The 72,089-nt window shown below is 44.1% G+C and overlaps 3 protein-coding genes across 3 annotated transcripts in view; 1 reads left to right on the top strand and 2 right to left on the bottom strand.

The window, feature by feature from the left end:
* Positions 1–14,974: 14,974 nt before the first annotated feature.
* Positions 14,975–26,351, bottom strand: LOC119393367 (protein krasavietz). Its single transcript, XM_037660342.2, has 4 exons — positions 26,265–26,351; positions 21,747–21,817; positions 20,650–20,826; positions 14,975–15,474 (listed from the first exon to the last, which is right to left on the bottom strand). Exons 2-4 carry the CDS (start codon positions 21,805–21,807, stop codon positions 14,990–14,992), a joined length of 723 nt encoding a protein of 240 aa, XP_037516270.1. The 5' UTR covers positions 21,808–21,817; positions 26,265–26,351; the 3' UTR covers positions 14,975–14,989.
* Positions 26,352–26,509: 158 nt separating this feature from the next.
* LOC119393366 (probable 39S ribosomal protein L45, mitochondrial) lies at positions 26,510–44,387 on the top strand. Its single transcript, XM_037660341.2, is given in 7 exon segments — positions 26,510–26,588; positions 26,988–27,209; positions 27,211–27,232; positions 33,526–33,742; positions 34,418–34,466; positions 35,379–35,528; positions 44,005–44,387. Coding segments are annotated over 7 exon segments (1,038 nt in total). The 5' UTR covers positions 26,510–26,528; the 3' UTR covers positions 44,323–44,387.
* A 3,191-nt stretch (positions 44,388–47,578) lies between these two features.
* Positions 47,579–72,089, bottom strand: part of LOC119393749 (signal transducer and activator of transcription 5B) — a 113,871-nt gene continuing 89,360 nt past the window's right edge. Inside the window, exons 17-18 of the mRNA XM_049415876.1 lie at positions 67,781–67,951; positions 47,579–56,807 (exon numbers count right to left, since the gene is read on the bottom strand). Coding sequence (XP_049271833.1) covers positions 67,810–67,951 — 142 coding nt within the window. The 3' untranslated portion in view covers positions 47,579–56,807; positions 67,781–67,809. The remainder of the gene's footprint in view (positions 56,808–67,780; positions 67,952–72,089) is intronic.

Here is a 72,089-nt window from a genome sequence, read left to right as displayed (position 1 = left end):
CAGTCTCTTGGGTGAATGATCTAGAGAGAGCATTTCCCACTTTTACGCGAAAGGTTCATTTAGACAGATAACTTTCAATTGCGTTTAACATGTTCCCATGGATGCCCATGGCGGCAAGATCGCGTAGAATCCCGAATCGCCATGTGGTATCGTACGCTTTCTCTAAGTCTAGGAATACCGAAAGTACAAACTGCCTATGAATAAATGCATCTCCGATGTATGTCTCTATGCGAACAAGGTGGTCTATTGTCGACCTCCCCTCTCTGAAACCACACTGAAGGGGGTCTAGTATACTGTTACTTTCTAGAAAGTGAATTAAGCGCCGGTTTAACATTTTCTCATATAGTTTGCATAGACAGCTTGTTAACGCTATTGGCCTGTAGCTGGCGGCTAAGGACAGGTCTTTGCCTTGTTTAAGTACCGGGATGACTATCGCTTCTTTCCATAACAATGGAATATACCCAGCTGCCCAGATGGTATTGTAGAGAGTTAGGAGTGTTTTTAGTGCTTCGGGGTGAAGATACTTGATCATTTCGTACATTATGCGATCGCCACCTGGCGCCGAGTTGTTGCAGCACACAAGAGATGCCTTAAGTTCAGCTAATGTAAATGGGCAGTTGTAAGCCTCACTGGATGGACGTTTACATCTAAGGGGCTGCCGCTCTTCGCGTTCTTTGAATCTTAAGAACGTTTCTGTATAGTGCGATGCACTTGAGACATATTCAAAGTGTTCGCCTAGGCGGTCCGCCTGCTCCTCCAGGCTCTCACCTCGGCTACTTACCAAGGGTAGGGGGTGTGACTCCCGACCCATTAACTTGTTTACTCTATTCCAAACCTTCGTTTCGTCGGTGTAAGAATTTATACCGGATATGCACCTATTCCAACTTTCTTTCTTTGCAAGACACATTCTTCTGGCTTGTGACTTAACCTGTTTGAAATTGACGAGGTTTTCAGCCGTTGGGTAATTTCGGAGTAATCTCCAAGCTTTATTTTGACTATTGCGCGCTTTCCGACAATCGTCGTTCCACCATGGGATGCAACGCTTATTAGTCATTCCGTTAGTTTGCTTAATACATTTCACTGCAGCGTCAATAATAAAACCTGTTAGGTATGCCACAGCATCGTCTATATTAAAATCAGCAATGTCATCTCCGTCTAAAAATGTGTTTTCTCGGAACAGTTCCCAGTTGGCTGACTTGGTGTTCCAACGAGGAAAGTCAGGCGAGCATGTATCTTCTTTTGTTAAAATCGGGAAATGGTCACTCCCAAAGGGGTTCTTGAGAACGGACCACTCCAGATATGGAATTAGTGTACTCGAGACAATACTTAGGTCTATAGAAGAGTATGTGTTGTGTGTAGTGCTATAATACGTTGGTTCTTTTTTGTTAAGTAAACATGCGCCTGACGAAAACAGAAAGTGTTCTATTAGGCGTCCTCGCGCATCCAAACGGGAGTCGCCCCATAGGGGATTATGTGCGTTTAGATCACCAACGACTATATATGGCGGAGGAAGTTCATCAATGAAGCTTTGAAATTGTGTCTTCGAAAGTTGATAGCACGGAGGAATGTAAATAGAAGTAATTGTTAATAGTTTACCGAACAGCACTGCTCGGACAGCAACTGCCTCAAGAGAAGTTCGGAGATTTAATTGCTTACAGGCAACACCTTTATCAACTATTATAGCGACACCACCCGACGAGGCGGCAGCGTCGTCACGGTCTTTGCGGAAGATGGCATATTGCTTTAGAAAGTCTGTTTGTGTGGACTTGAGATGTGTTTCCTGAACACACAGCACCTTTGGAGTAGAAGTTCTCTAATATCATCAAGATTATGGAGAAGTCCTCTCACATTCCACTGTAAGATCTGTGTGTCCATTTTAGATGTGTTTTGTGCTGTGTGCTCAAGGATGGAAAATTAGCTCACGGTCCCTTTCCAGGGGCCGTGACACGAGATTTTTCTTTTTTGGATCGGTCGACGGAGTCGCGCCGATCCTTAGGCGCTGGCTGCGCCCTTACGCTCGGTGTTGTGTCCATTGCGTCTTGCGAGGCGCTGGACACGCGCTCTTGCGAGCGCTGCGTTTGTTTTGAGGGCCTCGCCTCAAAAGACGAGACCTTCGCGCCCACCAGCCCGGAGGTTGGTGGGTCCTTCTTGGATGGCGGAGCAGCGCTGGCTGCAACCGCCGAGGGGGCGGGTGGCGTCACCACCGGCTCACTACGCGTGTGCCGGACAGCCGCTGGAGGCCGTCGTGGCAATGCCCCCTGACGCGCCACTTCGGCAAAGCTGGTTTCTGGTAGGTAGGACACCTGCCTTCGTGCCTCCTTAAGGGGAGACGTGGGTCTTGAAAAGTGTGTTTTTAATAGTTGGGGGAACAGAATGAAATTTAATACACTTATTCAGTTTTTTCTGCAGATTCCAAATCTGTGAGCAGATTTTTAATAGCTGCATTAGAACAAAAGATATGCTATTTGTACAATGTTTTCTAGCACATTTCTTACGGGGATTTTTGGCAACTTCTTTTCGTCAAACACAAAAGCAAAGTATGTGGCAAGATTGCCAGAAAGCTGATCTAGCCGATGATGCTATTTATTTTCTTATAATGTTGTTTACCAAATGATAATTTTGGATAATCATAAAGTGTTTGAAGCAAAAAATTTTCACTCATATTTGCATGCATTTATTTTGCATTCAAAGTTTGATGAAAACAATAAAATTAGCATCATCGGCTAGACGAGCTCTCTGGCAATCTTGCCACATACTTTGTTTTGGTGTTTGACATAGCAAAGTTGCCAAAAAGTACCGTAAGAAATATGCTCTCAGAAATTGCATATCTTTTGTTCTAATGCAGATAATAAAAATCTACTTGAAGATTTGGAATCTGCAGAAAAAACTGAATAAGAGTACTAAATTTAATTCAGTTAACCTAACTTATAAAAAAACTTTTTTCAAGACCCACGTCTCCCCTTAAATGAAATGTTTTGTTTTACTTTAATTGTGACAATTTCCTTTTCTTTTTTCCAGCATGGGCATGACCGTGAGTATGCGGCATGCTCCCCATTACAGTTCGCACAGAGAAGAGAGTTTTCACAGGCATCAGATGTGTGTTCTTCAGCACTGCATTTCGCGCAAGTTAGGCGGCCTCGGCAGTTCTGTGAACTGTGGCCGAACCGCTGGCATTTGAAACATCGGAGAGGGTTTGGTATATACGGCCTCACTCGAAGCTTGATGTACCCAGCCTCGATGGAGTCGGGCAGTACACTTGAATTGAAAGTAAGTATCAGGTGCTTAGTCTGGACTTCTTTGCCATCACGCCTTATCCTAATTCGTTTCACGTTGATGACATTCTGTTCGCTGAAACCCTCCAGGAGTTCAGCCTCCGTCAGCCCTAACAAGTCATCATCTGAAACAACGCCACGGGTGGTATTCATGGTTCGGTGTGGGGTTACTATTAAGTTGGTATCTCCAAATTTCGCTAGATTAGGCAGTCTCTCATATTGCTTCTGGTCACGGAGCTCCAAGAGGAGGTCACCACTTGCCATTCTCGATACTTTATATCCTGGGCCAAAGATTTCGGTCAAAGACTTCGAAACTAGAAAAGGTGAAAGTGTTCGCACTGGTTTGCCGGGTGTGTCAGCGTGGATAACGTGGAATCGGGGGAAAGATACTCTCTGGTGACCAAAAAACTGGAAGACTTCGTCGGTGCGCCCTCTTTTGTGAGGGCGATCAGGGAGTGGGGGGAAGGAACTAGCCATATGTAAATGTTTATATTTCGGCAGCAGCGCCAGCCACCCACCATGGAGTCCTACAAGGGGACGCTGCAGTGTCTGTAAGCACAGGCCCTGCAGGCGCCAGCTGTACGCCACCACTATAACCGAATATGGTGTATCCAAGGTAGGATAACCACACAGGGTTAACCCTTGCCGCAAGGAAACACGGAAGTCAATGGAAGAGAGTAGAGGACAGGAAAGATTTAAAGTAAGAGAAAAGACGAAGATGTGAGGGGAGAGGCAGGAAAAGGCGACTGCCGATTTCCCCTGGGTGGGTCAGCCCAGGGGTGCCGTCTACGTGAAGCCGGGGCCAAAGGGGTGTGTTGCGTCTGCCGGGGGGCCTTAAAGGTCCAATCACCCGGCGTCGGCTCAACCCCCAGGATCCCCTTTTCCCCGGACATGGCAAAGCCACGCACAGCTAGGCGTGGGAGGGGGTCGAAACCCCCCCGTTAGCTCGGGTCCGTGGTGTCGCTACACACCAAACGCCTGCTTGCGCAGACGGCCCTGCGGGGAGTGACTGAGTGACACTTTTCATTTCAGTTAAGTCAAACGGGCAGCATTCATGGAGAGTTTTGAGGCCCACTCTACAGAACATTGGTACTCCAAGGCAAACTGTTCACATATGTAGGGTAATCGGCAGTTCTAATAACGACTTCAATATTCAACCTGTAATGTGCAACTATAAAACGCCTTATCTACGGCCTGATTGGAGTAAGTGTAGGGCGTACAAACGCGGCTGTCAAAGCGCTTCTCCGTGAACAGCTGGACCGGTGTAGTGGCACCAGAGCGGGCGCAAGGAGAACTAGGCCCCGGACGCCGTTTCGGCGACACGCAGCAGGCCGTAAGTTTTACAGCGAAAGCTGTTATGAGATCATTTCACCGGCCGTTTTTGGCGCCGTAGTTGTCCGCCGCCGCCGCCGGTGTCCGTAACCAGTATCGCTTGAAATAAGAAAAAAATTCCAGGATGGAACGAGGTTCAAACCTGGGCCCTCTGCGTGAGAGCCCAGTATTCAACCTCTGAGCCATGCCGGTGCTTGAGACTGCTTTGCAAAAAGGTCCTATACAGGCTTCATGTCGGGAGGGAACCACATTAGCATATGCAATATAATATAGCGTGGTAGAAGAGTAAAATAAGCACCAAGCGTCGCACAACGCGAATTCTGTAACCAGGCGTCACACAATGCGAATTGCGCAACGTGTAGGTTGTTGAATGCTTCCAACCCATTACAAAGGGCTCTGCCATAATTCTTCATTGTCATCAGGCACAGCATCAACAAAGTGCGCAAAATGCCTCACATGGGTTTAGCAGGTACCAACGCTCTCCGTAGAATGACGAAAAATGGCACAGTGCCTGCTGCCCTACTTCTCAAAAATTATGATTTATAGCGTAGTGGGTTCCTCGCAAGTGCACTTGTATTGGTTGCCAAGGAAGCCCATAAGCGCATGATCCACTTCCTCGGGGTGTCAGTAAAGTTCTTGGCCCCCCCCTCCCGTCTCTCTCCCACGTCAACGTATGTTATACAGCATGACGGGAGAGGGAAATAGCGATCGGGCATCACCCAATGCAAAAAACATAACTGGTAGGCCGTTTAAAGATTCCAACCCATTACAAAGTGCTGAGCCATAATTCTTCATCGTCATCAGTCATCGCGTCAACAAAGTGCACATAATGCCTTACAGACGTGTAGCTGGTGCATCGCTTCTCCGCAGAATGACGAATAATGCCTTAGTAGGTGCTTCCCAACTTCACAAAAATTGTGATTAATGACGTAGTGGGTACGTTTCTAATGTACTTATATTGTAGCCCCAGGAGAGCTTAACGGGCTCTAGAAACGCCGCTCTTCCAGCTTTCGCTGTGACTGTGCTGCGGTTTCAGCGCAGGCCTGGCGTTTTTTTTTTTTTTTTATGTAGCGGCCGTGCCAGTACATAGATGCACACTCGTTCCACACACTTTTGTTCAGACCCCAAGGCTACAACAGCCGGGGGAACAAACAATGCGGCCCAAAGAATGGAGGTTGTCACTTCTCCAGTCTGCCACGGTTCGGTACAACACCTACGGAAACACACATGCCGCCGCCGCTGCACAACACGTCGCGACATGTAACCATAGCAACGCCGCCATTTTGCCCAGTGAATATGGCCGATAATTTCCCCCACACTTTTCTCCTGGAACGCGTTCGTTTTCGGGTTGCTCCGCCCGGCGCAATTCCAGTCGGCGTTCGTTTTTCTCTGGCTGGGCAATTCTGCCTACCAGCGGGTCGTCAGAAGCTGCCAGAAAAAAATTGTTCTGGAAGATATCTGGGAGGTTTCTGGTTATCAGACGCCAAAACGAGAAGATGCGTGCTCGCCGCCATCTTTGCGAGGACTCGACAGATCGCAGTGCGGACACTCGGGGACTTCACCTTCGGTTGCCATTTTGCCAGGCATTATATTGTAAAGCCCGTTCCGCCGTGCGAGATGGTGTGATTACGAGTGGCGGCGAACATACCAGCGCATGTCTCAATTAAGACAGAACGCAAACTGATCAGCGCGAGTGTGCGACATAGTATGCGATATCCGCGAACAGCTCTCGCTTTCGGGGACACTTATCGCTTTCGGGGACGCTTATCACTTTCGCGAGATTTCGCATATCGTGTTGTACTGCGATTGTTACGTGCACTGCGAAGAGTTGAGCTTGTTAAGCCTTTAGCAGGGCGGCAGTTTTCTTCACAGACAGGGCGAGTAACGCGTGATCTTGCGAACATACATGATCGTATGTCAAGTGCGTATTCTCGAGACTATCACTTCCGCTCTTCGGCAAACCTAGCCCCATATTTGCAAGCGGCAATGCAGAAAGAACCGACGCTCATGCGGTGCAAAGTTTCATCTGCTGACACGGCGGTGGTGTTTCTTTACGTTTACGCTGGTTGTCCCAGAGTTCGATTTTGCAATATTCGGGTTGTCCCGAGATTTCAACACACGTGACCACGACGTTATTTCCGGACAGGACCGGAACTAGCTGGCTGACCTCTGGCTGCCAGCGAGATGCCAGGAGTTCGAAAATCGAAGAGTCCCTCCATATTTTTTTTTTTTTAGAAATAAATGCTTTTTTTGCCCTTGCACCTCAATATAGGCTTCTCAGCCTCAATTTTTACTCAATTCGGATCGTACATTTATATTCCTGTGTTTTTTTCGGAAACGTATCAACGAGGTTCTACTGTATTTAGGTGAGCCTGAGTCCGAGCGAGTCCGGTTGAGGAAAATTTTGACGAGTCTGAGTTCGAGTGAGGCCTATGGGCAAAATATATTACATGAGTGATTCCAAGTGAGCTCTACATTTTTTGCCGACCTGTGGTATCAACTAATTTTCTTTGCAACTTTGTGCTACAGTCTCGTGGTTGGCAGCAGCCATAGAGTGGCTGCACGCATGTGCTTTCTTTTTCACCTGTTTGCTCCCCTGGGACACTGCTCGAATCATTTTAAACATCACAACAATTTGATACATTGCAAGAGTTGGTCTAAGAAAATCTGCTGCGAGCCATCAAGACGAAACAGTGCACCTCGACAAGCTATGAGCTGCAGACTGTGCTGACAAATGCACGCCCCGACAGACAGCCCAGGCAACACAAGTGAGACACAGCATCACCACCAAATGCAGCATCCTATCCTTTGAACACCCAGAAGTTCTTGTGCAAGTGTAACCCACGACTTTTGACTCCAATCACTTCCCTCTCACACTGCACTGCAAGCGCTCATGTCATATTCTGACAGGTTTTCTCTGGGGAGGTATTATTCAATTGTATTCATAATGAGAATTGTCCCGTTAAATGGGAGGCCATAGTAATTAAACCTAATTCAAGGGCTAGCACGATCACCGAATCATAGCTGATGCACGACCTCAAAGATTCGCACACCCAAAGCAGATCTCAGGAGGCTGCGTTCGTCGCGTTGAAACATATTTTGTCCCTCCGATTTGAGTCGAGAGTTGTAGAACCACGTAGTTCCGAAAAGTAACATCGTGTATTGTAGATTACTATAACAACCCGTAAGAAATTGCGTACAGTGGAACCCAGATTAAAGACTGAGGGGACCATGCACAACCGTCGTATAATCGAAGAACAAAGAATATAGGCAGCAACATTCATCCTTGCCCATAAAACTATTACAGACTGCTTGAATAAGCCCACAGCACGATTCTGCATTCCTGCAAGGAAGGTAGATTGAATTATTTTTGAAAATGGAATTTAAGCATTTAACTGAAGGAGGTGTGAGCGAATCTTTATTCTTAACTTCAAAAAAAAAAAATTGGATCCAACGCGCATCTTTTTTTGGATAAATTGAGTCCGAAAATTCCCTGCGCATAAAAACAACCGAAACCACGTTGGCAGCAGCCTCCCTTCTGACGAGTCAGATACAGTGTCATCGCCATCATACAGTCGCCGACCGATCGGACACCGATAATTCGGACATGCTCGGTAATTCGGACAGTCGCATGGCACCGCCGTTGATCCCATAGAAGTAATGTGTAAAGACGACCGATATTTCGGACAGCTGCGAGATCTACATTCGATAATCCGGACCCTGTCCGAGACTGTCGCGCACACCAAATCACCAGCCATTATCTCCTCCGGCACCCGTACCATACAAAGTATGGCCTCAGAGATTAAAACGAAAAATAATTGGTGATCTATGAGGCTCTATTTCGATCGCTACTTTATACCTCAGATTTGTGATTTGAAATGCTGATCTTGGAGGCACTGGTCAACTGTGGGAAATCCTATCGACATCGCGAACATCCTACATTCTGGTTCCTGTATCCCCGCGCTGCGCTGCTATCGCCGCCATTCTGTCGAATGCGTCTGCGGTAAAGCGTTCTGCGCGTGCGTTCATTTTTTATCTTGAGACTTGCTTTATTTTACGCTCTGCTGTCTCAAAAGATCTGAGTTAAGGGGGGACGCGGCTTTCGTATCGCGCAAAATGGCAAAAAAATCGATTTTTTGAAAATCACATTTTCAGTTTCTGTAGCCCTTTTTCTATCTAATTCCAAAATATCTTCACTGAAAACCACCTAGAAGTGCTTTAAAAAATTAGTTGCGTGGGCTAAGGTGTCGAAAATTATTGTGGAGATCGCAAAAAAACAGTGCTTTTCAAAAAATTCTTGCTCAGCAACGGTACAACCGGGCGCCGCCATTTTGAGCCCGTCGTAAAGGGCATTTCTTCCTTTTCAAATTCCCCGCCTCAGCTGGCTCCTCCCTTTAAAAACAAGCGCACAAAAAGCCAATCTCTGAAGGTCGTTTCGAGGCCTCCGATTGGCCGCGTCCGCCATGTTGCTCCAGCACGTCTCGCCATTGGTCCGATGCTCGCTTCGAGAGGACAGTCGTCTGCTGCTTACGCGTCGCGATGTTATCTGATGTTACGACTGTCGAAAATCGCGCTACTTAGTAACGCGTTCGCTCTCGTTCTGTGTACACGGGTCGACGATAATTTAGAATATGATTACCCTGTAGTTTGACAGCTGCAAGCGGAAGCGCCGTCATCAGTGTACGATAGACGGTAGCGTGCCGCGCTCGTCGCGAACATCGCAGATGCGCGTCTCGGGTAGTTCAGCTTGTCAGTACTTCGTCCTTGCTTCGTCCTCCGTGACGAAGAACTTCGCGGGGCTACTCTTTGTACTCGCGATCGAACATGACGTGCTTTGTAACACCGGGCACCGCGGCCACGCACACCGCGACCGACCTTACTGCTCGGAGTCGTGGCTAGGCCTAACTGCGCTTACGGCGCTGGTTTACGAGACGAATCCGAACTTTGCGGGCACGGACATCGCGCTAGCGGACAAGCCGCACTGTGCTTCGTCGCAAGCAACAAATCGCATCGTCCGCTCGCTACTCGAAAGTGCGGATGGGCACTTTACGCATCGGCAGCGGACTCCCGGTCAAGCTCGTCGCGCATTGACCGCTCCGAGCAGCGGCTAGCAATTTCGCGCGTCGGCGCCGCAAAATGAGACCAAGTACGTTACGCGCGCCGATTTTTCGTCGCCGCGGCTGAACACTGCGTATTGTCGCCGAATGCCGCCAGCCAGCATATAGTGCGCGACTTCCCGGACCCCGCGGCCGAGTACATCGGCATGAAAGAAGGCGCTGGTGATGCAATTTAGGCACGCTTGGATTCGTGCTTGGTATCGCCGCTAGCTCTGATGAATCTTCTAAAATAACGAAAGCCTCGCAAATTACTGTTTCCGCGACCGAGTGGATGATGAAACGCATCACAGGCGAGGTTTGCAAATGAGCGTGGCGTGTGTGAAGCAGGGAGTTGAATTTATATCTGACCAACTCGCGTTATTGAATAAACTGCTCATATATTTCGTCCCAGAAATGTTTGCAATAAGTGTGCCAATTTTCATGAAAACCTACGAAGGAATAAGAAAGTTGGTACTGAATGCCACGACCCCCACCTTAATTTTATTCAGAAGCTCACTGGAAAGAATGACCTCCGACACACATCCAATGTTTGTGATAGAGACAGCGATACTTCCCTGACTCTTTCTGAAGAACGAACATACGGATTTATTCCATTGGCTATATAAGACTGTATAAATCATGTCAAAAAGAGGATGGGTACAGCTCTGCCAACACCTGTATCAAGAAGCAAAAAAGATCAACCACTTGGAGGTGAACCACTTGGAGATCAGCCAGCCTGACTCAAGACCTGATTAATTTAAAAGACTGACTGGTTATGGTATGGCTATCCGTGACAACGTTGACATTGATGACATGCAAAAGGCCATAATGGCAACGTTCTATCATGTCACCTCGAGAGATGAAGAGCCACGCCATGAATTCTGCCCACTTGGGTCCCTGAGCTGGTGCAAGTACCGTGCTGCAGAAGCTGAAGGCAGGGCTCCACCACCACACACGTATAAATTGGCAGCACTGCATTGCTGCCAGTCTACTAAAACCTGACCACCCTCAGTTGCTCGGCTGTTCCCAAAACAAAAAAAAAAAAAAAAGTCAAAATGCGGCCGAGAGCCTTCATTCGGTAGTTTGGTCAATTCTACCAGAAGAGCTAAACGCTTCACTGATTGCCGCCGAAACAGCTGTCAATGAGGCAGTCTGCAAGTATAATACTGGCACTCTCCATGCTTGTAGAGAGTTTTGTGCATCACTTGGCCCGAAGCCTGGAAAGCACTCCACTCAAAGAGCTGCAGAGAAGGATGCCATACGGGAAAAAAGGGCATCAAAAGTGCACCAAAGCAAGCACCAAATGCTCAAGAGACCTCACATCACTAAGGACACCAAAAACTATGATCCTGGTGCATTCCAGATCACTGGACGCAAGGTTAAACTTCGAGAGCCGTTTTCTCAAAAGTGCCTTTTTGCCTGCCTGCCAAGTTTGCGCAGCCATTTTCTTCGTAACCGTTTGGCCTATTTTGGCTCCGTTTCTTTTGTCATGTTTCTTAGACTACAATGCATGTCGTGACATTCTCTCTTTCTCACTTTGACGCTTTGTAATTTTACGAAGTGACTACTCGTTCACCCGAAGAGTGTGCCCGATTTGAAGGTATCAAAAAGAATCGCAATGCAAGAATATTGTGTTGCAAAAAAAATAAAGCAAGAATGTCATGACACTCAGCGTGCATTTAGCTATGCAACAAATATTCACCTAGCCTTCTAGTCCTTTTTTTAAACTCTCCAGGCACTGCGCAAAGTGCAAATGAATGCAAGAAGTAAAAATTTAATTGAATAAAAAGTTCTGAAGATATCACTCTGAAACTTTTTTGGAAGCAGCAGGGAGACATGCTGAATATTTGTACCAATTTTCATCAACATCTGTTAAGTTATAAGAAAGTTGGTTTTCCAAAGCCACGTCCCCCCTTAAATGGCGCCAACGGTGCCCTCACAGCCAGCGCCGAAGGCCGCGCGGACGACAACGAAACGCAGCAGATACAGTCAACTGCCGATTTTCCGGACATGCTCGAAAATTCGGACACTTTCGCGGCACCGTCACCAGCCCCACAGACGTCAATGGTCAAGAACGTCGGAAATTTCGGATGCTAAAACTCTTCGGCGTCCGATTTTTCGGACTTTCTGCCCAAATTGCAGGTCCGAAAGGCAATAATTGAAGCCCCCACCTCTGCCGCGTCTATCATCTCGTTGGTTCGAACCAGCGCTTTCGCGAGTCGACCTGTTTGCGACAGTAGCAGAGTCCGAAAGTCAGCTTTGTCGCGATGCCAACGTGTTATGGGGTGAAGCGGACCGGAAATTCTAAGGGGCTGCTATCACGGCGCCGTGCGGCGATGTCTTACGGATAAGCAGTGGAAATGCACGGAGGCGTGATGGCAGCAGGTGGCAAACGCACCAGTACGGCTCAATCGCTGACAAGCCTTACGATAAGAATCTTCAGTCAACTGCTCGATAGTGCATGTGGCCTGGTGCAGTTGCATGCGTAGTGCACGCATTTAATGGGCAAGAACCCAAACGTGCCGCGCCGCCATTCATGCTGCCTCTTTGTGCGACCGCTAAGTGCGCCGCACAGATGCGTTGCCTTCACGAACGAAATCAGCTTGCCATCGTACAGCGATCACATCACACTGGCGGAGATACAGGCGGACTTGGTTGCACGTAAGCGGAAGTGCGGGAAGCAACGCATCGACAACTTTTTTCGGCCAACGGGACCCTGAAGTGTCAATAAAAGTATTTTTTTTCTGACGCATTCGTTTTTTCGGACATTCAATAATTCGGACTTATTTACGTTCCCCGTGGAATCCGAATTATCGGTCGTCGACTGTATAATGGCCACGAAGCACATTTTGTTGCAAGTTTGAGTAGGATGATTTCATGTGCGACTGAGCTATGCGCGTCTTATTTGTTCCCTTGTGAAGTGCAATTGGTGATCTGCCGCTGTTATTATGAACGCTCACGTCAAGGGAAAGTTATTTTGCGCACTGAAGATAGCTGCGTAAAGTTCTTTTTGTGTGCTCGAGGACAGCGAGTACAGCTGACAAAGTGAGATGAATAGCTGCATGTCAAAAGTTTCTACGGGCCAAAAACGTGAAAATATCCGGATCTCACAGATGAGCTTGTTGACTATCTGAAGCTACTCCGTGTAGATTGAACTCGTCTAGGTAACGCCTTGGGATACACACGCGATCGAGGCGTATTCAGAAGAGTTAGATCTAAAGCCAGGAAAACTGGGACAAAAGCCTATGAACTGCCAGGAGAGTAAATTTTCTATTCTAAGAATGTGTACTGTACCTGACTCACTATTTTTTAGATGCGAAAGCATCTTATGCTCGGGGCAGTGTCCGTTCTGCAGCGTCCGCACCCATACTGCGCATGTGCCAACTCTCCCCCCTCTCCTCGCATGAGCACGAGAAGGTGGCGTGAGCCTCTCTCTCCGCCACACCTGTCCGCTCGTATATAATACGGTGTACGCTCACTCCCGCTGCACTCTCCTTTGCAACGATGCTATGGACGCTCGCGAAGCTGAACGTAAACGGCAACGCCGGCAAGCGAATCTCAAAGCTGAGAGGCTGCGAAAGCACGCGTTCGCTGTGCTTCCGTCATTCTCTCTCTGTGCAACGGGTTGCGAAACGCCATGAACAACGTCAACGTTGGCACTAGTTGCAGCGGCAGCGCCACCGCCACACGGAGCAGAGGAAGGCTCGGGAAGCCGAATGTAAACGTCAGCGTCGGCAAACGGTAATTCAAACGCCTCGACAACCACCGTCTCATAAGTCACGTAAGAGAAACTGAAACTCGATGCGCACCCCCCACGATGCTTTCGCATCCCAACATGGTTGCCCGTAGGGGGAGATGATGTGTAATTTTTTTTTTCGAACTGTCAACCTAGGAGCACGTAAGCTTTTATTTTGCACCCTCGAATATTTGGTTGGCGTTAGATACGAGTAAGCAAGGCAATTTTTTTTCTCGGACAGTGTTGGAGAGTTGTCGTACATGTGGGGTTGGCGTAAAATTGCGTCGTATAACCGAGGTTTTTCATACATTATTTCTATGGGGGTTTTGCCGGGACCAAACCCATTCATCATAAAATGCGGGTCGTTGCTAAACCGAGGAACGTATAATTGAGGTTTCACTGTAATTAGAATAGAGACACTTGTAGTTACTTCCTTTCTAATAGAGATATATGAGATCTGTTGGCAGATTTGAAATCTGCATTCAATTATGTACATGCATGCCAATTTTCATTGAAGGGACCCTGTAACACTTTTTTCAGCATGGTCAAAAAAACGCTGCCTATCAGTAGTCGAGGCAGCACGTGGCCTGGAATTTAAAATTAATTTTCAAAGTCAGCTAGAAATTGCTCCCTCTTCTCTCGAGAAAGGGTGCCACAAACCCAAATGACTGCGCCATAAATCCAAAGTGCACAGTAATTGGCAGATTTTAGCCTCGTGAGCTGCATAGTTACCGTGGCTGCCGTGGGATGCCACCACGTGCCCACGCACGCACTCACAATTCCATTGAAGGTAAGCTGCGCGTTCTAAGAAAAAAAGAAAAAAGGAAGTGCTCAGGGTCCCGACGCGTGCTGACGAAGGGATGCATCTTCCTGCCCCCTTGTCACCCTCTCTGCGTAGCTTTCAGCGCGTTCGTTAATATGAAAGGAGAGAGAAAGCGCTTGAAGTGTGTGACAAGTCCCTGTAACTCCACTTGTCAAAAATTTTTGCGACAGTTGATTCGAGAGGCAATAAGCTTTTCAGAGTGTAGCTTTTAGGCGGCCGTTCCTGCGTTGAGCAGTGTCGCCATCGGTAGCGTAACTGATAGACATGAAAAAATAAAACGAGAAAAAATATACCCAGGATCGAATGGGACTTGAACCCTGCGGTCATGTTGGGCAAGGAATCGCGTTAATCTACGTAATATAGCAAGGCGGAAGAGTAAAATAACCAGTCATCACACGATGCCAAGTGTGCAACGAGTGTTTGGTTTAATGCTTCGCACCCACTGCAAAGTGCTTAGCCATAATTCTTCATCATCAGCCACATGCAGTATAAACAAAGTGCACATAATGCCTTACAGATGTGTAGCGGGTACCTCGCTTATACGTAGAAAGACGAATAATGGCGTAGTGGGTGCTGTCCTACTTCACAAAAATTATGATTTATGGCGTAGTCAATACCTTGCGGAAAGCCAAAGCTTCAAAGACAGCTGGCCTTGCCCCAACACGAAGCTGCACTCAGAACTCGCACTAGGCAGTGTCGTTATCATCGGTGAATTTTTTAATGGAGCCATTCAACAATTACTTGGAAAAGTGTTGCAAGGCCCCTTTAAATGGCCATGATGGCCAACACGCACCATGAGACGCGAGTCGAATCCCGCCTTGCGCAGCACTGCCCACAGGGTGGACGGGTCCCGCTCGTCCAGCCAGGTCTGGAGCACGTCCAGCAGGCACTGCAGGGCCAGGCCGTCCTTCACAAGGTGGTCCTGCAGGGCACTCTGCAGCACCGAGGCGGGAACTTGGCCCCCCGCTATCAGCACCGCCAACACCCGCGCCAGCTTCTGGCGGTTCTCGGCGCTGAACCCTTTCAGGAACATCAGCACCTTCTTGAACTCCTCCTCCAGCGTCTTCTCCAGGTATTTGTAACGCCGGATCAGCTTGGTGATCAGCTGGGCATAGTTCTTCAGCACCTCCATGTTGTTGGGGGCCGAAAAGACGCACGTGTCCGTCTGCGAGGGCTTGGCCGAGTCCACATCCACGATCAGGGTACCCCCGGGTGCTGCACATAACATTCATTATACAGTGACTCTTAGTAAACCAAAATCTCTTAAACGAAACTGATGCTTAAACAGAACTGCCTGTGATATGATCGGTTTCGTACCTGAACACTGCAACCCAGTTCATCTCTCAATAAATTGAACTCCTGTTAAGGGGAGATGCTACTCGAAGACACTTTTTCTTTAATATTCACCCTAGAGCAATGAAACTTGAGCTGCTTATAGAACTTTTTATGCTGGTTTCAAATATATAATTAGTTTTCTTGCAAGTTGCATACTTTTAGTTCTGCGACATGACAAAGTGAAAAACTGAAGCATCTTGCCCCCCCTCTTTTCAGACCTAAACTTCAATAATTTTTTACAATTGATAGTTTATAATGTTTCAAATAAAGTGCGGAATGCAAATAACTAATTAGGAAGTCCATACAAAATATGTACTAGACGTGAAAAATTTTAACGTTGGAAGTTCATATTTCTGCTACCCTAGTGAAAGTTTACATAACTTTTTTTTATTTTATAATAAGAATATCGAAACTTAAACAAGATAATTGCATTTCTCGTACTTTGGAAAAACTTTGAGAAAAATTTCATGCAGATCTGAGCACCAGAAGTACCCGAAAAAGGAGGGGCACATTGACAAAAATGGCAAAATTTGTGTTTTGAGAAAAACGAGTTTTAAAGTCAAAATTGCATGTTTATTTATCAAAGATGTCATTGAATGCAACGAAATTTGTACACAAGAAAGAACAATCCTCCTTGTAGTGGCCACTGCCATTAAAATGCGCCAGCACCATAGGTTTGGCCCTCACGGCTCTTTCGAGCTGACTCCTCGACAAGAGATTTTTTCTTCAGCGCACGCCGACAGGCTCTTGCTTCTCCTGTTAGTTTTTGAGACATTTTTTTTCTGCCGTGTGCTGTCCCGTGATGTGCCAAGAGCAACCAGATCACGAGACGGGAGCACGCCAAGCTCTTCCAGAACACGTTCAAAACTGGAGTGCCCTCGATTAAACCAACATGTTCAATGCTGTCATATCAGCAATCAACGAAGACTCGTCGTCCTGCGATTTTTCTTCGTCTTCGAAGAGTCCGATCTTTTTCTGGGAGGCACTCACATATTCGAATGCCGCGGCAAACTCGTCGGACGCATCGGCGTCACTGCCACTACGCCTTGCGGCAGCAGACGATCTTTTAGTGGTTTGAGTGTTCGGCTTTGATTTGCGCCGGCGTCCTCGAAATTTGTGCGTCGCGTGAAACTTCACAGGCCGGTGACCGCGCTTCCTACGGCTTCCTTCATCCATAACGGATAAGCACTAGAGAAAAGCGTTGTTCAGCTGCGCTGCTCGACGAGACACGGATCCTGCAAGTAGGCTTCACAGCACACACAGGCGCGCAGCGGCCAATGGCGGCTCCCGATCCGTACCACGTGATTTAAAGCCAGTCGCGGCGCTCGAAGAAGGCGGCAAAAGCGTGCTTCTCTTTATTATTTCTTGCGCTGCAGCAGCGCGGGAAACTGTTGTTGTTTGAAGAGTGAGGCTCGGCTCTTCGCCTTATGCGGTCGACAATGGTGAGCGGCGGCGCATTATCAGCGGCAAGGTGCTCGAAGATGACACACTTTCGTCCTTTTGACAGCCACTTTGTGCTCTTTAGACGCAATTTTAAAGCATTTCCAGTTGAGTCTCGACATTGATTTTTTTTTTCAGAACAGTAGAGGTACTAATCTTAACAAAACAGGCGAAAACAAAAAATCGATAATTTTTTAGAAAACTCGTGTTTTTCGACCCGCATCTCCCCTTAAGGGGAGACCCTGCTTCTGAAACATGTTTCTTGTTTTTGAGCATATCACTATGAAACTTTCACAGCTTATGTATTTTTCTGTGCTGATTTCAAACATGCAATTATTGTTTTAATACAATATGTAGTTTTGACACTATTAAATAGTTTTTGTATTGTTAGGAGCAGGCTTTATTTCTAAACTGCAAGAGTTAACAAGCAAATCAGCATATCACAATAACCTGGAATGAATACTGTATGCAATAAAACAAGAATGGATGTTCTAGGCCCATTTGAACAAAAATTATGGTACGTTGAACATTCCCAGCTTGACCCCAGTTTGACCGAGCTCGACATCGCTCACTTGCCAAGTTTCCAACGCACCGTAACTTTTGTTCAAATCGGCCTAGAACATCCATTCTTGTTTTATTTCATACAGTATTCATTCCAGCTTATTGTGATATGCTGATTTGCTTGTTAACTCTCACAATTTATAAATAAATCTTGCAGGGGCGTAGCCAGAAATTTTTTTCGGGGGGGGGTTCAACCATACTTTATGTATGTTCGTGCGTGCGTTTGTATGTGTGCCTGCCTATATACGCAAGCAAAACTGAAAAATTTCGGGGGGGGTTTGAACCCCCCCAACCCCCCCCTTGGCTACGCCCTTGAAATCTTGCTTCCAACAATATACATGAAATATATTATATTTTGAAAACAGCATAGTGTACTAGTAAAATAATTGCATATTTGAAATCAGGACATAAAAATATACAAGCTGCGAAAGTTTCATAAAGATTTACTCAAAAACAAAGAAATATGTTTCCGAAGCAGGGTCCCCCCTTAAGGGGAGACGCTCCTCGAAACAACTTTTTTTTTATTTTTTGCAATAGAGACTTGAAAATTCTGTTATGTGTATAGTTTTTCATGCAGATTTCAAATATGTCATTACTTTCCATGTAGCTGCTACAGTTGTTGAGTTATGTCATACACAATGGCAAAATGTTACACTTTTTGCGGGAACTGTTTTATGTACTAAACTTTCAGTAAAATCATTGTGTTGAATCTTATTAGACTCTTTGTAGACTGTAGAGTGCCAATATCTATCCAGATATTCCACAGAGATAATGGAACTAATAAAAAAAAAATTGTACTCTGTAACTGATTATTTTCAGTCTCCTTTGAAACAGTAACCGAATATTTTCACAAGTAATGCTGATAGATATTGCAATTTCAAGTAGATATTTAAATGTAAACATTTCGACAGAAGTCTGTCTGGCTGGGTGGAAGAATTAAGAAGTTGAAATAAGAATTTGTGGCTGGAGGTATTTCAACTTCTTAATTCAAGTAGATATTTTTGCATTCTACATGTCTTGAAGAATACGTGTGCGAAGTTTCGTTACTATACAATAAATATAAGTTTATAAAAGGCTGCCCGCAATACGTGAAATTGTCGAAAAAAATGAAAATGAGAAAAACAAGTTTGAAAGTTTGAAACGTTGGCATTTATCAGAAAAAACACTATTTACATCAAATTGGGCCACAATCAGCCTCCACGTGTGCGTGAGCGAAAGTGTAGACTCGGTGCAATCGGAATTTTCACAACACAGTTCAAGGAATGCCGAAAGTCTGCGCTTTCCAGCCGCCTCTCGGCTTGTAGGTGCTGACTGTAGGAGCACCTACAAGTCTAGGCGCACTCTCAAAGAATCCAATCTTCCTTTGGGATGCACTGATAAATTCCACCGCAGCGTCAATTTCACAACCACTGTCGCGGGGTTCGGTGTCGGCGTTAGGCCTATCCGATATCGGAGCGTCGGGGGCATCGTCCATCGCTGTCGCTTTGGGAATCATCCGACGCCGTTTCCCTCGATACTTGTGGCGAGTCCTGAACTTTCGAACATCAGAACTGCGCTTTTTAGGGCTTGCCATGGCACGAAAATACAGAAGAAACGCAGAACAACTCGGTCGCGGCGTTTGAGGCTTCGTTCTTTTGCCGGGGAGATGGGAGGGAGGAGAGGGTGGAGCGCGCCGCCGTCCAATGGCGGCCTCGCGCTGCGTGCCGCGAAATTCAAAACGCTCGACGTACGCGTTGTTTTTCTCGTTTTTTCTTTATTCTGCGTGAAGATACGAGACTAACCCCTGGTGTATTGTGGAGAAGACAGCTTTACACTGCATGCGGGCAGGATTGCAAATGGCGGGCACTGCGTCATTTTCGCAACAGAAGGATGCAAACTACACCATTTTTTCGCGACTTTTGCGCATTTCTCGCGTCACCGCTTCTCACTTGGAAGGCTTTTTAGATAATTTCTCGTGCGAATTTGAGCTTGATATTTTCAGAAATAAAAGATTATAGTCCAAGGATGACAATACAGCCGAAAAAAAAAAAACCCAGATTTTTTTTCGGAAAACCGCGACTTTTCGATCCGCGTCTCCCCTTAAATGGGACATTCTCCTGGTCCCTTCAGGTTCCATTCAACGAGTCTACTGTACTTTAAGCTGTTGCTTTAGGCTCATTACATCCATATTTGTTATGTTCATTCGAGAAAAATATTGAGGAATGATGCAACTCGTAACTATTCTACGGTGTCTAGTCCCATGAGATCATAAAGAATCGCGGCAGTCCATTAAAAAATGAAAGCATGTAGAAATAATAAAGATAACCTCTGTGAACATTGCATTCACAGTGTACATGTGGTTTTATGACACTGGCAACGGATGTGAGATCACTATCTGTGTATCGAATCCACACTTTGTTATATGGGTGCTATTAACCATAAAGTCTTGCTTGTTGAATATTATATGGAATAATTCACTATCGGTGTTTCATTCTGTTTGGGTTGGACTATACCAATCTTTTACACGTACATTTCATACAATCCCTCAGCAGCACACATACTCTCCAATGCAAGTCAAGGCCATGCCATCAGCAAAAGAATGCATTGACATCTGGGCAGCAGTGAATAACCCTTTGGGCGCAAAAGTACCGCGGCCTGTATGGTACATCGTGCCCACTTTGAAACGCCCCAATCCACAATGTAACTACCACACACTTATTGTGGACTTGCACGGGTCTGCAATTAAGTCGTCGTCGTCACCTCCGTGCAACAGGCCTCAGGCCTGGCCGACCACCCAACCTTGACCGCTGGATTCATGGACCTCACCACCACTCATTACTTGACTTCATACACAAAGCAAATTTGTATGTGTATTTTTGAATCAATAATTATTATGCCTAAGGGCAGACTTTTGAAAAAAGAAACTGCTTAGACATATATTGCGCTGTTCAAACACGCACACGTGGGTTGTGCCACTTTGACCATACTATTATTTGACGCAACAAAGGAGCTGTCAGACAAAAAGGCTAGGAACACCACATGAACACAGGCCCACACAAATCTTTACCCACTCACCCAAGATGCCGCCAGCCAGGAGAATGTCAAAGATGACCTCTCCATAGCGGCGGTAGTCCAACTTAGAGCCGGCTGCATCCAAGAACTTGTGCACTGCATCTAGGTCAGACCCAGCCTCTGCAAAACCCTGCAGTATGGCATCACGAAACCCTGAAGGGTCATACTTCTCCTTTTCATCTGCAAAAGAGAGACAGTGACAAGAGTGAAGCATTTCAGTGGTCAGGAAAGTGGTAGCCATCAACAAGCACATACCAAGTTTGCCAGCTTTCAACCTACTACAGAAAACAAACCAACACTTGCAAACTGAATTCCCTATGGGAAAGGGCATGGGGGGAAGGCGAAACCGCACGGTTCTCTGAAATATGGATTATACCCTATTTCCTAACCACCCCTTTCTACTTCAGTAAACATGTACGCTGTGAGCCATTTTCGTGGCTACAGTTGCCAATATACACTGGCTGTTTGCAGTGTTTCTGTGTCCCCGACATCTGCCTAACCTACTCACGTTATTTATGGGCATTTCAAGGCATTACTGTCAGCAGCAAGATTTTGTCTGGGGGGGGTGGGGTGGTAAACTCATTTTGCATCATGTCTGGGGGAGAGGGAGAGCGCTGGTGTAGCTTGGGCGGGGGCAAATGCTGATGTGGCCTGAAGGGGGCAGGTGCCCCTCGTGCACCCCCCTGCCAATGCACATGTTTCAAGGTGACAACTTCCATGCACAGCATTGTATCCTTTTAGACTACAATGAGCTTTGCCAAACCAATTGAGTGACTAATGGGGGGTTCAACATACCAAAACAGCACTGGGAATATGAATGTAGCAAAAAAGAAGGGTGAAGTAATACTTTGACCACATCGGGTTACTTATTAACTTTAACATGCACCTATATACAAGTACACAAGTGTGCTAATCCCCCCCTTTACCTCAGTTAAATGTTACCATGGCTGAGATTTTAATCCACAATGTCCAACTCTGCAGCAGATATTGTTGCGACCAAAACAGACCTCACTGCTTTCATATAACAGCTCGCATACGAGTCCCAGCTTGAAAGGACTCAATGTATCACCGTACAAAAATACGTGAAATGTCTCCCAAACCTCTTTTCCTGGTCTTGATACGTTGACCTGATAGTGTCGGTTTTTCGGGTTTCTGACTCATACAAAAGCAGCTGAAAAGAATGGCAAAGGCAAAACAATCAGCAAAAGTGTTATACTTCAAAATTAGGTAAAACATCCACTTGAAACTGTGCAAACTGACCGTAATCCACACAAATGAATTACATTACAACTCACTATCATTATGATCGAGTCATTCACTAATACCATGAGTTAAAGATTACGGACGTCTCAAGACTGTTACCGCAGCCCAGTACCTGAGCATCACCCTAAAGACAAGTGCACAAATGGGGGTGAATAGCATAAAAAAAATTCTAAATGCCATGGCTGCAGATCTTCATGGCATGGAAGCCAACATAGCTCAAATAAAACAAGGCTGAAGGGACTGTCTACCGTCCTTCATCACTTTTCTGTTTTGTGACCAACCTTGCAATGGTTTCTCTAGAAAGCGAGTAGAAATTTCTAATACAGAACTTTTAAATCTGCTTTAAGTGTTTTTTCCATTGGTGTAAGAACACACACAACACTAGTTGGTGGACGCGATGACAATTGTAGTGTTGGTGAAAGTCAAAAACTGGAACCACATACAGTTTTTGCAGGCTTCATTAGGTTTTGTTTTATAATAAAAAATACCGTAGAGGTCGTTTAAAGCAAGCAAACTATCAAATACAGTATTATTACCACAGTCTCTCCAGCTTTGTTTAGTCAGCCTGAAAAACCACCGCAGTCGAGAGGAAAGGTTGGTCTGTTCCAGCAACACTGGTACACCGGCCTGGTGAAATGAATCTTAGTGGTTCCACTCATTGCCAAACGTGCAACTAAAATGAACGAGACGTGCTTCACAGAAGAACAGAAGGTACCTGCAGTTCTTCAGTTATGTTTATGTGTTCTGTGTTGCATATCCTGTGCAACATGACAGCCAACACTGACGCCATGGTGAAGCGGAACCTGAAGGCACAATCTTCAATGTAGAAGCTCGGTGAATACTGGTATGCACTTTACACATGAGGACTCACGGGCATGGTTGGAAAATTCCCTTAAGTCAGTCGCACTGCTCTACACCCAAGACGCCTTTTTTTTTTTGCTGTTTTTATTAGCGGCGCCGGACACTGTGCTCGCGTTTCTCCGCCGCAGGCAGGCAGGCAAATGCGTTGCTGGCAGCGCCACCAAGCACCTCTTTGAATGCGTGAGAAAAAGAGCAAAAATTACTCTCTGATGCGAAGGAAAGCTGCCAAAAGTGCATAAAACACAACTTTAAGTTATACATAGAGCTTTCTGCTCATACCGCTAGAGTGAACCACATCGCTGTTTGGTGACACTAGCGGTCATACATTCACAACTTTGAGAGCCAAATTAAAAATATTCATTTTTTTATTGGACAAAAGTGTGCTCGTTACTGCCGATGTGACAATCTTCTCATTTTCACCACAATCAAAAAAATTTTTCTGAGCGGTAGACAGTCCCTTTAAGAAAACATATCCAATGAGTCCAGACAGGAGAAAAAACTGTTCATTACAGAAGGGCACAGGTTGTTTATTTGCCAAGCAAGCTACACCAATGTTTAATTCTTCAAGAGTTTCATACATCACGATGCAGTTTAACTTGACAGCTAACCTTCTGAAGAAACGCTTATGGATCATTACAAGAGTAACAACAGCACAAGTCGCAACGCTCTGCTGCCAAGAGACCCTCTTTGATACTAACATTTCCATATGAAATGAACACTGCGAGAACACTATACTCGCAAGCAGTATGTGGTAATGTTGATGATGTCTTATTAATAGTTGGCTCATAGGCCTGCTAAGTAGAATGGTGAGTAAGTGAGGTAAAGATCAGTGCATCCTTGTCCTATGCACTGGGAAAAATAGAAAGTGAGCAGAAACTAGCCGATCACACAACTAACAGGGTTGCCAGATTTGGCTACATTGCACCAATGTGACTACTCTTTAGGCCGGTGGCAGCAGAAAAAAACACCTTGGCAACTTTCTTGTTTCTTCAATTTTAACCAAATTATCAATATCTGGTGGTGTTGTAGCTGCTGCCGTTCCAGTATGCAGTGTCAAAACAAGGCGGCCACGGCGTGCTTCCAGCTCACAAAATCATTTGATGCTTGCATTATACAAAAGCAAGGACTTCTGGATGCGTGGCGAGGGCTCTCAGGGAAAACTGTTGCATGGAGCCACAATTAGACCATCTATATTGCTGAACGCGTCTTTATAAACAGTAACTGGATGAGACTAGGACAACTGAAAGCGTTCCGCATCCAAGCCTCTCTGCACTCAGACATTAGATATCTAACTACTTGCGTCGTTTCTTCATATTAGGTTCGGATTGCGACTCAGGGACATAAGCTTCGGTATCGCGCAAAAAATGATTGCGAAAATGACTACAATTTATGCTTCGAACCCCACAACTCCAATGTTGAGCACATTCATGCAATACTCATTTTTACTGTCGCCGCATGGATGTTACTTCAAGTCCATTTAAGAAAAGGCATGCAAGACTTGTTGAGACTGATTTTTGCAAAAGCGCAAAAAACTTCGTCATCCTGCACGAAATTATTGCCAAAGTCATCAGTTTATGCTTGATTCTCAGCGATTATGACTGCGGAAGGTTGAGGCTGTACTTATTTACAAGTTCGCTAAAAGGCTCTGTATTTAGTCATTTACATAAAAATGTTGCAGCCGTTTTAACGCACTTGTGGCTACTTTAGGCTAATTTTGCTACCCCTGGCTAAATTTCACTACTTTTTGTCTTTTACACCTGGCAATTCTAAACACAAACTCGATCTATGCCTCAAAACATACTGCATATTCTTGACATAACGACCAGATAATCCCACTTCTGACATTCCTCATGCACGAATGCCATACTAATCTCTGCCAAAAGGTGGCAGATAAAATATTCACTCAGCTTGTGAATGGGTCCTGCGGAACTTTTGGGTAATTTTGCTACCATTTCATTGCTTTTGTACACTGCACATAAACAGCCATTACAAAGGTATTTTGACCCCAATCATACACACAGGTTAAGCCCGAATTGAATCCCCCGCCCCCCGCCTGCGCATATGTATATGATTATAACCAAACAGATGCAAGCTACGAATTAGGAAGCACGCTGCCCCTTTTATCAGTCATCAAACCGAGAGCTCGGGTAATAGAGGCAGCAAATTGCGCTTCCTCGTCAAACGGGTTCAGTCATGCTGGGGGCCGGTGTCACCGAGAGGTTGTAATTACTATATAGGCAAAGAAAATAAAGCGAAAATGAACCGTAGCGCGATAGCACCACTGCAACCGTTGCAACTCGTAACAGGCGTTACACTGCAAATGTCCCGTGGCAACAGGTCTGCGGGAGAGAAGGCGCTAGGGTAAAAACGAACACGAAGATGACTCCTGCGTGAATCGGCACCAATGGCCAAGGTCGCCTGGCGAGTGACGCGCCCGCGGCGAGAACAAAAGTTAAAATAAAAGAAAACGTGAAAGCTGGCGTAGAACGAAGAAAAATTATATAAAGGAGATGCGAAAGAAACGCCGGCTATCTCAAGACTGGTTGTTAGGGTCGCCGTCGAACGGAGACCGCTTTTGCTCTGATATATTGCAAACGAGTCAACCATAAACGCATCCTCCAAGCGCAAAGCCTCGCCAAAAATAAAAAGAAACGAAGGAGCAGTGCATTCCTCCTTACTACACACTGCTTATCACTGAAGCCGCGTACGCGCCGTTGTAAGAAAAAAAAAATGAGTGCGCAGGAGGGCAGTCGGCGGAGTAGAACTCGGACCCTGAAGTTACGCAGCACCATTGCTCTCAGTGCACAGTTCTTGCGACACGAATACACGAAAACACATACACGAATAACATGAACGTATTAGCCGGGCGCAGAACAGACTCAAAATGTCAGCCGGCGTCTGTGATGTCTACCGGCATCATCAAAGCGGAGCTTTGAATGAACGCATTTGCGCAGTTCAAATTTCCTCAACCACCGATGTGATAGGCCGCGGTTAAAATCTTAACGCGAGCCTGTTGCAGAAAACCGTGTAGACAGGCACCCAGACCACAGCGAAGTGAGACGCTCGTCCTTCACACGCGCACATCGGGGAAGCACTCGTCGTTGGTTGAATCACACACGCGTTTCCGACAGCGAGGCCTACCACACTGCGCAATAAAAATGTTCGCAAACCCCGGTTGTCGAGTTTAGCACGCTCGACCGTTTATTTTCGCCCCACGACGATACGGTCGCGGGTGATACCACTTCACTCCATGCCCTACGAAGACGGCAATGCAGGTTCACGCTTTGAAACCACGGCACTCCGAAGAAAAATTGCCTGACAACGGCGCAGAGCGACGAGGCTTAATAGCGATTAGGGAGCACACCGCCGAGCTCGTCGCCCGGCGTTATTTGCTACTAGCCGTTCCGCCAAAATGACACGCGAACCATGATGCCCACACGTTGTCTGGCAATAAGAGCAATAACGAGTAGTCGTAATACGCTGAAAATACTTACTGAAAGTTTCTCAAGTTCCGCAGCCCTAACCCCAATACGTCGTGTGGACGAGCGCTGCTGCACACCTGAGGGTAAAAATCAAAACCAAAAAGATCGTTGCCGAAAAAAAAAACCTTGGTTTCTGAAGTTATTTTCGACTTTATTTAACGAGTTTAACTCGATAAATAAATATACAAATGAAGTAAAAATATACTCCGCTTTTTTGCGAACCTCTTTTTCTGGGTCGTTTAATTGCATTGGAAACGGAAACCCGAAACAGTCAACATGGCTGCACACTGCAGTAACCTCATGCTTCGGCTCGCGATCAGCGGTGCCGGACGCTCAGTAAGCAGGTTTCGTGCTGTTTTATGCCGGGTATCTTAGCTTCGCAACGATATATGCTGTGTATTCGCGACAGCCTACCCTTTTCGAGATCTGTGTGATGGTTGTCTCTAAGAGCCTTCCGTTGATCGCTCGAAGGCACGTAACTCCTCTAAGTCGATATTTAGTCGTGCTGATCGGTAATGTGTATTTGAAAGGATCTGATCATAAGAACCATAGATTGCGTGTATATGCAACTTGTTTTGCTTAGTGCTTACTGTGCTTTCGTTTCGCTCGTTGACTTGGCGCGTGAGCGCACAACTCCACAGGATGTAAGTGGAGCTGTCGCTCTTTTAGAGAAAAACTTTACTGGAAGCTTGTCTGCGTGTTCCGAACTAGTGCGTCAACTTTCATCTTTCTCAGTTGACGCAGGGGCTGTTCCGACCGTCGGTGCAGCAGGTGCGTTGGGCGAAAAGCAACAAGCACTGGCTTCCAAAATGGAAGGCCTTGCGACGGCGCAAGGTTATCAAGATCAAGCTGCCCGAATTCGAGGAGATGCGCCACAGGGACCAGATGACACCAGAGGAAATGCGTGCCAAACTAAAGGAGCAAGGTGTGGCCCCCGACCGGCCCTGGAATGAGCGGACCCATGGTCATCAGCTGCTCGGGTGAGAACTGTACGAGTCTGTGGCAAATGCGATTACAATTATTTGCATCACGAGACGAGCCATGGATTGCCGACTGCATAAGCCTGCGAGAAATGGCGATGGTTATAAAAAATTATGCGCATCTTCAACTGACTTAACGACGCGAAGGCTGATTAGACGGTGGAGCTGGTGGCATCTGTTTTAGCTTGGCCATTTTCAAGCATTCCATAACGAATGCGAGGCGAACATACCGGAAAGAATGCGAGACCCTCGGCTTTTCCAGTATGGTGATCAGCCGGTCCTCCTTTCTACACCACCTGCTTCGTTCTCGCCATAGCTTCGCTTTTTGCTCTCCTCCTCTCTACCATTCTCAACGTCGCTACCCTTCCTCTACCAGGCTCAACTCTCTGCACTAGGTTCCCTTTCACCCACTTGCTCCCCCACTCGTCAGGCTTCGCTGTCGCAGCTATAGAAGGTGCGGACAACGGATCCCCAGGGTTTTAAACAGAACCGCTGTTAAATGCATGCACAATAAAACCCAGAGCCACATAAGTCACCAATGCCAGTCATGAACATCTAGCCTTACCCGCCGTGGTGGCTTAGCAGCTTGGTGTTGCACTGGTAAACACAAGTAAGCGGGTTCAATTCCCGGCTCAGCAAAGATACATTGAAATTGTATCGCAATAGGATACAAAATACTCGGGCAAGAAGCATTTCAGATACAGATACAAGATACTTACAAAATGATTGTATCCAATTGATAGCTTGCACGTGACGTCACGAACGCAAAACATGGCGCCAACATGGCGGCTTAGATGACGTCGAGGCAGTATAATCACGCAGCGACTAACCTGCTTCAGAGTGATAACGACATCGCTGGAACGTTATTGGGCCTCTGTGCATGAATAGTGAAAGAACCAGCATGCGATGTACTGATAACGCTAACGTGACATCACAAAGTTCGCATCCCGCCATGTTGGTGCTCCAACGTGGCTGTTTCAGTGACGTCAGTGCAAGCCATCTGTACGATACTTCCCAGTTGTACCTTAAGATACTTCGATACATTTGCTATTATAGATCTATAGTATGAAGTAGCAAAGGCCTATGTAAAAAATTTCTGAACTATTAAAGGGACCGACAACTGATTTTTCTCTACCCATTTTTTTACGGCGCGACAGAAAGTTCACCATTCGCAGTTTTTGTAGCTGCAGTAGTTAATCCCAAAAGCACGTAGTTATTTTACAAGCAGTATTTTTCGATCTGAAAGGCTCTAAACATGGACGCACCTTTCCTCCAGCAACGCTGGGAATTGATAGCGATGGCGCCAGCCCTTCTCATGATTTGTGAAAACTATCGTTGTTCTGCTTTTGCAGGAGTTCCTGTAACTATGCTTAACCACCTTTATTTATAGCTTTTCAACTATTTTTGAAAATAACAAGCTGTTACAATGAGATGATGTGCCATTATACACCTTCCCTGTATCTGTACTGCGTTGTGTGTGCATGCGTCCAAGGTTGCCTGCGCCTGTGTCATGGGTGGCTTGTCCTCGTGTCATTACTCTCTCGACACACGAGCCAAGCCAAGTCATCGAAAACATCACTACACGTATTTGAGGCCGCGCCGAGTAGCAGCACGCATCATTTCTGAGACCAAGTGTAGGTAGCAAAACTATGTCGCTCCAAAATCTTAGCGACCTGGAAACTGTGTGCACTGTTGTATGAACGTGCTGAAAAGTTGCTCAAGACGCGCTGATGAGCATGGGATCATTACGTCAGGCGAAGGCAGCACCACTTTAATGCATGCTACTAACGCAGGCCTATATGTACATTTTTATGGAGTAATACTTTTTAATATAAAGAAACGAACAATATTTCAATACTAACAAAAAAATCGTCGACCGCGTACAGCAATCAATGGTCACATGGACGGGTTCATCGGTTCGTTCATGTTTTTGCTGCCAGAGGCGCCACAGTTTATTTTTTGCGACTTTCAATTAAGAAATAAAAATATAAATCCATCTCTCACAAAAACAGGGTTAGTTTGAGTCAATGCGACGGACAATCTTTCCATCAGTGGAGTCATCTCATTTCATGTTCTGGGCAGTTGTCAGTCCCTTTAAGAATTAGAAAATTTCTTAACTGCTGCCAACTGCATTTAATTTTAATGAAATATCTGTTTGTATCCCAAAAGTTCTCTTTCTTGCTAAAAGCGTATTAGTTTCATTCTGAAACAGCTTATCGGGATTTGCTTGGCTGCTTAACATGACAGCTTTTTATACGCTGCGCTGTAAGTGGTTTTTCCTTGACGCTTTTCTAATTGATGGATGTCACTGCTCTATGTGCCGACCATCTAGCTGGTTGCCATCTGCTTACAAGAACGTCAATAAGAAGCCTCCGCGCAATGGTGCAAATACTACTGTACAGTTTTACCTTGTCCGTAAGCGTTTTCGTAATGCTGTAGTATCACCCGACAGGTAGAGAGCAGCAACAACGCTGGTAGCAATATCTTTTGTGACTAATCGTGTGAAGATGATGAGTCATAGTCAGCGCTCATAATTCACTGAGGACACAAAACTGCAATTATCTTTCACGTTCTACTTATCTGCTGGCGTAAAAAGCGTTCCTTAGCAACAAATTCACTAGTGTGTAATCTTTTACCATTTCTTCTCTTAGAGAGCTTGTGCTGGCCAGAAATGTCTCAGATGTGTTGGGGTGGCACAAAGCATCGCAGGATATCGCTGCTATTCACACTACTCTCACTTCTAGCTCTGCTTACCCGCTGACTTGTAACAGTAAAATAACTTTACGGTGATTTAAAAAAGAAAATGAATATAGATAAGTGAAATAGCAAGGCGCTACTGTGTTAAAAAATCACAGCGAGTGTATGAGGTGTTTCACGTAAGCAGAACCACATATTTTAAAAACAAGCGGTTAACCACGACTGGATGAAACCAACGGCCTATGGTTTACCATCATGTGGTGCTCGTTATCTTCTATTTTCTTGTGCTTAATTGGTTAATTAACTAAGGTCAATTATACAACATTTTTAATATTCACTGTAGGGCCAAGTGCGCTTTGTCACGTCATAGAGCGCATTTATAAACTACAGATCCAATCGTTTTTTGGCAACATACATGTTGCGTGAATATTTTTCGGCTTTTAAAGAAACCCCACGAAATATGAAATAAAACCACGTGACTGCGCTTATGCGCTACCGTAGTGTAGCGCTCTCAAACATGCTTCGACTGAATCAACTGGCGCACGTACCGTCAGCCTATCACTTCTCAGGGATGATGGCGTTTGCTTGCCGTGCGCGGCAGTCGGAAATGTTGACGCCCTTTGGAGCTGATGCCTAGAGCACCGGCCGTTTGTTTCATGGTCCATACACTGGTTGTTTCACACGAAACACGTTTGAGAGCACTGCAATACGGTAGTGAACAAGGGCAGTAACGTGGCCATATTTCTCGGGTTTTTCTAAACGCAGGAAAAAATCACTACACAGTATGTACATTTCCACAAGAAATTGGATAGATCTTTTTGGAATGCCCTCTACAACGTAATGAAACGCACTTGGCTCTAAAGTGAATATCAGAAATATTGCATAATTCACCTTAGTTAATTACCAACTGAAGTGCAATGTTAAAATACTCAACAAGAGCCGTATGGCGGCAAACCATCTTGTTGGTTTTATCCAGTTGAGATTAACCACTTCTTGGTAAATATTTGGTTCCTGTTACGTGAAACACTCTGTATGAACATAATACAGGCAACACCCTTAAAAGCTATGACGATACAACATAATGTATAGTCAACTTAGGTGTTAAGGCCAGACAATAGAAAACTCGGTGCCTATGGAAAATAGCATAAAACGGCTCGTGGGGACGCTCATGAGAAAAACAGAGTACTTGGTATTATGTTTCTCAAATCACCTTCCTAACATCTGTAAGATCTTTTCGTATAATTTCCATTATTATAATGCAAACTCAGTATCACTACTTTACTAAACAGTAAGCAGAAATTTTGTTACTGTGTACTCTAGGCACATTCAGGTTATTTTGCGTTTGACCTCAACATTGCCTTGACATAACAGTAAACTCGCATGGAATGTAGATATGTAAATAGTAGCAATGACGTAGACAGTTAAAAAAATAAGAATAAAGCAGAGAATATATTTTAGCAGCAGGTTACAAATGACATATTACAGTAAACAGACGGGCAAAAACCATACAGAGGCTTAGATATTGTATGGGATGCAAACGGAGGACAGTAAAGAAAGCACTTGTGCTAACAATCAAATTATCATTAAAAGAACTTCTTGAATAATTTAGCAGGAAAAACGAAGATACAGTACGCCAAAATATCTTCCGCTACGTAAATGCTTGTTCTGTCGCATCTAGCATCGGCACCGGTGGTGTGACTGTTATTAGAATCTCATATGCATATAAGTCAATTTCATCGTATGTAAGTGAAGCTTAGTTCCACGAGATCTTTCAAATCGCTGATGTGTGAAAGCTGCAAGACGCCAAGCAACCCCATTCTTGCATTCTTGAGACTTTGCAACGAAGCACCATGCAAGACAAACTTCGATAACAACACTATAGCGGCATCAGAATTCGCGCGAAAGACACCACACGCATTGAGTACGCAGCACAGTACAGTGGCTGCGAACAAGTGTCATAGCCCCAACACAACTAAAGAGAAAGAAAGCGTCAAGAAAACATAAGGTCTGCTGCACGTAGACGTTCATGCGCTTGTTTTTGTCAAGATGGCTCAAGCGTCATCACGTGACTCAGCACCACCAATAGGGATGCATAGACCTCATCAGCTGTGCTTGCTGGAGCACTTTGGCGGAAAGATAAAATAAAGTCACTGTCGTTAGTTTTATTCAGGTGGCTTAGTGACAGCAGTATCAGCTTGAGAAGCGGAGTTCAGCTGACGCTTATTGCTAATGAAGGTGCGCACTAAAAAACACCAGGTGATCAAAACTCATATGAAGTATCCCACTACGGCATGACTCATTATCATATCCTAGTTTTGGCACTTAAGACTGCATTATTTAACTTCTAAAGGTTCACTACGTCAAGCAAAAGTGCTAGTACACATGCATTATCTTGCGGCATCACTGGAGTGACAGCTCTCTCGTTTAGATTTGTTACAATTTACACAATATGCATGCATGCATCAGCAGCAGAAATAAGTAGTGCTGCTTATGTTATGTGCAGATTGTATCAAAATATGTTCATTTCCTCTGCTATACTAAAGATCTTAAGAATGTTTTTCTATGTTAATGTATGTACACAAACCACCCATGTCTGCATTCTTTGCCAGTGATGGCAGCAAGAACGTGTGAGGTGGTGCTCTGTAACTCCCTTGAAGTCAATCAAAGTGACACTTTGAACATGGCGGTGTTATAACTAGGAGCTCGGTGTTTTCGGATAAATAACAAAAAAAAAATTGGATAAACACTGGCCGGTAAACTTTTTGACAATTCGGATTTTTCCGATAAACCCCAATTTTAATGGTCAATATATGACCCTGTTCCATTCTTTATCGAAAGGGCATATTCTTAGCAGTCGTTGATACATCGGCCGGTTTGGCCGATATCAACTTTACCTCACATCAACAGTATCTTGTAGACTGCACCCATCGCACATTTAACAAAGGGCGCACACGCACACGAAGTGAAAGACGTCAACACGTCAACGTATGTAGGGTACTGGGAGCACGAGACATCTTGATATACAGTCCTCTGGCAGCACTGGTGTGCGCCATTAGACGTCTAATATATGGACCTCATAAAGTATGCTTGCGTTTATTACAACAAGCTTTATGATTATAATATGAACAAGTGTAGCTGTTTTGTATATTCAAGTATTTGTGTTTGTACATTGCGTTTGTGTATATGTGTTGTGTGTTGGCTGGTCTGATGTTTTCGTGTTCAGATATTGTTTCATTTAAGATATTGGAGTATTGAGAATAATGCAAAATTGAACTCCGAATTTCAGACAATTCGGGATTTACGAAAAATAAACTATGATAAACACCATATTTCTGCTAACAAAATAAACTGAAAAGCACCCTCTGAATTTCCAGAAAAATAAACTCTGAAAACATTGAGCCCTAGTTATAGCCTATCAATTCTTGATTCAACAAGTGCCTTTGTTGTCCACTTAAAGTAATTAGTGCATGTTTGTGGATTCTGCACTGTAGTCCATTTATAAATTGTCAGATACACATCTTTAACAGTGAGTGTTTCCTAGTGTGGCATTCCAAGGAATAAAATGCCATTAATATGTTGGTTCCTGCATCTTGTAGGTGGCGTCTTTGAACCATACCTTCCTCCTGAGGGTGATGGGAAAGTGAGCCTCCTGACCAAGGCGGGAGCCGTGCAGCGCATGCGGCGTCTTGAGATGCGTGGGAAGTCCTACATGAACCTGCGGAAGATCCGCGCCTATGAGGATGAATTTGACCTCGTCGAGTTTGCTGATGTGGCCCAGGATATCTACATAGAAGCCCACAAGGCACTTGCTAAGTATGCTTGTACAGGTGCTCGTTTCATTTACTGTCGTTATTGGCGTATTTCTCAAACGAGTCTTTACGCTGAGCATAGCACAGCCACAACACAATGATGTAAGAGTAACTAAGCATGCTGTCTGAAGCTGAATATTATCGGTGATGTAATACACATTTGTGACTTGCACGACGCAAGGATCCCTAAGCGATGATTAGAACAGAAAATGTGGTGAATTCCGAGCACGACGTCGCAGATTCAGTCCTAGCCACGGTGACCGCATTCCTAGTTGTGGGAGAGAATACTTTTTCTTCAGCTTTCTTCACTGTCCCAGCCCTATAGGGGCTCAATTTCGTGACTGTGGCCCTCTAGCTGAGGTGGGTTTGAGACCCCTGACATAGATGTATTAGGAAGGTACTAGAGCGCAAACAAGATTATGGGAAGATCACGGCAAACCTCACTCTCAAGTGTCCAACTGCTACCACAGCAAGATGCGACGAAATGCAAGATACGTGCAGCATTGCACCCATTTAAACTGTATAGACCGCGTAAAGGAATCTTTGATAGTGTTCTTCATGCTCATGTGCCTTCTTCGAACAACTTGTGCCGTCCCTGCTGAATTGTTAACGCCAAAATTTCCTGTCTTTGTGTATGCCAACTTCTTCGCTTCTTGTTCTGCCATTGTTTTTATTACAGCCGAGATGAGGAAAAGCTTCAGGACCTTGTGACCGAGCACTGTTACCCGGTGAGTTTTCTCAAACTGTTCGAAACGTCTTTTGTTGCTTGCTGCCCATTAAATGCCACAGCAATAGCACATTGTAATCTAAAGTTGCTAAATTATTTTATTAGCATTTGTAAAAAGAATATAGACCACAAACCCAACCAAGCCAAGTGTTGGAATTTGGTGGAGCCAGGATGCACTAATACAGAAAACCTTCACCAGTGCGGGATGACAAAAGACAAAATGAGACAACCTATTGATAAATATTATTTTGTTTCTGCAGGGACGCAACGTAGACATTCATAGCAACCCTTTTTGCACATCACTTCAGTATAGTCACAGATGTGTATTATACTAGTTGGCATACGCAAGGCCTCCTAGTTCGGCCATGATGGGCTTGTTGGATGGATCAAATGGCGTGTGTGTAGCTTGGAATACATTATATACCCATGTACCCGTAATTACATGTGGAAGCCACAGCAAAGCACCAGCAGCTCAAGGGGTGTGCTTAACTTTAACAGATGTAGGTAGCCTCTTGTGTATCTCGCTTATACTGATGTGGATAGATTTGGCAGTACTGTTGTGGCAGCCTTCAGTAGTTCACAGCAGTTCACAATGTGCAGCAGCAATGTGGCAGCCTTTAGTAGATTATAGTTCAGAACTTTGGTGCTACTTTGGCCATGGTCTTAATGGTTTGCTGCAACAAAATTTTATACCACATTAAAAGTTCAGCTTCAGATATGTGTGTGTGTGTGTGTGTACACACACGCGCGCACACACACACACACACACACACACACACACACACACACACACACACAAACAAGCATCTGTGCAAAATTTTATGTTTGAATAATGAGCAGAAGAGTCATGGAAAGCTTGTACAAGCAGCTGTTTGGCCCTTTTTTTCTTTATTTATTGCCATATTGTATGCAGATTATGATGGAGAACATAGAGCGCAAGACACTGCGGTGGCAGTTTGTGCGCAGCCTGGAGCCCCCGCGGGCAGTTCACGTGCGGTGCACCGACATGATCAGCAAGGAGAACTTGTTTGGCCAAATAACCATGCGATTCCACAGCCAGCAGGTGAGCATTGTGCAGTGGGACCCAACATGAAGGGATTCCCGAATGTATCTTTCATTCTTGAGCGATCCACCATGGTCGAATAAAGATTGTTCTTGAGGACAAAAATCTAGGGAAAGTTCAGTGCTCGTGCAGTCCTTGGAACTTTGAGAAGTCCTTCAAAACCTTAACAAAAAACTGCCTTTGTTAGTCCTTAAAGGGGTCATGAACCACTTTTCCAAGTAATGATCTAATGGCCTCAGTATCGGAGTGTACTGCCTCCCGAATCGATTGCCGCAAAAATTTCTCGAATCCGTCAAGAATCAGCGGATTTACGGGGGTTTGGCGCACGCTCCCAGCGCTTTCTCTCTTTTCTCGTGCCGACGAGCGCACTGGAAGCTAGACAGGGAGGGATGGCATGGGGGAAAGAAGTTACGCCAGCGCGCGTCATGAAACGCGATCGCTCTCCCGCTGTGATTCGCTTGCGCGAGTGCGGCTACCGTGTACTGAGGAGTGCGGCGCCGGCAAGTGGCGGCACCCCGCGGCAAGAAGCGCATCTGATCCGAACGCCGCTCTCGATTTACGTCGGCTATCGGCCAATCAGCATGCTATGTCTCTTGCGACGTACAGCGGACAGACGCCCCGCCCACCGACGAGAGTGAGAACCGGCCTCTGTTTGAAAAGAGGGTGCCTGGGGAAACGGCAACTTCGCGCTCCGCTTGTGGCCATTACGCGGCGCGCACGACTGTAATGTTTGGCAGAGCAGTTCATAGCCGTGTCAGCTTTCCGCAGGATGTGTTTTTTCAATCAGCCCAAGGGGAGCTTCATGACCCCTTTAAAGAGACACTAAAGGCAAATAACAATTTATATCAGAGTGAAAGGTGAATGTCTGAGTGCCTAAAACGTCAGTATTATAACAGCAGTGCTTTACTAAGCAAGAAATTAAGTGGGACACAATATGCGCCACCAGTGGGACATTTTAGAATGAGCCCAATGACGTCAAGAGTCCCGATTACAATTGATCACTAATACTCAAACTTTTAATAAAAAGATGAAACCCTGTGCATTACAAGACATAATAAAATGCTGCGTGTGCATTTCTGTTTCATTCATGGAAAAAAGAACTTGGCGTTACCAAGGAGAACAGCGCAGCTAGTCTAAAAGTTCCGCTTACGCGGTCGCGTCTCAGTGGTAGTTTCGTTATCGCGTACTGTTGCGTGTGCTTTGAACGCTCGTGAGAGTCGCTGTAATGGAAAATTCGACAAAATGCCGCGTCCCTGTTATGTTGCCGGATGTTTAAATGGTGTGCGCCACTTGAGCAACAGCAGCTGCAGCAAAGAAACCGACGTGACTTTCCAATGGGTGCCACAAATAAACCCCTATGCCGAAGTGGCTGAGTGCCGTGCCTCTGCCACAGTGTCCTAAACAACCAAGAAATCTGCGTGTGTGCTCGCTGCACTTTCGTGCAGAGGATTACGAGATCAACTGCAACTTGGGCAAGGCTTGTAATGTGCCCTTCAGAGCAGAAACCGCAGTGCCAGCTGCCGGGTAGTAAAGGCAGGCAACGTTGGGCAAGGCAAACGCTACGTCAGGAGCCCTTTTCAGGTGGACGAATTGAAATGCACTAACGCTGTGCAGATTTGAAATGCACTAACACTGTGCGGACTACTGTGCGGATTTGAAATGCGCTAACGCTGTGTGTTCCAACTCGCCCAACTCGCTACCCTATTACAGTTGACTACTAAAACTTGATTTTCTTTCAAAATAAGCGTTTCCCTGGCACGAAACAAGCACTACCTGGTTTTCTGGAACGTTATTTCAACAATCAGCTTCGACTTGCCATTTGCCTTTAGTGTCCCTTCAAAGGGGCCCTGCAACACTTTTCCAAGTAATCATCTAATGGCTTCATTGAAAGATCTTATTGCCTCCTGAATTGACTGTCGCAAAAATTTTCAGAATTCGTCAAGTATGAGCAGAGTTAGAGAGATTTGTTGCACACTTTAAGCGCTTTCTCTCTCCTCTCATACCAGTGAGAGTGCTGAGAGATATGCATGGTGAGGGATGACATGGAGGCAAGAAGATGCGTCCCTTCGTCAGCACGCATCATGACCTTGAGCACTTTTCTTTTTTTTCTTCAAACGTGCAGCTTACCTTCAGTGTGATTGCAAGCGTGTGCGTGGGCATGTGGCGCCATCCCGCGGCCACAGTAACTATGCAGCTCACGATGCTAAGATCAGCCAATTATCGTGGACTTTGGGTTTATGGCATCATTTGTAGAAAGAGGGAGCGATTCCTAGCCGAGTTCGGGAATTAATTGTAAATTCCAGGCCGTGTGCAGAGCTATAATGTTTGGCTCGCATGCTCTCGACTATCGATCGGCAGCGTTTTCTGACCATGTTGAAAAAGTATTGAGGGCCCCTTTATAAAACCCTTAAAAATATTTGAATCTTACTTTCAGTTAAGCTTAGCAGATTTTATTGTTGCATCTGACCACAAGATAGTACAAGCCAAGAGTCAAGGCAATTCAATCCGATTAGCGCCATTGTCGTATGGTGAATAGACGTGGCAGTGACAGGCAGAAACAGCGTGGCCGTCTTCAATGGCCACCACTAACAGCTGTGCACTATGGGACAGGAGCATTGCCATAGGCACTGACCATGGATTACCTTGTGGCTTTTTCTTCGTGAGTTTTCCAAATGCAATTTAAATTTCGAACGCATGTTGTACATAATGTATTTTGTCTATCAACTAGCTTTTTGTGTGCTTGCGGAAAGTACCAGAAGCAGTGTAATAAGATGCAAGAGCACATTATATTTGGTGCTAACTGACCTTGGGAATTACACATGTGGTCCACTTAGTAATCTTTTTTCTTGTAGCAATATACTAGAAAGCTGGGTATGTTGGAATGGATGCGTATATCTGAATCTGCAAACAATGGGAAACACAAAGGAAAAAAAGTCACAGTTTCGCCGCAACGGCGAAGCAATGATTGCGATAGCAATAAATTGCATTGTAACGCGAAGAACGGAAAGCAGCTCGAAATTGCCAGCGCAACGCTCGAGCCCAAAGGACGCACGAAAAGAACGCACACAGGACGAGCGCGAACTAATGCGTCACAGCTCGACACTTGAAGCGCACTGCTCAAACATAAAGCAAGACGCACGAAACAAACGAACAGGTACACACAAGACGAGCGCGAACTAATTGTCACAGTTGTTATTTATTTCTGTTTGAACTGCGCGCTCCTTTCGCAAACGCGGCCGCTGCAGCGAGCGAAACGACGACGCCCTGTAGAGTGAACAGCAACGGCGTTCGCAGGGGCGGGGCGACGATCTTTAAAGCGCGCAACACGCGCGCACGTCGCGCCATTTATGTGGCCACTAAGAAAGCATGCTGAATTACATGGTGTATATAAATAGCTCGCCGTTAGCAGGCTGAGAGGGCTGAGAGACGGTGCTGTCGTGGCCTCACATCTAACGCGGCGGGCTGCAAATCGAGAGGTCGCCCGTTCGATTCCGCGCGTCGGAAAGAATTTCTTAATTATTTTTCTTCGTGGCCTTTCTATATATATACATACTTATACATATACGGTGAATGACGGTGACGGACATTTTCCAGCCGAGACTCTCCATATAATTGCTATCGCAATAAAAAGGATGCAAGATGAGCGCTAACTGAGGCTTATTAATCGAAACGTTGAAAAAAGAAAGCGCAACAAAAAACTAGGGGTGTGCGAATATTCGAAATTTCGAATATTTTTCGAATAGTGTTTGTTTGCTATTCGATTCAATTCGCACTCGAATTTTACTATTCGAACTTCCCAAAGACAAATACAGTAAACGTCCGATTGAAAGTGACCCCTTCAGATTTTTAATATGCTTCATCTCATCACACTCTCGTATTGCGGCAAAGCTGCCTTTCAAGCTCCGTTACGGTTGAACTTAGCCAAGAGACAACGTCCAAATGATAGTCCCTAGATTTTCAATATGCTTCACCTCATCACAACTCCGTATTGCGGCAAAGCTGCCTATCAAGCTCCGTTACGGTCGAACTTAGCAGAGTCAACGTCCGATTGAAAGTGGTCCCTAGATTTTCAATATGCTTCACCTCATCACAAACCTGCATTGCGGCAAAGCTGCCTTTCAAGCTCCGTTACGGTCGAACTTAGCCAAGAGACAGCAGTGTTGGCGGTAACGCGTTACAAGTAACGGCGTTACCGGTAACGCGTTACTTTTTTCGGTAACTTAGTAACGTACTCGTTACAATTTAGAAACTGTAACGGGTAACGTACTTACGTTAACATTTTTCGGTAACGTGTGGTGTCACGTTACTCGTTACTTTTTCATCCTGGGGGTGCAGTCTTCTCAGAGCTCGCCCCGACAAATTCTTTTGTCGCAGCGTCGGAGTGCTGTCGGCCTGCCAGGCATTGACCAAAAAAGCGCGGGCGGAATCGCTTTTCTTTTTTGTGGAAATTGTTGGGACCAATTTCTTAAGACGCGCCGACTCCTTGTGTGGAGGTTTTGGCCATCGCCACACAAAGCTTGATGAAAGCCGCATAATTTGCCATGAGAAACTGTACGGACATGCTTCTCGTGGAAGTGGATGTAGCAGGTGGATTGCTGGTACCTGCGCCTTTTCGTGCCCAAATGACAGGCCGGCCGAAGAGAAAGCGCAGGGGCTGGTTTACTCCATACCACGTGCTGGTCGTGAAATTTTGTACGTGGGGGAAGCAAAGAACTCCCCCGAAAGGCTGCGACAACATAAAAACGATGCCCACAAGTTCGCGCGACAAAGGAGTACACTCGCTGAGCATAGCATGGTAAACGACCACCGCATCAAATTCGACAACTCCCACGTCGTCGACTTAAGCGGTTTTCTGTGGAATTCTGGCCGATCCAGGCGACAGCCGGTAACGTAAACCGGTCTACAGGTGCGCTGCCGATCGAGAGTCTGCCTTATTGTGGAGAATTGGCGTGACCCCCGGCTGGAAGAAAACCCTGAAAAAGAGTGCGAGTGGGACGCGAAACGTAGAAATTTTTCTTGTAACGCAAAAAAATCTTTTTTTTTTACTCACTACCTTAATACCGCTGTCACACGAACAGCCTTAACCGCGGTTAAGCTAACTACGGTTACGGCTAACCATGGTTACAGGTAGCTACACGGCAGACATTACCGCAGTTAGTGTACTAATCGTGGTTATTGCAAACGGGTGATTCCACGAGGGATCGACACGGATCCGAAAACAAATATTTTAAGTTTAATTGAGTATTTTATATTTTTATGCATGTCCCATGCCAGTAGCCCGAAAAGAAACTTAATTTCCTTATTAACTGCATAATTTACGAGGGAAAAATATCAAACACATTCAATCCGGAGGGACCAATTTCATTACCTGTCGTTCTCGAAAGTTCACGACGTTGTAAACAGAAATATTATCGTTACAAAGAAGATATTTTGTGTATGAAATGTATGCGCAACAAAGAGTAAAATAACATTGTTTGAAACTTGTAGAGCTAAGGAAACTGTTTTTGAAAAATGTCTAAATATGCGACGTTTTATAGTAGCTACAAAGTTGATAAGGCCTATCAACTTTGTTTTAAAAAATAAATTTTGCTTTTTCTATCTGTAACTGCAGCGAAGTTTCTGGTTATTGAACTCATGAGCAAGTGAGGCTGATCTTGAACACCCTCACATAAACGCTCGCAATTTTTGCGGTAAATATACAGGTTAAAGTGAACAAAAAATGTTTATGCACAGATATTTTTTTACGTAACTAGCCCGTTTAAGCATTTCTTTATTACTACAAAATTCGCGCTTTATTTTGCTAGCAGAAGCACACCATCAGAATTATTGTAAATTTCTTGAGATTTCATTGATGCTTTCTTTGCGAATAGCGTTGATGATTGACTCTCATATTCTGTATAATGTCACATTGACAAAAACGGCTTCACCATGTGTCAGAGTCAGAAGCCATCACACGTAACTCTAAAGGCAACTTTAAGCCCCGATACCATTGCTGAGGTCCGGTACATTTGTGCAAGTAATACTCATTAGATCAGAATTTTGGGTATATTCGTTGTTTGGGTTAGAAGTTTTATGTGAAACAAATTTCAGATTTAAATTATTGCTATTGTGAGTTCGTGCAGCAAAGATACATTGATTATAATTTATGATTGCGGAGTAACGGCAGAGGTAACGTCCGTTACTTTTTTTCGGTAACGGTAACGGTAACGCGTTACATTTTTTTGTAGGTAACGTAGGGCGGTAACGCGTTGCTTTTTTTATAGTGTAACGGGTAACGTATTTAGTTACTTTTTTTCAGTAACGCCTACAACACTGAGAGACAGTCAACGTCCGATTGAAAGTGGTCCCTAGATTTTGAATATGCTTCACCTCATCACACCCCTGTATTGCGGCAAAGCTGCCCTTCAAGCTCCGCTACGGTCGCAAATGTATTAACTAGGCTTGTGTGAATAGTAAGCTTTAGGTTCGAAGCGAATTCGAAGCGATTAGTGATTTTGGTCGAATAATTTCGAATCGAATTCGAATAGTATATATCACATATTACAAAGAAAAATGAGCATATCTGTCATGACCCAACCAACCTGCACAACGTTTCTTTTTTAAATTGTAGCAAGGCATGTGGAAATGTCATTCTTTTTTGGTTCAAAGGAAGTGGAAGCAACTTTAAATAGTAGCAGGATTTGGCTTTCGGTACAGTGCAAATGATAACCTGTAAAATATGTTACGTTTTAAAATTTACTATACTTGGAGCATATAAGCCGGTATAACAAGATTTTAAACTTAAAAAATGATAAATCGGTGTGAGGGTAATGTGTTCATTTAATCTTAAAGTGGGGCTTCGCGGCAGTGCGGATTTTCTCTGGAAAGGTGTATTCACGGTATAGCACCCCTTCACTGCAGTGAAACCACCTTTACAGAAAGTTACAAGCGGACGGTGCGGATTTTTTTTGGAAAGGTGTATTCACAATATAGCACCCCTGCACTGCAGTGAAACCACCTTTACAGGGGGGGTTATAAGCGGACTAATATACATCTATTCGTTCATTTCGAATACTTCGAAATTTTCAATAATTTAAATTCTAATCGAAGCGAATTCGAATACTGTATTATTCGTTCGAATATTCGAAGTGCTCGAATATTCGCACAGACCTAATATTAACTAAAAAAAAAATGCTGGTTCTAAGGTGGAGACGAAAGATGTGGCAGAGTTGGGGGCATTATTAATGCTGTTTTGGACTTGAAATTTGGGCAGGGAATCCGAAAAATCGGACGCCGAAGCTTTTTATCATCCAAAATTTCAGGTGTTCTTATATATCGACGTCTACGAGGCAGATTTGGAACTCTGGACTTGAAGGGAGCACACCCTTGTCCACCACATTAGTTTGGCTTCCACAGAAGTTGAAAGAGGAGGAGAGGCTGAGGAAATGGCATCTTTGCCTATCACGTGTAAAGTGTTGTCAGCAACACTTTGGTTGCACCAAATCATGTACATAAATACAGTTCAGCCTCTACATTGCCTCATTCTTGATAAGACAACTATGAAACACCACCCCACCAGCGCTTCATCAACCTAGCAAAAAGAAACACTTTCATGTTGCTATCGCATAAGAATATGCTTAGGAATCCTCTCCAACTTTTTTTTCTGCGATTTCGCTTCGAAGTATTCGGAAAATATTCTAGAAATATTAAAAAAATATTCGAATTTGCTTCGCACCCGAAATTTTGCTATTCGCACAGCTCTACAAAAAACAATAAACTCCATGCACAGGACTTTAGGTGTCAACCTATGTCATGTGGAGGTACCTTAGTCGCACTCAGTGTTTTATGGAGTGTTGAATTGCGAAAATAACGCAACATGACAAGGAACAGCAGAACCTGCTAAGGTGATCAGAGAAGAGAAGAAAGAACTCTGATTTCCTACTAGACTTTTCAAAAATTACATTCTATATGTATTGCATTTTGGCAAAAACAAATATGACAAGGTTCCAAATCATGCCACACCATAGTCATGCAAAAGCACCAAGAATGCCTTTCTCTTTTTATCTGTCCAGCTGAATCTGTGTGTGCATGCGTGTTCACGTGTGCATGTGTTCGTTTGTGTGTGTTTAGAGGTAGAGGCAGTTCTATATGGATCTCGAAGCACTTTTGTCTTCTATTTCTTGGTTTTTAATTTTAATCCATTCCCAATGCATTCTATGCATAAGTAGTCATTGTGTTCTCACACACAAAAATAGATGTTATGTATAGGTACTCGCTTTCTTTGTATGAAAGGAGAAAAGTAGGAAGACCGACATAACTGTTTGTAAGCTTGAAGATATTTTTTGGTGAATGTATTTACAGACGTATGGCACCATCTCTTAACTATGTTATAGTGCAGCTTGAGCAAATCTCCTGGTTTGGCATGATCCAGTGTTCAAGGAACTCTACTCATGTTCTGAATAATGTGTACAATATCTTGTTCTGGTTTTCCTTGCAGACATTGGCAGTATATGATCGTTTCGGCCGTCTAATGCACGGAAGCGAAGCAATAATCAAAGACGTTTTGGAGTACGTAGTCTTCGAGAAGCACATTTCAAATCTGTATGGCACGTGGCGTCTACACTCTAAGATCATCCCTGACTGGCAACCGCCAAAGGAACCCATGAGGAAGACATTTGTCAAGCCAAAGCCAAAGGAGCAGCCAGAGGAAGCTCCTGGTGCGGCGGAGACAACTACCACCACTGTAACAGAAACCAGGCCACCCCCACCATCACAGTCATCACAACCGTCCGGTGAAACGTTCGCAACAGCGTGATACGTGCTTAAAGAGAAACTTGAGCAACAAGCAGCTTCTTGAACTTCTAAATAGACTGTGTAATTTAGTAGTTGCAGCAATTGCTGAAAGAAAAAAAAAGGGAATTGTTACAATTTGTTGATCTACATTTTATTCACATGCACTGGCCACAGTGAAGCCAATTGTAATGCCGTGCAGATAATGTTTTCTGCAATCTGCGAAGCCTGTTTTTAGTGTTGGTTCAAAAGGGTTGCCAAGGCTACACATCCAGAATGTTTTCTGTTTTTTGGGGTTAACAAAACGACTTACAAGAACACACCAGTAGCGATAGTCCAGAAAAACTGCTTGTCTTCAATTGTACTGTTATTTGCAGGTTCTTCTAAGGTGTTCTCTTTTTTCATCTGTGTGCTGTAAACGTATTGGACATAGACTCAGCCAGCCCAGCTTTCTATACTAACCCTTTACAGGTTGAAGACAAGTCTCATTGCATGGCAACACAAGAGTTGCTGTAAACGTAAAGGCCAGCTACACTAGATTTTGCCAGTTCTTTTTTAGCAGATAATCATCTTTGCCACATTTTTTTTTTTTTGTCAGTGCGCTGAAGCCCTTTACCGCTCGAGCACAGCTTTAGCCTTCTTTAATGAAGGCATAAAAGTACAGTGCAGTGCAGGTGTATGAGGTACTGGCAACTTACTGTAAAGGGCAACGGTATGGTAGACCACAATGAGATATAAACATGAGAAGTTTAGTAGCAACACTGGCAACTCCTTGTTATGTGGAAAGTACTATACAGACGCCCCTGAATATTCCAATTTTGGTGCATATATGCACTCAAATTTCCTTCCTTTCTGTACATCTATGCTGTCCTAATTGGGATGTCTTGTTGTTATGCATTCTTGATCTGAAGGCACAATACAGGGCACAAAATCAAGCCTTCCAAGGCCACAAACATGGAGTTCGATTGGCAGTGCCTGTTGTGGAAGGGAATACCAGAAAATAAAATTGGGCATGTCCAAACATCCAGCCATAGTTTAATGCCAAGGCGTTGCTATAAGGAGTATGCTACCAGCATCGCTTTGATGGCTTAGTGAAGCTAGCTGTACATAAATAATAAGGCTGCAAGTTTGATCCCACATTTCTAGTCAGATTGCAATTTTCAGTTTTGATTAGACTACAAGAATCGCACATTTAGACAGGCAGTGACCACAGTAGATATGTCGGTAGATAACTTGCATTATTCTTATATTGCAGCAAGGTCCTACAGCTTTTAGAACTCAATAAAGGCACACCATTCTGTCACAGTTGTAGGCCAACATTTTATTAAGTCTGTGGGGGTAAAAAGACCTGGTTCAAGTCAGAAAAAAAAAGGGGGGGGGGGTCTGTAACTTCAACAAATCTTGCTTTTTATGGGACAGCAGAAAGAAAATGTTAAGTTCTCCTTGCTGTGCTCTCAGCTAGTTGATATTGCGATAGCAATTATATGGACAGTCTCGGCTGGATTTTGCCGTCGCCGCCGTCATGCACCGTATATGTATAAATATGTATATATATATATATAAAAGCCCCAAAGAAAAATAATTCAGAAGAATGCTTCCGAAGCGCGGAATCGAACCAGGGACCTCTTGCTCTGCAGCGAGTGGCGCTAGCCACTACGCCACGAAACGCAGATCCTCCACGTAGGTAACGGTGAGCGTTATATACGCACCCTTTACCACTGGACGGACTCGGAGACGGCTGCACTTATAAGCGTTTCTTCATTACCAGCGAGATGGCGTTAGGAGTGCGACAGGCGCATTTAAAAGTCGTCGGCGAGCTCGCTCGCTTCTTCTTATACTTGCGCAGGGAGAACCTTGCCCTTCCGCTGTCTGCTCACGTGGTTTTCTTGTGCTGAGGGGAAGAGGGATGTTTCACGCTTTCACAGTGATGTCCGCGCTCATGTTACGGAGCATACGAAAGCCACTTGAGCTCAAGGGACGCCGCTAAACGAACAAACAGAAGATGAGCGCGAACTATCAAGTGTCACAGCTCGACACTTGAAGCACGCTAGTTTCCTTCGCTGCTTCGGCCGCCTTTGCAACAGGAGCGCTGTTCAAACTGAGAGTATCCATTGGCGAGCCTCACTTCATACAGCATTAGTTTCTTGCCATCGCATTTATTGCTTCGGCCTTGCGGCGAAACTGTGACTTTTTTTGAGAGTTTGTGTTTAACAAGCGCACAGAAAGTCGGTTTAGCACAAGGGTAAAGCAATGAATTCGATAGCACCAAATTGGAATGTTACACAAAGTACGGCTACCAGCTCACTCCTTTAGCATGCGACCTGGCATAACTTAACCCTTTGTGGTCCCAAACATTTAGTACTCACCTTCTGTCCTTTCCGGTGCAAAACTAAGAAAATCAAAGCTCAAGTAAAAGAAGTTTACTTACTCATTTGGAGATGACGCATAATGCAATGGGAAAACGTGCGTGAATCAACCACAAATGAACTTGGCGAGCAGTGACTGAGGCAGTCACATTTTGATTGATGCAAAATGCTAAGAGGCCCATGTACATAGTTTAAATGCAAGTTAAAGGACCCCAAATGGTCAAAACTTCCGGAAACCTCCACTAAGGTGTGCCTCCCAATCGTATCTTGCTTATGGTATGTAAAACACCAGAAATTATTATTAAAGGTACGAGCTGTCTGTTAATCACTGTTAAAACATGGCACGCAAGATTATGGGCAATCACGCCTGGACAGTCAAAGTAAGAAGTTCCTGCTGGAGCCACACAGTCCCCCAACGGGACCCCCCTCCCCCATGCGCCTTTTGCACAGAGACTGCCAGAGTGTTTCCTCTCCACTTGAGCTGCAGTCGTCAGCATGCCTTGCAAGCTTTCACTAACACATAGTCCATACAACGCGTTGGGTGATGTTATTGATTTGGACTGTATACATAACTTTATGTGAAAGAGACAGGGCGTGCAAACACGGACAAAGAAAGAAGTCAAGACACCACAAACGCCGTTTGTGGTGTCTTGACTTCTCTTTTGTGTCCGTGTTTGCACGCCTGGTCTCTTCAACATGCTTACCAACTAGCTCAGCTTTCTGTTATACATAACCTCACAGTGGCACCAACGCCGACGGCAAAAATGTGCTGGGGGTGTCCATATAATTGCTCTCAAAATAAGAATGCACAATGTACATAAGGCAGTGCTGCTGTCTTGAGAACTGTCTTTCGTATTGGTCTCTTTTTGCACTTGCGTTATGTATGCATTGCTGCAGTCAGACAGCAGACATGTGTTTCAATCAACAAGCATTTAATCTACAAGGGAAGACAATGCACAATAAAGTAAAACATTTCAAAAAACAGAAACGCCAGACTGGTAGTCGCATGGTGATAAGAAAAGCAATTGAAGTGCCAGCTTTGCTTTGTACTTGAATCAAGAGTTTTTTCTTTGATAAACAGTAACAAAAGGTGTTTGTCTGGCAACAATGTCCGTACAGAAAGCCTTAGTCTTCCTTCTATCACACATTTGCGCACAATGTCTACAATGCAAGTCTTATAACGGACATTGGCAAAGCCGCCTCAAGACGATTGCCCATGGCAACAGATAGCGATACCACCAGAAAATGTAATGTTCATCGATCGTACGAGTCCGTCCTCAATTGAGGTTGCTTTGCCATCCATTATGTAAGCTCCCTTTACGACAAACATTGGTAACCAGGATTCTCCAACAAGCTGAACAATCTGTCCACTTTTGCTCACTTTCCGATGAATTCAGTAACTTCTGAAAAGACAATTGTTCAAGCTCTCTTCATGCTTTCCTTGAAAGGGAGTGTACTGATTTGTGCTTGATTCTGCTTGCAGCCGTGAAGAGGTCTCAACCGTAAGAAATTATTCAAGTATGTCTAGTGGAAACAACGGCACAAAACGTACGAGCTAAAGACAGTCAAACGCAGCCTTCAAAGACGCCCGCATAATGTCTGCACTAATTGTAAAACAACAGGGCACAGAGGCAGGACCAATCAGGCGAACCACAAACCAACATTTACTATCTTCAGTGATATCTCAGTACTAGGACACTTTAGTAATGGGGAAGTAAATTAGGAAATGAAGGAAGATTGCACCACAAACGGGGTATTGCACCAATTCAAAGTAAAAATAAATAAATTAAAGAAGATTATTTTAAACGAAAGTCGTCATTCTAACCAGTTAGATAAAATTCACCACTTCTGCGCGAATGCCAATATACTCTGCATGTCTATCCATGCCTCCTGAACAACAGCAGAAGAATCAAGCACAAATCTTGCTCTGGAAATGCATATCTTGCACTCATAACACAAGAATAGTTAGCACTTTAAGCAGGCAAGTGAACACATATAGCTCAATGTAAAATGAGGAGGGAGAGTGATTTTCATTGCACACAAGTACAAGAATGAAATGTCATGGTTCAAGAGATGCTGCTTGAATAGAAGCAGTCGTGCAAACAGTGAAAGTATAGAAGTCCGACACATAATAAAAACTCACAATTAACAGTGATGATTTCGCAAGTAGCTCATTTTCGATCTTTGCAAACACACAAAAGAATTGCACATTCCTAGCAATGGTTCAAGGTGCCTAATCTGAAAGCCTCTTCAACTGATGCCCTCACAATTTCTCAGTCAACAGAAAAGTGTAGTAATTTAGATTGTCACCAAGCAGCCCAACAAAACATTTTGCCGGCCAACAAGCATATTACAATGTGCCCTATTGGTTACTACTTCCCAATCGAAATCTGTAAGTTTGCTGTCTTTTACAGCACATTAGGTCAAAGACGACGATGCATGTGCTACAGCCGTAAAAGTGAAAGGTTGGGGGTTAGAGTGCTGCAGTTAAGAATATACTTCTTTGAACAGTGATAACATACATGAGGCCCACATAGAGCGCAGCATGTGGCAAACTCATCTTGTCGCTCGACCACCTACACCAACAAAAGCAACACAAATTGGGAACGGCTATTTGTGAGCATGATGCAGCATTTCTACGTAGCTTGCTCTCAAAACGCAGTGCACAGGATCACTTCTCTGCAAAACCTGAACAGACACATTCTTGTCTATTCTGAGTTGTCTGAATTTCAATTCATGCTATCATGTACATATAAGCACAGCCAGTCAATAAGCAATGTGCACTGAGCACAGATTCATATTCTCAAATCATTGGTGTGCACTGAAAGCAAATGGAACATAATTTGACAAAGCGATCAATTGGGTGCAATGCAGGTCAGACAGCCTGGCATAACATGGCAATTTTCTCAAGGCCACATGACAACATGTGCTGATCCTGCAAATCCTGTTTCATTTGCTTTTAGAGCGCAAAGCGGTAGCTTGACTATCTTTAGCGATGAAAATGCGAGATATCTCTAGGTGTGCTTAACAAGAGAGAAGACCACATTACCAAGAGTACTAGATGTAAAAACAAGTTGCGCACGTCTGAACAGGCACGATTCAGTAACTCCAGAACAACCACAAGCAAGACCGAGTTTGGAGAAAAACATTTATTTAGCCACTTGGTAAGTGAAAGCAGAAGAAAACTTCCAGATATGTTAGCCACAGTTAAGGTAACTTCCAAGAGTTTAGTCACTGGCCATTTTTTCCAGGACAGCTGTGCTTTTCACAAATAAAAGCATGGTTGCTGAATGATAGAATGATCGCTCAAGTGCCTGTCATTCCAACAAAGATTGCTGGCGAGTTCAGAAAGTCCAGAAACATGCCTGCATGCACCATCAACATAAACTTAAATAAAGACACTGAGAAGGAAACTGTAGAATGAAGTTCTGCAGAATGAAACCCAAAGATAACTGTCAGAAAATAAATAACACAGATGCAGCAAACACTGTCAAATGTAGAAACTTGTAGCAAGTTCATGTTCCTATTTACACTGATATATGCTATGCAATCTTATATTAACTGTGCTCTAGGTATTCCACATCTTAGTGCACTTTGTCTTCACACCACTTCTCCTTGTAGAGAGAGAGCATCGTAGAACATCAGTCTGAACAAGCCAATTTAATCAGTAACATAAGAGCATATTACACGAGCTAATTTACCTTAACGAAACGTATGAAAATATTTATCTCCTTGACGGGTGACTTACAACATGCCTACAAAATGCATCAAGCCTCCTTCCAGCAAAAGTTCAGTTGCAGCATCACGAAAAAAAAAGTGCTACACACTAGCATGTGCTGCATACCAGTGGCCTGCCCTATACACAAGTAAAACTGGCCGCAAATATAACACCTAAGACACTAATAGAAGCTCACAAAGGTAAGCCTTCGAAGGCTTTACAAAAGCTTAGTAAATTTGAGTTCCATTTGTTTCAGATTTCCACCAGAACTGTGGTTTTATGTTTTACTGATTCGGAAATTACAGGCACTGCATTCTATATCTTCATGTAAAACATTAGCGCTGTTCGGTTCTTGGACTTAAAAAAAAAAAAGAAATAAAGACCTCCTGCAGAATGTTTAATAAGAAAACTACCACATGCTCGTGTTACTCTTTGTTTCCTGCCGAAAAGCACATTGTCATGTTCCTTGAGGCCTCCAGTAGATCATCCTGAAGAATCAAACTTCAATACAAGACACTGAACATTCCCAACCATAGAAGACATATTTCTTAAGCGGCTAACTTGACTTAACACTATCTCTGAAATAGTGCACACAACAATGCATTCCAGATACAATGGTTTATGTACGACTGAGGACAAGAGAGTGAGTGTTTTATGGTACTAACAATCTAGGTTGTGAACAGTGCACATTTATAGGAGCAAAGAACTTGTCGCAGTTCCCGCCTAGTGAGGCTTACATGAGCAAAAATTTAACGCTGTGTACAAACGAGGATGGTGACATCCACCTTGGTAAAAAAAATTACACCATCTCCCACTGAAGGGAACCATGTGGGGATGCGAAGCAGCGCATTGGTCGACTTAATGTTCCGTTCATCACGGGCACCTTGCCCGATGTTAACGCGTCCTTGCAAGTGGAGCACACCATGAATTCACTGTAGTTGCTGTTGCTGTTACTTGTCCCGAACTCCTGTTGGAGCACGCTATGCGGGTTCATCGCGCATCTGCAGAATCTCGTTCCCCAACGCCATCACGTGATTGCCGAGAGAATGTAAGGGGAAGAGGTCACAGCGTCTTACCCAGCCCCTTACACAGGCCCGAACGCGGTAGCGCGTGCCAGCACACATGGTTTTGTATGCATTATCCCAAGCTAGGACAGCATACGGCAGCCCGGGCCCCTAAAGTGCTCTGCACGTATCATCATCAAGGTAGTCGAAGAACAAGAGGAAGAACACTTCTCCTGGGCGCGAGCACGCGCTCAGATGGCTATGCTAGGTGGTAGAAAGCGGACGGTCGCCAATGGAACTACAGACAAAGCCCAGCGCAAAAGCTTCTTCACATCTAAAAAGAAAAATGCAGGAACTAGACAAGCTTCATGCAAGCTGAAGTGTGTGCTCTGCATTCAAGAGGGGCTCCATACTGCCTCACCTCACTGCACATAACTAATTTAAGACTGAACTATAACAGCAAGTTCAAAATTAATCAGCATCATTGTTCCAGAGCTATTATCTTAAGATTACTTATACATTAGACAATGCTCCAAAAATGGCAATAGTGACTTCAGTCAATATTTGTGGATGATAAAGTTGACTCACATGAAAGTTAATCTATACACAACGCAACAAGGTATTTCTCCACCAGTATTAATTTGTAATTCTGCAGGCCTATGGTATGTGGCAATGAATAAGCTTCAGGTTAACTTCTGTTTAATGACTAATCAGAGTACATCAACTCCAAGCCTGTTCAGCCAGTATACAGCTAGAAAAGTTATGGGTGATAACCACGATGAAACGTTACGAGTACAAATTGCTACAATAACTATAAAAGCATACTTTCAACAACAGTTAGTAGTAGTGCTAAAGTGAATGTGCAGCAAGACGTTTTCAAGATGGCCATTCCAATTTGCCACAGAAAAAGTACTGTATTTTTGCTATGGCTTCCAGCACCTTTCCTTCAACCAGTGTTCAGCCTGAATGCACTCTTATAAAGCTAGCCACAAATATATATATTTTTTTCTACGTAAAAATACTCTCTATCTGTCCCTTTCACGCACATTTTGCACAATCCTTGTGCTTGCTTACAGATTAGGCATCAGTAAATTGTTCCTCCTGTTTCACATGTTTCTTTAACGCTGTGGCAAACCTATCCCCAAGCTTTCTTTTATGCCTGGATTTTTACTCTAAAAAGTTCATTTGGTGGGTGTTATTTCCCACCGTCATCACTTTGTGCACGGCTATCTATAGCAGTGGTGCAAGCTAAGAAATGTGCTGGGTTAAAAATGTGCAATGGAGACTAGCCTCCAAAGAGTACAAGAATAACATTACTGAAAAATCTGCCAAGAAACTTTACGCTGCCAAAAAACCCTATGCAAATGGTGAGCAGGTGCTAAAGGATTTCCAGCACTACTGTAATTCTTTTCTTTCTCCTACAGTTTGTCCCAAAGTAGCTGTGTCAAACCATCCGTATCTACCCCAACGAGGAAGTACTACACTGAAAAAGTACAAAATATGTGAATGACAGGAGCCATGTCTTTTTTTCAGTGTTATTACGCAGGTAACAAGCTCATATCTGCCATGAAACTCTTATGATACTAGAAGAAAGTGCGGGTGTGGTTCACAACTATGGCATGTCAAAGGATGGTCACTGTCCTCTAAGTCATATGCCTGCCCGTGGTTGGACAAACAAACGGTGCCTCTAGTGTTGCCTCCTCTTGTTTGTGGTTAGCACCTCACTTTTCATATGCTAAAAGTGACGGAGACTGAATGTGAATGGCCATGAAGCATTTTTCATACAATAGCATGGGCCATTATCCAGTTCCCATCATACACTACTAGTAGACATCTCCTGGTACCTCAGTAGAGTGGTCGGTGTGATGGCGTCATTATTTTCTCTCGTGGCACAGACGACGTGCATCAACAGACTAAATTGACAGCAAGACAGTCTAAGTGAATGTGCAGACAGGAAAGAAGCATTAGTGTATCAGTTCGTAGCAAAGGACATCCACTAAATCAAAACAACATGAACGTCCATCTATATGTACTGTTTGAATTTCACAGCTTTTCAACGGTTAAGCCCTTATACACTACCTATACTAAGCCTCTATCAGGTTTAAGTGCATTGAATAATTTCCCAGCACTGAGTTCACACAACAGGTAACTGCCGATTTGCTTCTGTGACTTCTAGGGATAGATTTTATTCTGTAGCCACTCTCACCTACTAAGGCCGCCGCCTTAGTAGTTACGCAGTATTATACTACCTCATGTTTATGGCCATACTTGTGCACATTATGATCAGCATTCTCTTGCACGTGATTTTGAGTTATAGGCATCAGAAAAACTAGTTTTTTATGTCCTTTGTTGTCACTCAATGCGTTACCAAGAGACACTTGCCCGCGTGGCTGTCCTGCGTACGATTAGTTTCGTTGCAGGCAGGCACTCGCAAATTACAATGCTCCCATGCGTGTCTCCTCATCTATTTTTTCCTCGAGCTGCACAAGAACCCACAATGTCTGGTCTATCAATTTAACAATTTATTGTAGCCAGTTTATTACTCACTTTGTCATCAATTTAGATGTAGCTTTAGGGCCATCCCTTACAAAAGCAGATTCAGAGAGTCTATAGACTGTCCAACGGTTGGTTTAGACAGTCTATAGACTGTCTAAACCTGTTTTTGTAAGGGATTGCACCAGTCGCTGCCGAGACTGAGCTCTCGACATGATGTGCGGCAAAAGTGAAAAATGAAATGAAAGGTTTTAAAATACGGCACTTTAGTTGTATGAAACTAACTGAAAACAAAAAATTAGTGGCGTGAATGTCCCTTCATTTCCAAGAAATAAAAGAATTGTTATGCTATTTTTCATGCATTCAACAATAAATGACATAACTGCACACATGCTTCGATTTTTTTTCATCACCTAAAATATTTGGTTGTTTTCACTCGAAATAAGTCACGCGCGACCTTTGGGTGATTCATTTTTTGCAAAAATGTGATCCTCAAAGGGATAAACAATCATTTGCGCTTAATGCTACCACAGGCAATTATTCTATGCACTGGAAACGCTTTGTAACGGTGGTTTTATTTTTCGGGGATAGAAGCACGATTGCCACAGAGGTGCACTTCAGTGTGGATAGACAGCAGTATTGCACTTAGTCTGGTCAGTTACAACTTTTTTTGTTTCTTTTCATTCCCATGGCGGTAAAGTGATCAAAAGCAACAATGTGTATTGTCAGCATATTAAGTTCCTGGGTGGCTCTCCTTATAACACCCACTGCGATAAAGATGTTTGCCAATGAAGACAGATTAACTATGATGGACTTCTCTGTGTAGTGGTAATAAGCACACATACACACGTATATACAGAAAAAGTAAGCTTTGAACGAATAATTACTTCTGCTTAATTACAACAAACAACATATAAGATGATCAATGAACTAAGAAACAAACGTGAGAAAGCAGAAGAGCATGAGATCGATGTCAATGAGTCAGTCTGAGGAACATCGGAAAACAGCTTCTGACTGTGCAGCATGCACACACACACACACGTACACTTAAAAGAGGCACTTCAGTCAAACAAACAAAAATCTATCTACAAATTAACACGGTAGGACTTTTTAATATAAGGAAAGAGACAAATAATCAGCATGGGGGAAGCGAAACGGAACCAAAAATATCGAGCGCGTGTAAGTCAAAAACATCAGCCTGCACATACATGTACACACACACATACACAGATTAGTTTCTCAATTGAACACAACTTTCGGAGATTTAGGCAGGCAGGTGTGCCTTGAATGAGCATACAAGGGTCGGCAACAACTACTCTGACACTGTCAAAAGTACTAAGAACTCAGACAAAACTATACCTACAGAAAAGTAACATAAAAGAAAAGTTTGTGTGCATGACATGACATGACAAAGAGTTCTTGCAAACTAAATACAGTGTGAACCTGGACATTTGTTAACTGATCAGCAAGCAGGTTGGCCTTGGCAACACCGACCAGTTTTAAAATGAGCCAGAACATTTTTCATGGAACATGAACGTATGTAGCACTTTCCAACTCTACAGGAAAATTTGGTGAGCTCAACAAAATACTGAACATTTGTCCAGCTCAAACATAGAACAAGAATATTTCCAGTGTTAATTCAAGTGAAATGAATTGAAGCCTGTACTGCCCGGCCGATAAAAAACATCACTGTAGAAAGCAACTAATACAATGAGCTGATGCCTTGACCACAGTTGTGAGCTCCCGCATGCTGCATCACAGCATCACAAAAACCACAACTCAGCAGAACCTTGACCTTGAGGCATCTCAAATGCAACCTCTGCAACCTCGAGTGCCATGTAAGGAGGCATGTGGTAGGCCACTTTTCCATTACTTTTCAGCTGTATGCAAAGACAGCACCCAAATAACGCAACTATGCCACACACAACTTCTCCAATATCACGTAGAATTTCTCATCATTCCCGACTTCGAACTGTCACGTCCCAAGGACCCAGTCTTCAATTGCTGCACCAGTACACTGCCAACTGCACTCAAATGTCCACACACTTTATCACAATAATAATTTTGGGCGTTTTACGTGATAAAATCATGATATGATTATGAAGAGCGCCGCAATGAGGGACTCCGAATTATTTTTGGCCACCTGGGGTTTTTTAACATGCACCCAAATCCAAGTACACGGGTGTTCTAGCCTTCACCCCCATCAAAATGTGGCCGCTGTGGCCCTTTCTTATCACAAAAGCATCCAATTAAAACTAAAGTAGCTTCATACCGTCGCAAACTGCTTGCAGTTTACTCGTCTTAAATTAGTCTGACTTCGTCAATGGCTCCTACAGAGTCAGCCTCCTGCCTGATGGACATAATCAAGATGCTTCAAAAAGTGTAGCCGTGCTACGATTGGCCTTTGAATGTTGAAGGTGAGCCAGCAGTAGCCCACACCCAATCGCTCAACATGCCGCCAAGGCTGAAAGCGCTGATTACCATTCTAAACATCAGCACAGCAAAGGGAACCAAAGTGAGCACTTCGTCACAGTGCTGACACTCTCATACAAGCCTCAATCTGAGACTAGTTTTCAGTTAGCACAGTGCATATAGTACTACGAGCACACTAAATGGCATGACTAACAAAAATAGTGTCAAGATACTCTACATGGCCATAAGGAAGTGTGCTATTATAAAGGTCTCTGACACTGAAGGGCCGTCCTCACAAGACTGGTGGCAGCATCTTGGAACTACGATATCAACAAAGCACTGAAATCTGTACAGAGCATACCAAGGAGCTCCAAGAAATGAGGCTTCACGAGGATTCCTTGAAATGTAGGATGGGTGTGAATCACACAAAGATGAAAAGAAAAATCCCAACACCTCGCCTCAGAACACGTAACTTGCGGCTTTTCAAGCCAACAATTTTGTGTCAGAATTGGATTCCCTGTAAAAAGAAGGGGAGAAAAGAATGAGTATTAAGTATAGAGGGAAAGTACAAGACTGCAGTAAACGTCAGTAAAACAATAGCAAAGAATAGCAAAGAAGACAAAGTAAACTATTTTTTAAGCATTACAATTTTGCAGCGGCGCAAAGGTTACCCAGTATTGACAAAAATACTGTATCCCAGCTCCCACTTTTTCAGATATCTACAGAATTAATTGAATGTTTGAATGGTCATCAATTACATTCTCTTTTGTTGTGACCAGTCCAAATGGACTGCCAAAGCCTCTTGCCATAGTTAGTTTATGAATTTTACAAGGGTGGCAGTTCAGGCACATTGATATAGCTACTGATGCAAGTGTCAGTCAGCCTGGTGCATTGTTTGCAAGCCACGCAATGCCGGGAGCCACATTGGCCAGTTTTTGCCTGATGCTGTATGCTGCTTCACAGTACATCAACATGGAATAATATGCTTGAACACCTCTGCTGTTGCTTTCCTCAAATTTACAGCACCCTTTGCCCTTTTCTTCCTTATTCAGTTGTCAAATACCCATGCCACATGGGCACAGAAAATGGCATTAACTCCCCAATACATTGAGATTTAATGAAATTTGCATGATGTCATACAGGCAAACCTATTGTCATTTGCATTGATGTCATTCAATACTTAATGCGTTTGCCAGAACTCATTCGAATGCAATACCTGCACTCCCAATGCCACAGCTCGTGCAGTGCAATATACTTGAAGCATTTGAAAGCGTGTCTACCATGTAAAAAAAATTTTATAACTTTTAACTGTCATGTTATTCCCTAGTCACGCTGAGCGAAATTCAGTTCAGTGTTGCAACGACTCCGACATGACATTTAACTGTCATGTTATTCCCTAGTCATGCTGAGCGAAATTCAGTTCAGTGTTGCAACGACTCCGACATGACATTTAACTGTCATGTTATTCCCTAGTCACGCTGAGCGAAATTCAGTTCAGTGTTGCAACGACTCCGACATGACATTTAACTGTCATGTTATTCCCTAGTCACGCTGAGCGAAATTCAGTTCAGTGTTGCAACGACTCCGACATGACAAGTGCAACGTTGCTTCGGGGCTGTGGATTGTAGGCACAGAAGGTACAGAATTATCACGTGTATTGTCCAAGTGAAGACAAAACATGCCCAAAAGTGGAAATTCTCATTTGTCCTTTAACTTTCAGTTTGCTTAATCATCTGCCTCAGTATGGCTCAAGACGTTTCTTGCATAAATGGCATTAAGGCTGTGATTCTTATACAACAACTCTTCCTACGCAGATAAAGTGAGGTTTTACTGTTTCAACACTTTCCTAAACTGCATCAAGCACAGGCATTTAGCACCTAACACACGGCTCCTGCCTGGGGTAGCAGTGCTGCCAGGTATGAGAAGTTCGAGCTATCCACACTACTTGGACAAATACATAATGTTTGGATGAACAATGGAAGTTTTGCTGGTCACTACTAGTCTGAAGAAGCCTCGAATGTCTACTCTTGCTATCATTTGAGCCCAGTAGTACAACTAGTTAAAATGTGGGTATTTATGCGTCAGGTTAGCGGAATAAAGATACATTCAGTCTATTTATTTACCACACAAGATGTTCACAGCTGAAGTGAAGCGTGATTGTAGCAGATCAACGCAATGTATTACCCATGCCACAAGCATTGTGCTGCATGCAAAGTATGACGCCTTGCACAACTACACTACCAATGTGTGCACAGCATTTAAGAGCAAGCGGAGTGCAAATGAGTGCTTTCCTATTCCAACAGTGCATATGAAATGCAGGCACGTTCTTATTAAAGGGATACAAAACGATAACTTTGCGGGTGGTGTTTAGTAGCAGAACAAGAGTTTAAATGTTAAAAATGAGGAATTCAACAAAGTGATTTGAAAAAAAGGATGAGAAACATCTTTTCAGTGATTTTCAGTTGTGCATAGCACCCTATCGGCCGCTGGTAGCAGCTGTAATACGTCACGACACCCTGTGAGCGGGCGGCCGCAGCAGTTGCGGTGCCTGTTCATTGCTGTCGGTGCTACTCACTTGCCATTGTGGTTCGTCTGAAATGTCAGTGGAAACTTATCTCCTTTGTGTGACACATGCTTTTTGGTGGTCGGTCTTCGGTTTTGAAACATTCCTCATGGCAGAAGGACATGCCTAGCTACTGCTGCCCTGAAGGCTATCGTAACAGGTTCGTCAGTCGCGACACATTGTCGCATATGTTTCCTAGAGGTGACGAGCGGTGTAGACTTTGGATATGTGCTGCTCATCCATCCCGGCAAACCTGGACACATTTAAAAATTGACCTCATTTTCATATTGTAAAGCGTGAAACTGAAATAACGAGGACGAGACAGGGAGTAACACACACACAAGCACTAACTTTCAACAATGATTTATTGGAAGCCAGATCAAATCCAGCTTCCAATAAATCACTGTTGACAGTTAGCACTTGTGTGTGTGTTACTCCCTGTCCCGTCCTCGTCATTTCAGTTCCGCGCTTTACAATATGAATACGTCGCACCAACAAGGCCAAATATCTACCCTTGACTTCATATGCTAGATTGGAACACTTCGTCACTTCCCTTAGCTGCGTCTGAGAAAAAAAAAAGAACAGCAAAAGCATGGGACGGTGGCGCCATCTAGCTTTAATGCAGGCAAACGAGGCTTGATTTCGAATACAGTTGAACCTTGATTTAACGAAGTGATCAGGACCCGCGAATTAGTTTGTTAAATCGAAAACTTCGTAAAAACCAAAAAAATGACAAATTTATTGCCTAGCAAAAAAGCTCGTGATTTTCGCCTGTGCACTTTATGAGCAGTGGGAGCACACAATTCTCGTTGGCCAGTGAAACCAAACCGTCCTCAGCACCCTCTTGTGCCCCAGCAAACCGCCTCAGAAGGTCGACAGCGTCCATCACCTGGCTTGGTGTGGTCATGGAGCTTCGACAGTATCCGGATCGTTTGCATCTTCAGACTCCTCTTGTGCACCAGAAACAAGCTGCACTAGCTCCTCGCCGTCGAGAATTTCTGTTGTGTCAGTGTCCACGTCTGCGATCACGAAGTCGTCGAAGTTATGATCAGCGGCCACCTCGTCACGCCGACGAAGCTCTTCCCAACAACTGGGTGACGCCTCTTCCTGCTCGTGTTGCAGGCTTGCGGAGCCTGACGCAGCCTTGACACAGTCCAGCAGCACACTGCCAGGCTGAGTCTAGAACTTATGGCATCTAGAATGTCTGGCAGTGTGCTGCAAGACATTCTAGATCTCTTTTTTGATGCATCTTTTTTCCTGAAATGCTTCGTTAAATCGGGTTTGGTGGCGAAGTTTGTTTCGTTATTTGGAGTTTGTAAAAGCATTAAGCCTATGGGCAACAGCAGAGGGAATCCAAATTTGTTCGTTAAATCAGGAAATTCGTAAAATCGAGTTTCAACTGTATTCCGTGCTCTCCATTGTGACGAAGTCAACAAATTTCCGTTAATTCAACCTGTAAATGGGTTGTGGTAGCATGGATGTGACAGTAGCTGCCGTATGCACAGAGCTAAGAAATGGCTGAGAAATTCCACACATGCGGTGCCTCATCGTGCAAGAAACGAACTGCACAGCAGTCGAACGCTGACCGCATAGGTAAACACAAAGCGACAAACTACGCTGCCTTTCTGCCTCAACGAAGCTGATGAAACAACACATTTTACATCCTCCGTAACATTTATCTACTGCTGCCACGGTACGTTGGACCATGTTGCTGGCCCAGACTGCCTGACTGGCACGTCCACAGCCTCCTGCTCCTCTTCGTCGATTGGCACAGGAGGCTCGTAACCGTAACTTCTTGGCAAGTTGAAATGATCTGCATCATCAGAGGAGAACTCAACACTGGTGGAGAGACCATGACATGAATGCATACTGTGCAGCTATGTGACGGCGTGTGCACTTCGAATGAGGGAGTCATGACATCATGGCTTCCAACTCACATTGGCCAAGTGGCTTGGCACACGCTCACAAAAGCAGATAAAATAAGACCACCGGCTGAAAAGTTCAATAAGTGATGGATGTAATCGCATACCGAGAATTCATTTTCAGCATTTTCACTAAATTTTCAGATTTTGCTTCAGTATCCCTTTAAGAAACCACCGACTCAACACGAACTGTCAGAACTAAAAAAAATGGCTGCAGAATTTTGCCTTTAGGTACTTTCAAGATCTGGTATGGTCACAACTATAAGTTTTAACAGGCTGTGTTACAAAAACTAATAGACATTACAAATTAACTGCAATTCATTTCAATATCCTCAAAGGAACAGCCAAAACTTAAAATTTTATTTTAACAATACAGTGATCCCCTAGAAATAGATACTTCAGAAGGAAAATTTTTGACAATTTTGTACCAGTGAGGCCAAACGACACATCATCTCATAGCAACTGATCTGTGCAACGGTTCAAAACTATGACAAAATCAGAGTGCACGTGTTGAAGGTTTTTGGGGGGCTCGCTATTTCAGCTACAGTATGCCCTATGGGTTCCACTTTTTTTTTAGTTCATCGCTATTACGGAGCAATAATATGCAAATCTTCAAATTATGTGGCGCACAGCACACGCTGCACTCTGTAACTGCTGCGCACTAAACTGCTACACATGCACGGACGAGGTTACAAGGCTTTGGGTCCTGCTTTTGCATTTCCTGTGACTTCTCTGTTCAAATATGGTTTTTCTAGTCTTTTGGTCAGGAGCTGCATGCCTGTGATTTCTTACAAAACACTTATCACTGGACTACAGGGTGAAGAAATTCACATTGCTAATGTTAAAAAAAAAAAACCTGTTTATGAGTGATGACTGCTGTGTAAAGCCAGGCTTTTTTTTTTTTTTTTTTTTCAAGTTGGTTAATGGTGATTGCATGCAGCTCCTGCTCCCTACGTGCGGCACACACTTGGACTGATAAAACTCGGGCAGCAGAAAGCACAGGAGGGCTGTGGTTATAAAAACTAAAAAGCATGCAGTGCCAAGCAGATAGAAGATGTTATAGGCAACCAATCGTACAGTTGGCTGTACAAATTTGTTACTAATGCCGCCACCATGACTGAATTTCCTATACCTTTTGTACTCATTCAGTAGTCCATAGCAGATTGTCACATTAACGTCAGCTTACTTGGTGGCCCAATGTTTATGGTAAGGGTAGATAATGTATGTAATGAAGCCGTAGTAACAAAGCAATCTTGGCTTTCCCGTTCAGCACGGGAAATTTGAAAAGAAAGCTAAGCCCTCAACTTACAACTCAAGGCCTACGACAAAAGCAAGCATTTCCACCGGTATTTTGTCAAGAATTTCTGTATTGCAACGTAGATATCGAATGCACGTTAGCTGTAATGCAAGAACTTCTGCTCTATGAAACTGGTGCTTCGAAGCTTGCGACAACATCAGTATTACATTCCCGAACACAATCACTAATGTACAAGTGGCGCAACAGTTGTGTAACGAACTGCAAGCACTTCTCACTTTTCCTCACATGTTCTGCCACGCGAGTAACTCTGGCAGATAATTTTACAGAGTCATCAGTAGCTCTACGTTATACACCACAATGTGTGATCTTGCACGACAGTTGCGTCCAGTTTGCCCGTTGAGCACTTTCAATGTTGGCTGTCCTCACCGTGATGAAATGCCCATTGTAGCCGACTGTCATTAACATAGAGAAATGATACGTGAAGGCCAGCTCTGCTATAATACCCATCACTCAATTCATGTGGAATCCATACAATTCCAAGAATCACTTTATTGTATGAAATTTACTGTCAGACCACTAGTTCACCGACGATACCTAGGGGCATGCAAATTCACCGATTTTTAAGCTTCCTTATAAGTGTACAGTTTTTAGTAACAGTACACATTTCCCTTCCATTGCCTACACTGCCTTTTGGGTTCAATGCCCCATTTGCCATCTGCGGAAACTGTGCTGTTTTGCTGGCATGAATATTTCCGACGGCGCGAGCGCTTGTGGGCAGTTTACGAGAAGCGCACTTGCAGGGGCGCCATGTTAGGTACAGGGTCCTACATCTAAGGTGAACACTTTATTAGTATTCAAGACCTCATAGAAGCTGATGTTTAACATAATTTGCAAAATTATTGTTGTGTTTATTGACACTGTGATTAGATGTCATAACAGATATTTCTTTCTTAAAAGTAAAATAAACATTCTAGTTTTACTGGCTTGAATACTAATGAGGTGTTCACCTTAGATGTAGTCGACTGTGTACATCGTAATTGGAGGTGAATGGGAGTTAGATTCTCGTGTAGTTAAAACTTTTGCATGGAAATACAAGGAGATGTTAATTTGACACCGAATTATGGGGCGAATGGGAGTTTGATGCTCATGTAGTACCACATTAAACTTTCGCATAGAAATTCTAAAGGGATGTCAATATGACATCGCAAATAATTTGATATATGCATATTCGACTGTATAGAAGCCCCAGGGGACACCAACTGATCTACAACACCAGACAGACAGCTAGTGCAAGAACTTCAAGGTGGCACCACCACCAGTGTTTTCATGAATTTTCTTGCTTGCCAGGTATCTTCTTGTAGCAAGAGTGGTGTTTTGGTATTGGGAAAGGATATTTGCCAATAAAAGTTAATCGATGGTGTTTTACATGCTAAAACCACGATACAATTACGCGGCATGCTGTAGTGGGGGGGGCTCTGAATTAACTGTGACCACCTAAATCTAATAAGTGCACGTGTGTTCTTGCATTTCACACCCAACAACCTGTGGCCATTGAGGCTGGGAATCAAACCCGCATCCTACTACAATTTCTCCTGAGAGCCATTTCAATCTAAACGCTTGCAAGAAACGGCTATGGAGGTATGGGTGAACGTTTGTGTCGATGGCTCTCCCTCTGTTAAGACTCTGGCCTCCCCCTCTAAAACGGAAGCACACACACGCTCACACAGCAGCGAGTTCTTTTTTTTTTCTGCCCCATTTCAGTTCATAAACGTAGACACACACTTGTACTGTGCCAATGAAATCACTGAATAAGCAGTTTGTTAAATGTCTGAAGACATTGCTGTCTTCAGACATTTATATACAGTGATGCTACCGAGGACTTCTGATTTGGAGCAATTTTTGGAGCAGCAAAATTTCCATTTTGGAGCACTTTGGAGCAGCAAAAATTTTCATCTTGGAGCACTTTGGAGCAGATAATTTCGCATCTGGGAGCACTGTGGAGCAGCAAATTTTACATCCTGGAGTGCACTACAGAAGCATATTGCATTAACATTCAAGCACCTGAATATTATTATGGGGCTCTTATGAAGGCTAGAAATATTTCGATTCAAATCGAAAAAATCATCTCAGGAGAACTCCATACTTCACTCGCTAATGAAAAAATAACGGCTCTTGCAGTTGAGTGTTCTGGATTAACCTCTTCGGCGATTATTTTCGACACTAGCAAATAAACAGAATACCGGATCAATAAAATTGCACTTCATGAACTAACAATCTAAGTACATCCATGTGGTTATCAGCAGACGTGGTAGACAAACGCCGTTATGTACAGCAGTGCCTCAATGCCAAAGAGTCACAGTGTTGCTGATGCATTCCCCTAAGAAAACTCCAAGGCGAAAGCCAGGTTCTTTTTCCCCTCGATCGACGAGCTGATCCTCCCCCTCCCTCTCTGCAAGCTTTCTGCACCTCACCTGGTTTTGCGCTGGCTCCATGATCGGCGCACCGATCATGGAAGCAGTGTAAAGCGACGATGTCATGTGATGACGTCATCACGAGGCATCACGATATGACACCATGATGACGTCACAAGTTTTGACGATCTATGACGTGATGATGACGCCATCACATTATGATTATTTTTGCCATCAATCGATTGACGCCGCCGACGGTCAATTTTCGTGTTTGATAAAGCATCTAAGGCTTTCACATTATTATTGCGTATTGAACGTTAACAGCCTGGCCGTTAACAACCTGGCCTTACATACGAAACTGTCCTCCACCATGTCACCTCTGTGCCATGCGCGAAACAGCTTCGCTTATCATCCATTTCACAGAGTGAAATGGCTCCTCATATTTTTTTTTTAGTTTTTGTCGGGATAGCAATTATATGGACACTCATGGCGGATTTTTGCCGTCGCCGTAATCTTCCGTATAAAGTCCAAATTACAGTTGAACCCCTTTATAAGAGGCATGCATGGGGGAGAAATTCTTGCCTGTTATATGAGGTGTCTCTTATAAGCAGGGTACTAAGTTATGCATTTTCCTATCAACCCTTACTTTCATGTAGCACGCTGGTGTCTCTTATACCCCACGTGTCTCTTATATCAGTGTCTCTTATAAAGGGGTTCAACTGTAATAACATCACCACGCGCATTCTAGCCGCGGGTAAAATCTCGCGAGCGCTGGCGACGAACGCGGCTGAAGAGGAGATTAAACTGGCCGGCCGTCTGTCTCCGTCGCACGGAGAGCGCATGAGATAATATTTTCCCGCGTGCGGGCCTGCCGTCGCTTGCTCATCAAACAACAGAGGAAACGCCCTGCCCGTCTTTCGTAAGGTGCATGAAGGGACGCCAGGGGAGCGGAGGGGGAGGGGACCGCATCGTTCGAAGGGCGCAGTCGCTTGCGCGCACGCTATCTCGTGGTATCAGGAGACGGCTCGTAAACCTGCTGTGCTCTCAACACTTACTTCGCGTTTAGAGAACTCGAGCACGAAAACGCTTCGGTTCCTGGAGCGGCCATATTCCTTTAAACCAGCGTTTTGTTGAGTTACGCGAGATCTGATTCAAAAGAGTTAGCTGCTATAGCCTTACTCCGTTTAACAATACAATTTGTTGGTATCGCATTCATTGCTTCGCCCTTAAGCGAAACTGTGAGCTTTTTTAATCGTCAGCTATTGACCCTCGAAAGCGAGGGGCGGACGTGTAACATGGCGTAGCCGCTTCACTGTGGGCCGTCAGCGACGGGCCTGCTACTGACAGCTGCGCATTTGCAGCTGCTCCGACCAGAAGATATGCTTTTATTAATGAGATGACATTAAAAAAAAAACAAGCAAAAAATTCGAATTGGAACCTTAGCACGTGAACTCGAAAGGGCAGGGCCTTTTAGGGGGTATTTACCGCAGAGTGATTACAAACTCGAATGTGCTGGTGGAAGGAATTACGAAAAAGCTCTTCTGGGTGAAGATCCATGGATAAAGTATATCTGAGGAAAAGTGTCCACGCGTTCCCACCGTTCGCGTGCTTTTCCATAAACGCGAAGCAAGGAACATTCGATATTGTTCGAGCGATCCCAGATTTCATTCCGCGATGTCTGGAAACAGAAGCGACAGACATTTTAGCAGCACACATGTAGTTATTACTGAAGATTGCTTTCCTTACGTGCCGTGCGACGCTTGAAATGATCTATCAGCAGCGTTTCTAGAACAGACGACGTCTGCCGATGAATCGCCGTCGCACTTTCTCGCTACCGATAGGCCTAGACGTCACGAGCCTCTGCAGAGAGCGCGTTTTGCTGTCGAGCCGACTTGCAGAACAGAAGCTGCGTCGGCACCGTGCATGACATTGCGCCTTACTCGGGACGCACGCGCGAGCGCTATTTATTCAGCGGAATAATTCTTGGTCCACGGTTGCGACTTTGGCAGCCCCAAGATCAAGCTGCACATGTTCTGACGCGCCGGCGATGCGATTGCCAGTGACAGACGCCTTCAAACCCGAGACTTTGGCGCAGTTTGGCGCAATTTTCGTCGATATTATTAGGATGGCGCAGTAAATACAATTTGGCGCACTTTGGCGCAGGAGTGGAATCACTGTGTATATATATATATATTTGTTAAATTTTATTTTATTCCTGACAACCAAGTGAAAATGGGTAGCCATCACCAAGAAATTGCGACAACTCCATTTATTTTTATTTCAATAAAAAAAGGCAAGGACAACACACACGAAGAGCCACTGCAGGACATCCCGTGCTTCCATTTAATAATGCAATAAAAAAAAAAGAACAGCGTATGTGCCCTTGATTTTCCACTTCCTTTTCTTTCAGTTTATTTGCAAACTCTTTTTCTTGTTCTTAATAATACAGCTGTGAATATGCATCCCTTGTTCATAGGCACATAATGTCCAGCTGCTTGTAGGTGGTGGCTGAAAAGTGCTACAACAAACTGATGTTCCATTAAATGTAATGACCATGATAAACTGTAATGAAAAGCTGCAATGTATTGAAGCTACCATAAGGTTACTCTGAATACTCACGTGTGAGCATTTTCATGTCCTGACCTTATCAGAAAGCAGTAGCTGTGCGTGGGATTAAACACATGCTCATCATTTAAGTGGAACACCACCACAGTCACTGATCCACCACCACGTGTTCATTCAAGATGAACACTCAACATCGACAAAGTTGTGGTGACAGTTTATCGATTTGTACCGTCTGTGGTTTCTGGGATTTGGCCAAGTGTGAAACCTTGACATCCAGCAGATGTGACTAGGTGGACACTGAAAATATATCGTTTGCACTGACACACACTATCTCTATTACTCACCATCTCTCTTACTCCCTTCAACTTCAAACGCAACAGTCAACATTACCTGCTTTTAAGTGGGGCATCCACAATTCCTGTGAGCCAAGTGTAATGTGACTGGCTTGGTACGGCCAAGAATGTGAAGGGCATCAAAGAAATAAAGGAGTGAAAGAAAGGATGAGGTGTGCAGGGATGGGATCAGAGAAGTGTGTGCAGAAGCAAGCAAGTGGTGATGGAGGCAATCATTCCGCTACGAGAGCAAAACCATCAAACTGAAATGCAAGTGCAGGACACACATTTGCTGCTACCACGAAATACGTGCTCCAATGTACTACGACAAAGCAAATGGAAGGGGAGAGCTAGTGGCTAAGACAAGAAGCATGGTTTGCGGCAGTGCAAGTGCAGTGCTCGTCAAACAAGAAAATGAAAAGGTTTCTCCTGAGCTCACCTGTCAGAGAAGAAGGGGGAGGGAGGAGCTCAGTTAGCTTTGGTAGGGTACGGCGTGAGCTCGGTAACGTTGAAGTTTGTAAAATCGACGGGGATATCCAACTCTGCAAAGTCCACCTCGCCCATGTCGCACAGGTTGTAGTCGAGGTCAGGCGCTGCCGACAGCCCCGCCCTGGCAGAAAAAAAAAAAGAACAACAACAGGCGTTAGGCGGGTGGGTGGGATTCAATTGCCGCACCCTCGACAGCACCTGACCTCCTTTGCCCCCCTCCACCTCTAATGCACACTTTCTCCTTCGAATTTTGGCTATTTGAGGTCCTATCAAGTTTTGCACAAGCACTTCAGGACAGTTTTAATGCAGTTCAAAAAGAACAAAGGGGACGGCGAAAGTATTCGAAAACAGTTAACACTTGCTTGCTCTGCAAATGCACATGTATAAGGGTTTTGTATGAAAGAGGGCAACAGGTGAAGCAAGAAGATGAGAGCACAGAGAAGAGAATCAGCTTGTCCTATTTCGCTCTGACCTGCTTCGTGTCATGGGCGGTGAACCAGCACACTGTGCAGAGGAAGAATGATGATGCTGCAGACAACACTGTAACCATGGCAGACACATACCACTCATGTTTGCCAATGGTACTACTGACGAGTTAAAGAAACAAAATACAGTGGCACCTATTTTCATTCCAGCACCTTTATTGCCCTGCAAAAATGTGTGTGTGCGAGAGCGTTGCGATCAGACAGCACGTGCGCCCACCTCAGTTTCTCTGTCAAAAAAAAAAAAAAAGATTTATTTTCTGACAGGCTTGAGAAATCTGCACCATAACTTATGACCCAGACCAGAAGCACTTGCGTAGCTAGCATGAGAAGAAAAATAATTTACAAGAAAGGCCCTGAATCAATATTTTTTGCTTGTGAAAAAGCAAGTGCTAGCTTTCCGCTGAGCCAATGTGGCAACTTGACAGGACATCATCTGGCTCATGCTTTTTTCTTACCCCCAGTTGCAGGTGCTGTTTTGGGTTCCAGCTCGAAGAAGCACATGAGGCATGAAGCCACTTGGTTTTTATTAATCCATTTGCTCATAAAATTGGGAAAACAAAGTGCAGGTTTACATTTTACTTTTCTTAGCTCTTAAGTAAGGTTTAACGGTAACATGGTAAAGGTGGCTGTTTGCACCCAGCCATGCCAATACACACTGCAACACTTAAAGTCAGAGTCAATCAAGTCAGTAACGGCAAGTCACAAAAAGAGTCAACATAACCATTTATTTTTCAAGACACAACGCTTGCCAGGAAGCAAAATGTGTAACGATGGCACGGAAGTACAACAGTGACGAAGGAGCAAAAGTGTTCAAGCAGACAAGAAAGGGGAGAAAAATGTACTCTGCAACAAACTCTTAAAAACTACAACAAAATGATGCAAATATACAAGAGGAGAAAAGAATCTTCCAGCTATATCTGCGCAGGAAACAGCAACAGCAGCAGCAGCAGCGAGTGGGTGATGACACCAGTCTTTCACTTTGGCAAATTCACACATGTATAACATGTAAAATGTGTATATTGTGCACAACTTACATCTAGTAACACACGTTTCGCTCGGGAGTCGCAGCACAATGTGTGCACCGCAAGCGAGGATGGCAAAACTACGACAAACCACAAGACCGGCAGGACTGCACAGTCGTGCCGATCTTGTTGGCTCGGCCAGCACAACAGGCACGCACAAGAGCAAAAACATCTATACATCAAAAATACATATCTATATATGCTGGCAACCTCCACAATGACAAGTGATCTCTCTCTGGAAGATCCTCAATATGAATAAAGCTCGCTTTCATAGATACTTCTCATTAATAAAAATAAGGCCAAATTGCCCAAGACAAGCAAGATACGTGCTTCAACCAGCACTCGTATTAAGCCCACTGAGTTTGGAGGACTGCGGTAACAATTTATAGGATGCACCTTTTCAGAGAAGTTGCAAGGCATCTGCAGATTTTTAATGTATTAATGTCAGTCTTGAGCAAATTGTTATGGTTGTGTTGCCTCACTTATTACCATGTGCTTCAAAGCAGCAACACAGTTGATTGGAGTGTCCTCACAATTTCAGCAAGGAATTATGCAACTAGATACTTGTAGCTGTACACAGTTTCTGCACAGAACTTAGAATAGAACATTTCTTACAATATCCAGAAGCTACAGCAAATCTAAGATATAATCAAAACAAAAAGTACAAAAAACAATGCCCTCGAAGATCACAATCGTGACTGAAATGTGAAAATGATAGTAATAACAATTCTGCAATATGGACAGCGCAGGTTTTCTTTAAAAAGATCGAAGGCTCAACAGTGAACAATCAATCATGCAATCATCAAGCAATGGTACTGTTTGTTCAACAGCCACGCATACAGAAGATATAAGACACCATTGGATCTTTTATCTTCCTTTTTTGCACCTCATCTTAGCAAACAGGACGCCTTGTTTCAGGCAGACGATACTGTCAACACGTTCAACAATTCTTTGTACACCTTCACTGCAGAATATACTTCAAAAACAAAAGACCTGGCCGTCCTTTCGCACTGCACACCTTTTTTTTTTTCGCAAGAGCCTAAGCAGAGATGTGCAGTATGCATAAATTAATGCTTCTACAAAAGCAAAAGGAAAGCGCCTGCAACATGCGTGCTAATACAGTTCATTGCAATGACTACAAAGCCGTCTGTTCTGTCTCAAACAACTAAAACATGTTTTTCAGAACTGACTAAAACCTAAAATCTGCCTGAAACACTAAATATAGTTCGGCACATCATGGCACATCAGCCTGCAATGACTTGCAGAAAGAATTACTGCACAAGCAAATGTGAAAGCTTATCAGCTTTCTCTATTCAAAAAAAGAAAAAAAAGGAAACCCATGTAAAAGAGACGCAACGATATGCTCCTAAAAATGCTTATTAGGTGAGTGAAGACAGCAAAGGCATGCAAGCATCAGCTCCTGGAAAAGTTGGTTATAAAAGAGTGCCGGTGGCAACGACACCATGAGGTTTCCGCACTAACTCGTTGAAATGTCAGATTTTGACAGCGTCTGCGAAGGCCTACATAACTCTTGGACTTCCATCACCTCTTATAATGAGCCTATGACGGCGAGATTAACATCCATATGGCTCTCAAAGAATAATTTATCAGCCTAAACTGATTAAGTGTTTCACTTCACTGTCCCTTCAGGCACTGCTTTTATTTTTTTTTGCTGTGCAAATGTGGGTGTGGCTTACACGTACAAAGATATGGTACAAATGTGGCATGAATCATGCAGCTGCATACATCCCATCAAAGATGAATATTTTGTGCCATTTGTATCACACCTACCAACTTCTCGAAATTAGACATTTCTGCCAACATGTCTGCCAACATGACAAGGAGGAAAAGACACCTTGTGTGGGGCACACCGACACTTTCTTACTAATGAATGACAGCAGCAAACTTGCAACAGCAAATCCTGAAAAGTAATACACAGTTTTTAGATCGCAGTGACTTTTTAAGCAACCTGGCTGCTGCTGGTGTAGCCTGCTTCAGTAACCAAGCTTATCCAGATAAACTAGTCTGAAGCAAGTGCCCATCTGCCACAAGGCCGAATCAAATATGAATCGAACAGTGAATCAAGCCGAAAGAAATACCTTTCAAATACTGAACAGCCGCCGTTACAATAACTGCAAAATGATGCCCAAATTATCGTAGTATTCATGACTTCAGTCTTAAGGCACAAATGAATCATCGGGAACTAATAAGCAGTTGCTTCGGATGCACAAGTCTTCAGAAAGTGCACGTGATCCTTGTATGGCCACTAAAGTGTGCCTTTCCAAGCAACATGGCCGACTGCACTATCACGTTTCATGCCTACGCAATGCTCACAGGGACGAAATTTGTCACACTTTTCCCTAATTTAGTGTTTATTTCTGGGAAAATGAGACTCAAATATTTGTAAAATCTTCAAAAAATATTCGCAAGTTATCAAAAGCCTACATTCAATTTAAATAGCACTCTATTTGATTTGATATTCGAAATTTCTCTAATATTCACATAGGTCTACAAATGATGCAAAATATTTTACTGTGGGGACAGATTTAGGTTCTTCGGTTTTTTAAGGACCCCAGGAACGTTATGGCACTTAGAGTCAGTGCATAAAATAAATCTTGAATTTCGCATGTGGAAGAGGCGGCAGACTGTACACAAGCACTCAGAACACGCTAGCAAATGGCTGTATGCTATGACAACGCTTAAGCTTCACAAAAGGCAAACAACACAGAGAGAGCTTGTAACAACCTTGGCA

The sequence above is a fragment of the Rhipicephalus sanguineus genome, chromosome 5 (assembly GCF_013339695.2).
Source record: "Rhipicephalus sanguineus isolate Rsan-2018 chromosome 5, BIME_Rsan_1.4, whole genome shotgun sequence".
Taxonomy (NCBI): Eukaryota; Metazoa; Arthropoda; class Arachnida; order Ixodida; family Ixodidae; genus Rhipicephalus; species Rhipicephalus sanguineus.
Note: the sequence above shows the minus strand (reverse complement) of the source record. Positions and strands in the feature narration are given on the sequence as shown.

Excerpts from the sequence above, each read along its gene's own strand:
- LOC119393367 (XM_037660342.2), bottom strand. The coding sequence starts at position 21,807 with ATGAGTCAGAAACCCGAAAAACCGACACTATCAGGTCAACGTATCAAG. Across the intron at positions 20,827-21,746 it reads TATCAAGACCAGGAAAAGAG|ATGAAAAGGAGAAGTATGAC; the intron begins GTTTGGGAGACA and ends TCTCTTTTGCAG. Across the intron at positions 15,475-20,649 it reads CCTGGCTGGCGGCATCTTGG|CACCCGGGGGTACCCTGATC; the intron begins GTGAGTGGGTAA and ends TGTTATGTGCAG.